The sequence below is a fragment of the Cibotium barometz genome, chromosome 8 (assembly GCF_041138505.1).
Source record: "Cibotium barometz isolate CiBa-2024 chromosome 8, ASM4113850v1, whole genome shotgun sequence".
In the NCBI taxonomy this organism is placed as follows: domain Eukaryota; kingdom Viridiplantae; phylum Streptophyta; class Polypodiopsida; order Cyatheales; family Cibotiaceae; genus Cibotium; species Cibotium barometz.
In genome coordinates, this window is record NC_141053.1 from 9453739 (window position 1) to 9525827 (window position 72089).

The window sequence follows — 72089 nt, forward strand, 5'->3', positions numbered from 1 at the left end:
ACCATTTTAGCTTCATGCATAAAAGGTCTTCCTAGAATCATCTCATAAGAGTGGTTGTTTGGAGAAATCCATCATGATGAAGGTATGCTTCACCCGATGTTTCAACACCTTGATCCTAAGATCTCATAACATCCCAATAGGTTTGGCAATTATTCCATCCACCATCTTGACAACAATGTCAGACACTTCAAGATGAGGTTTACCCATCTTTTCTCAACACTGGGATTAAACTCACTCGTGCACCATTATCTAGGACTCGCATTACTGTGATTCCCTTCGTAGTGACTGAGAGGGTAGCATTAGTCTCATCACTCGACGTAATGTCCCGATTTGTTCAATGGTATTTTGACCACAAACTTGATATTGTCCTCAGCAATTTGAGGCCCTGGTGTAGTCTCATAGGAAGGATGTCATTTATGCATGTCTGCAAAGGGTGGTAGCCCAACATTAAGTTCCCCATTAAGAAGAGCTTTCAATGAAGCAAAGAGTTCAAGGTCTCCACAGAGACATGCAGTGATTTGGTCTCAGTTTTCAAAGCCATGAAATCCATCAACTTAGGGATGTTCAATGGAGTACCCGCCATTACTTCTCTACCGTATGAGGGTGTTGGTGAGATTGGAATTTCCACCTCTTAAATTAGGATTCTCAAACACCTCTTAAATCAGTTCAGGGTCCTCATACTCAAACATTCTCCTAAAGAGTTCACAATCCATGCTTGGGATAGGTGAGCTCCACTGACCTCAGTCATTCTCAAACACCTCTTAAATCAGTTCAAGGTCCTCATACTCAAACATTCTCCTAAAGAGTTCACAATCCATGCTTGGGATAGGTGAGCTCCACTGACCTCAGTGATGACACTAGGAATATCCAATGGTTTATGGGATACAACAAGCTATAGGTTGTTTGGATGAATAGTGTCAAAGATGTTTACTTATTTTGGTCTAAGTTCTAACTCCTCCTAAGTATATGTGACCATATCCTTAAGCTCATGAAGTTGTTCCAATTATCTTATAAGGTCAAGGTATGAACTAAGTTTCTCTTTGTTTGGTTTCTTAAGGGCCAGCATCCTTTAATGTTTGGTCTCCTTAGTTTTTGTTTGAGTGTCTCTAGTTTTCTTAGAAACATGAACTAAGTTTCTCTTTGTTTGGTTTCTTAAGGGCCAGCATCCTTTCCTGTTTGGTCTCCTTAGTTTTTGTTTGAGTGTCTCTAGTTTTTGTTTGAGTGTCTCTAGTTTTCTTAGAAACATCCTATGTGTCTCCACCCCAGTGAATTGGAATCCTCATCAATATGATTCATGTAGACTGGTTTGTTGTAATGAAGCAACAACTTTAGATTAGGTTTAGGACCTTGGTCACGGGATCAAGTATAAAAGGGGGCTCATGGACTACTATTGTACTTTTTGATACCGTTTGATATCTTTTGACATTTGACCTCTTGACTCTTGGAGCCTCATGGCTTTCAAACCTTAGCTTATGGAAAGCTATTTCGATCCTTAAGTGAAAGGCTAAATCACTTAGGTATTATACATGATTTCTTGCTAACTACATGTTAATCAGCATAATGATTGTCTCGAAGCAGCTTTATGGTCACTCCATTTCAATTGGTATCAAAGTCCTTTGGTATCAAAGTCCTTGGCTTAGATCCTTGATTAGGGAGTGATTAGATGATAATCATTTTCAGATTATTCTTTTAAATCTAGTTTTCATATTACATTTTTTTCATGAGTGATAATCATTTTTAATTACTATTAAAAATGAGTGATAATCATTTTAATTACTATTAATCTAATTTTTCAAAATGCATTTTCTTGATCATGATTAGTGATAATCATTTTTGAATTACGATTAATTTAATTTTTCAAAATGCATTTTCTTGATCATGATTAGTGTTAATCATTCTCGGATTAAGAATTTTATCAGCTTTTAAAATGTATTTTATTGATTTTCTTGTATTTCTTGATGTTCTTGAAAATCTTCTTGATGATTTTCTTGAATTTTGGAGAATTTTTGCATGAATTAGAATCTATTTTCATCAATTCTTCACATAAACCCTAGTTTCCTACTATCATTTACAAGATCCTTTGAGTTCTTTGCATTTTTGTTGGGAGATTCTTGATTGCTGTGCAGTTTTTGGTGAAAGATGCATCAAGAAAGCTGTTAGTTTTCAAGATATTAGAGACAAATTACAAATGTTGCAGGTTTTGGTGGAATTTTCAACATCGCTCACATGACAAATTGAGGATCCATTGTAGAGTTATTCCAATTTTCTTACAGATTTGAGTACAGAATTTAATATCAGTGCAGTGCTATTGTTCAGATTACAATTCTATGCAAATTATAGTTCTGTGTAGATTATTACAGAGCCATTGTTGTCAAGATTTACATTTTTGTTTTAGATTTGAATAAGTTTATGCTATAGAATTGTGAAGATTTCGAAGCAGAATACAAATTGAAGCAAATATTATGTACTTTGAAGCTTTAAAGAATCTTGGTGCAAATTTGTCAAGTTTACAAGGATTTCAAACAGCATCATAAACAATTTCATCAACATTGAAGGATTTCTGTAATTTTAAGAAAATCTTGGTCCCAACTTCATTATTATTGGCCAAGATCAACATACAACAGCAATAGCTCAGCAACAAAACCAGGAAAGTCATTAAGTTTTAACTCTATTACTCTTATGCAAGCATTCTCAAGGCTATTGATCAATAAAGTTCATCTATCATACTGAAAATGCAACATGCATGTTGACATGGTGAAAGATTTGATGTTTGGACACATGCTAAAGCTATGCAAAATACAGTAAAACTAGTATAATCCTTCTCAGATTTGAATTGAGACCAATGGTTAAGGGAACGTGCTTCCATTATACCAAGGGATTTTGGTTTTCCATTCATAATATTGAAGAGTAGCATGCAAAGCATAGTACAAGTGACAAGAAGAGGCTGAGTTATATAGGCTACTAGCCATTAAAGGACACAAATGACATGCATGCTGCTAGGTTAGATGCATATTGATGTTCTTATAGAGAAGAGCTATTAGGAAACAGTTGTAAGCATGAGAAGAGCTATTAGGAAACAATTATGATTGCAAATTTAAGAAGTTTGTGTGCAATACTTACTTTGACGAGTACAAGTGAAGTCAATGTCAAAAGAAAACATGTCAAGACTGAAGAGAACCAAAGAGATTTTGGCTTACAATAACACCAAGGTTCGACAATACTTGAGAGAGCTTAGCAGCAGGCACAGGGTCACAGCTGTAAACAGAAGGCTTATTGACCAATTTATGAGTGTAGAGTACAACAGCAAGCTGTAAACAGAAGGCTCATTGACCAATTTGTCATCATCGATCTCTTACAAAGCTCTCATCCTTTTTGGCAAACTGATCCACATTCTAGGCCTTTGAGAAGTAAAACCCAACCACATTCTAGCCTTTGAGAAGCAAAACCCAACCACAACCACTACAAGCTGGAGCAAAAATGCAAAGCTTACCTCTTCTTAACAAAATGCACAGTAGAGAAGAGCCCCTTCAAGGGTAGCTTCAGAAGTAACACATGCTCAGCTACTTTCAGGTAGTTTTGACCGTGACCTAGTAGACTATAGATTTGGCGATCCTATTTGGAGGCTTTCGGCAAGAACATTGCCTTGGAGTGAGTGATGGATCTACTCCTTGGGGTGCACAGTAGTCAGAGCTCTCTAACCTCTCTTCTGGAATTATATCATAGCCAAAGCCCTCCAACCTCTCTGTGAAGCAGCACAGAGTGCATCATCACCCCTTCTCCAGCAGAGCAGGCTTTGCTGCTATGATCTTCATTGTAGTTGGCTTCAATTCAGCATAGAGCAGCCTCTCTCTGCTGCTCATGGTGGCTAATCTCGTACAAATTTCTCTAGGGAAAACCTATGCAATAGTAACACGTGCTGATTGGTCTTGGGAAACCCTATAACTATTGCAGCATATGACCAAAAGCTACTGCGAAGATCGCACAAAACAACCCACTTTTGTAGGCATTTCTGAGGTGCTTCTCTTGTTCTCTTTCTTCGTTTAGGGTTTAGGAGAGTGCTTCATCTCGGTAGCAGGCGTTGCTTCGTTTCTTTTATTCTCTCTCTCTCTCTCTTCGTTTTGCCTCAGAAGTGCTTCCTCGGCAACAGGCATTGCTTTCCCAACATTCAACAAACACACAGGCGTTGTCAATAGCATTGCCTTTGCAAAAGCATTGGCAATTAGGCTGAGTGCAAGTAGTAGTTTTTTAGCAGCAATCATGATCATTGCCTTTGCTGCTTAGCACTCACAGCAGCAAACAGACACAACGTCGTCAATAGGATTGTCTTTGCAAAAGTGTTGGTAGTTTATAAATCACCATCATAGTGCAGCATGTCGCAGCATCACTCATGTGGAACATCATCAATTAGCAAAATCGCATAGTTTACAGATGATGGTAGTGCAGCATTAAGTGCGTTCAACCACCTCAATTTTACTCCCGTGCTCAGTAAGTGTGCCTTAGCAAGCGTGTCCAACTGTGCTCCTATGCTCAGTAAGCGTGCCTTAGCAAGCGTGTCCAACTGTGCACCTTCCTAATGGCTCAGTAAACACGCGCCTTTCTAAAGGATCAGTTACGTACACAGCAAACGTCAATTCTCTCTGTGATGTAGCAAGCGCGGAACTTCAACCATAGAGCAGGGCAACACTCATCAGCATCGACACTGTTCATCGTGCATAAGATTTGATTAGTTGGCCAGCAGGGAAAAAAAAAACGCAGTGTTCGTCAAGCTTCATCGCCTCAGTTTGAGGCTCACCTTCATCATTTTTTTTTACACATGCAAGCCTCAAAGCCTCAGTTTGAGGCTCACCTTCATCATTTTTTTTTACACATGCAAGCCTCAATGAGTAGGGAGGAGTTCTCAAGGAGCTCTTAGCCATCCTTGCTCCTCTCAGCCATTACATTAGCAGAGCACTTTGTTGTGGAGCTAAAGCTGCAGAAGGAGGATTTGGGCCACTTCACACACACACAAACCACTTGGTCTATTGGGGATTTATCATATGTAACATAGTTTTGTGTGTTGTGGGTTTCTTTTATTCTCATTTGGAGTGTGGACCATCATTTATGGTGGGATCTAGTGCATTGTGGGAAGCGTTCATACAATTTCGTGCTTTTATTAGTGTTTGTTCACGTGTATTGGTGCATTGTGGACACTTTTTTGGTATTTTTTGGGAGTTTGTACATCCACCTTGTTGTGTAAGGATCCACACATTTGGTGTTTGTGAGACTTGACTATGATCATGGATTTTGATACATCATGGAGATGTTTTGGGTTATGGGCGAGATGTTTTGGGTTATGGGCGAGATTTCCTTATGAGTTCAGAGGCATGACTTATGATTAGTTTTAACATGGATGATGATGTGTAGAGATGTTGATGATGTACATGTAGATATGGATGGTACATGGCAAATGATGGATCGTGATTGTTATTCATCAGGAGCATCCTATGAGTCATGGTTGGACAAGATGGAGTCTTTCCATGACATGTGTAGTGCATGTTTACACATATGGCACCATCACAGTGGTGTTCGCATGGGCCTCAATACCTTCTACGCCAACATCAACTAGCCATCTCCTCATTGATTCTCATTTACTTAGACTAACTCATTCGTTGTATATTATGATGGGGATGATGGATGATGTTGTATTGTACACATACACATATGATGACATTGATGTATCACACACACATGCTCATGATCATAGTAATATACATGCACATGATGTCACTGACACATGCACATGATGATGATATGGATGTGTGTGAGTCAGATCATGTGGGCATGATCATAGTAATATACATGCACATGATGTCACTGACACATGCACATGATGATGATATGGATGTGTGTGAGTCAGATCATGTGGGCATGATCTCGAGGGTAGAGATGGCAGTGAGCGTAGTGAGCATCGACATTTTCGAACTTATCATCTTCCCTACTGATCATGTAGATACTCTAGTTGATTGTGGGGTGACATTCTAGAGGGGATAGTGTACATTTGATTAGTGATGTATCCATTAGCACACTTGAGGTTAGTGATACTCTACATACGAGTGACAGAGACACCTATGAGCATAGATTTGAGTTCCTAGTGTTAGATGCATTAGGCTATTCTTCTAGGATTTCTATTTGTGTAGATATCATTGGTATAACCATTACTCCTAGTATTCATAGCATTCATGGCATCGTTCGTGTGGTTAAAGTTTATGTATTTGAGCAGTCAGGGATAGTGCATAAGAGTAGTGATGATTTCATTCATGTGAGACATTGTAGTAGGATTATGCATATTGATCATTTCCATAGTGGATCATATGGCATAGATCTTGAGATACTTGCATTTGATCTAGACATCTTCTTAGATCCTATATTGTTGGAGATAGATTTATCATGGGATATAGGTCACATAGGGGCATCATTGATGGAGATAGACCATGTTTATGAGGATGACCTTGGGGGCCTTGGGGATACCATAGATGATGATTTAGGAGATGATACCATAAATCTTTCATTTGAGGATACCTATTCATCTTTTACTGAGATGATGCTCTGATGATTATATTAATATCCCAAATCATCATACACACAGAGGGTTTTTCACATGAGGAGGTAGTGCATGGTTTGGCTCATGCCCACATTAGGACATTTTGGAGAGGCATTCGTAGGGCCTTGTAAGAAAATGGTCGATTCTTATTTTCTCTCTCTAGAAAAAATCTTGAAATATTAAAATAAAGAGACTGTAAAAGTCATAAAAGTGTAGTCTCTGAGCTAGAGAGGTAAATTTTGTTGAGATATCGAGCTCGTCTAGTGAGGCGGTGGCCACTGATGACCCGCCTGGGGGATAGGCCCCACACTTACACCACTGGTATGGTTGGTGAGATCATGGGAGATATGTGGCCAGTGGGATGACACGCTATGTGACAGCCATTCTAGAGACTGGCATAGTTATAGCGCCAGCTCATTTAGTCAGGTTCACACTATAGAGAACCCGTGTATGTATTTGGTTGAGTACCTTTCATATTGTGTGTACTCTTATTCTTGTATATAGTGTGTTGAGTGTTGAGTAGAGAAGAAGAATATTTTCAGCCTCTCACCTTGTGTGTTCTCTATTAGGGTTTGTGAGTGTGTGTGTGTGCTTGCAAGAGCTCAAGCTCTCTTCCCCCCTGTATCTTTTCATGGTATCAGAGCCTGGTTCGTGCTAAGGGCTGAGCTGCAAGCAAGAGAACCACAGGAAGTGGTACGAGGGTAAGAGCTTCAACTACTCTTCCCTATTGTGTTGGTGACTACACCCTTGTCGGGAGCTCTACGGGAGGCACCGGCAAACGATCTCTGATTGAGGAGCTTTCTTCGCGGGAGTAAAGCTATTGGGCAACTATATAGTCCTTTGGACTGACATTTGGGCCGAAAATACGTTTCGGGCGCGTCTGGACCTCCGTTTTTCAGAAAGCAGACAATTTCGAGCACTGCGGGTAAGTCATCGCTCGATTCTCTGCAGAACTCTGTTTTAAGAACTGTAGGAAGACAGATTGACTGTGCAGACACTGTGGGTGCTGCAAAGAGGTCTACAGTTGCCATTGGGTGTATGTATGCACATTGAGGTCACTGGTTGTGACATTTGAGTGGACTGCAGTACCGTTGTGCAGAAAATACAGCAGTTGTGCAGGAAAAACCAGATTGCAGTTTCTGGTAAAATTGTGTGTTTGGCAAGATGTCTAATGATGGCATAACACAGATTGTGGCTGAGAAGCTGGATAAGAATAACTTCCATGCTTGGAGGTTCAGGTTGACTAATTTCTTGATGGGAAAAGGCTATTGGGACTACATAGAAGGTGAGCATGAAGAGGCACCGGAGATACCGGTAAATCCGACTGCTGCAGATGTGAAAGAGTTTAAAGACTGGAACCAAGGAGCTAGGAAGGTTATGTATTGGCTTTCCATTAGTATACAGGACACCATGATTGGGCACATTCAGGATGCCAAGTCCCCCAAGGAGGCGTGGGACACCTTGGTAAAGCTTTATGAAACAAATACCAAGGCACGCAAGATACAGTTGAAGAATGAACTTCATACTGTGGAGAAAAAGAGCATGTCTGTGAATGACTATGCGCTGAAGATAAAGGGTATTGTGGAATCCCTTGCATCTATTGGTGTGTCAGTAGATGATGATGACAAGGTGGAAGTCTGTCTACGTGTTCTCGGGCCACAATACAAGGCGTTTAAGACGTCTATTCAGACTCAGGAAAACATTCCCAACTTTACAGATTTGGTGTCTATGCTGATTATCGAAGAGAAGAACTTGGGTGAAGACCAACAGTCTTCACAAAGCAAAAACAGTTCAGAGCAACAGGCCTTCTACACGAGTTCAGGACGAGGTAGAGGAGGCCGTGGACGCGGTCAAGGAGGTGGCCGAACAGGTAATCAAAATTATGGCCAGCAGCAGCAGCAACAACAACAGTCCCAAAATCAACAACAACAACAACACGCAGGTGGAAGAGGCAAATTCAGAGGCAGGGGGAGTCAAAGAGGCCGTGGAAATTAGTAAAGGCAATATAATGATGCACGTGAATGCTATTATTGTGGTAAGCCTGGACATGTACAGTCAGAATGTTATAAGAAGCAGGCTGACATGCAAAATGGGAAAGTGCAGCAAAACAACTATGCATCCTCAAGCAGAAATAATGAGGATAATGAGAGGTTGTTTGTTATGCAGCATGTCGTGAATGCCATGTCTGAAAATGTTGATGCAGCACAAAAAGATAATGTATGGTATGTGGATTCAGGCGCTTCGAACCACATGACGAGTCATGGGGAGTGGTTCAAGGAGATGAAAAACCCGGAAAGACCAGGTTTTGTGGAAACAGGGGATGACACTGCTCATCCAATTGCCCACATTGGAGATGTGCCATTGTCTATGCAGGATGGCAAAGTGAAGTACCTTGCAGATGTACTTCATGTACCGAACATAACAAAGAATCTGGTTTCAGTTGACCAGATGATTGAGCAGGGTTTGCAGGTTCGGTTTAACCCTGATGGGTGTTATGTTGAAGATTTTAAAGACAAGTGCAGGTTGGTTGCAAAAGGAAACAGAGTGGGAAGAATGTTTACGTTGAATGTAGACATGCCTGAAATGAGTGCTGCGATGTTTGCAAATGGTTCAGGAGTTGTTGCAGACACAGACATATGGCATAAAAGAATTGGACATGTAAATGTGCAGAGATTGAAGTCTATGCAGACAAAAGGAATTGTGACAGGGTTGCCAAAATTTAAAGTGGAAGGTATGCAGAAAATATGTGAAGCATGCCAATTTGGGAAGCAAACAAAGCATGTGTTTCCACGTAACAGATATGTGAGCAGAAATGCACTAGATCTTGTGCATTCAGATGTATGGGGTCCTACGAAGACCATATCTATGGGAGGCTGGAGGTATTATGTGACTTTCATTGATGACCACACAAGGAAAGTGTGGGTATATTTCATGAAAGAGAAGAGTGAGGTGTTCACTCACTTTCAGAATTTCAGAGTTTCGGTTGAAAAGCAAACAGGGAAATATGTAAAGTGCCTAAGGTCAGATGGAGGGGGAGAGTACTTCTCCAATGAGTTCTCTGAATTTTTGAAGAAGAATGGTATTCGGAGACAGTTTACATGCAGATACACTCCGTAGCAAAATGGAGTTGCTGAGCGGAAAAACAGGCACATTGCTAAGATTGCGCGAGCATTGATGGAAGAGAAGAATATGCCGCATTGCTATTGGGCTGAGGCTGTTTCTACAGCAGTATACATCATGAACAGGACTCCAACTGCAGCCATACATGATGTAACTCCACCAGAGGAGAGGTTTACTGGCAGAAAACCAGATTTGTCTCATCTGAAAGTCTTTGGATGCATTGCATATGTGCATGTGCCAGATGAGCTGAGAACTAAGCTGGATCCAAAAGCTGAAAAATGTGTGTTTATTGGATACTCCCTTGAGCAAAAGGGGTACAGGTGTTATAACCCTGGTACACGTGAGTTGAGGGTAAGCAGGGATGTTGTCTTTGATGAGATGAGCAGCTGGTATGCTGCTGAAAAAGAAGCTATTGGGGCTGATGTGAGTGGAAGTGTGGTTGCACAGAATGCAGGTCAGCAATCACAGTCTTTGAGAGGTGGACCAGGAGAGTCCTCATCTAGTGGGTCTGTTGTTGATAGACCATGGAGTGGCAGGTTGCGTCATAATACCAGTCCTGCAAATGTGATTAGTACATCACGTAAAGGAAAAGAGAAAGTAGTTGAGCCCCTTGGTATGCCTGACATTTCTGCAGGGCATTCTCATGTTGATGGAGAGTCTACTAGTGGCTCAGATATGAGCCTTGATGAGGAGCTTGGATCCCAGCTATGAGAACACCTGGTGTAAAGAAGGCTATGGAAGCCATGAATGAGAAGTTGCGAAGATCTGGGAGAGTGAAAAATCCTGTGCAGAGATTTACCTATGATGGTTATGTGGCACATCACTATGCATATATGGCAAAGGTTGTGCAGGTTGTTGAGCCCACATGCATTGATGAGGCTGTTGGAAATGTGTGTTGGGAGAAAGCTATGGATGAGGAGATGGATGCACTATATGGAAATGAGACTTGGGATTTAGTGCAATTGCCTGAAGGCAAGAAAGCCATTGGATGTAAGTGGGTGTACAAAGTTAAACATAACAGTGATGGAAGCATAAACAGGTACAAGGCTAGATTGGTAGCCAAAGGTTATGCACAGACATATGGGATTGATTATGAGGAAACTTTCAGTCCAGTTGCCAAGATGGCAACAGTGAGAGTTGTGATAGTAGTGGCTACGTCAAAGCAATGGTCTTTACATCAGATGGATGTAAAGAATGCATTCTTGCATGGGGATTTGCAAGAAGAGGTGTATATGTTGCAGCCACCTGGTTATGAGGATGTGGGTCACCCCGAGCATGTTTGCAGGTTGAAGAAAGCCTTGTATGGCTTAAAACAAGCACCAAGAGCATGGTCTGACAAGATTTCTGAATATCTTGTCACTATTGGCTTTCATGTAGCCAATGCAGATTTCTCATTGTATGTGAGACGACATGGTGATAGAGGGGTTGTGCTTGTTGTCATCTATGTAGATGACTTGATCATTACGGGGGACCATGATGCAGAGATCTTTGATGTAAAGATCTTGCTTAGACAGAAGTTTGAGATGAAGGATCTGGGGGAGATCAGATATTTCTTGGGCATTGAGGTGATTAGGTCACCACATGGTATTGGATTACTGCAGAGACAGTATGGCTTGGACATGTTGTCCAAGTATGGTATGACAGGCTGTAAGCCTATTTCTGTGCCATTGGGGATCAGAATGGCAAGTTGAGTGCAGATTCAGGAGAGATCTTGGAGGATCCTACTATGTACAGGAGCATAGTAGGAAGTTTGATCTACATAACGATCACCAGACCAGATTTGCGCTATGCTGTTGGGTTGGTGAGTCAGTTTATGCAGGTTCCACGGAAACCGCATTTGGATGCAGTGAGACGCATACTGAGGTATGTGAGGTCTACTTTGCATTGTGGACTATTCTATGAGACTGGGATAGAGATATGTGTACATGGGTACACAGATGCTGATTGGGCTGGTAGTATCTCAGACAGAAGATCTACCAGTGGATTCATGTTTTCTTTGGGGAGTGCTGCTGTTACTTGAAGCAGCAAGAAGCAGCCTACGGTTGCTCTATCCAGTACAGAGGCCGAGTATAGAGGAGCTGCTATGGCAGCATGTGAGGTAGCTTGGTTGAGAAAGCTACTTGCAGATTTGGGTCTATCAGTGGATAGACAAGTTGTCATTTTCTGTGACAACATTAGCAGTATACAGTTGGCCAGGAACCCAGTCTTTCATGCTCGTACAAAGCACATAGAGGTCCACTACCACTTCGTCAGAGAGAAGGTCTTAGCACGAGACCTTGACCTTGTTTATGTCAGCACAGAGGATCAGGTAGCTGACATCTTCACCAAAGCATTGGGTACAGAGAAGCTCCGCAGATTCAGGGCTTCGCTTGGTGTACATGAGATGGAGTTGAGCTCGAGGGGGAGTGTTGAGATATCGAGCTCGTCTAGTGAGGCGATGGCCACTGATGACCCGCCTGGGGGATAGGCCCCACACTTACACCACTGGCATGGTTGGTGAGATCATGGGAGATATGCGGCCAGTGGGATGACAGGCTGTGTGACAGCCATTCTAGAGACTGGCATAGTTATAGCGCCAGCTCATTTAGTCGGGTTCACACTATAGAGAACCCGTGTATGTATTTGGTTGAGTACCTTTCATATTGTGTGTACTCTTATTCTTGTATATGGTGTGTTGAGTGTTGAGTAGAGAAGAAGAAGATTTTCAGCCTCTCACCTTGTGTGTTCTCTATTAGGGTTTGTGAGTGTGTGTGTGTGCTTGCAAGAGCTCAAGCTCTCTTCCCCCCTGCATCTTTTCAAATTTTCTCCAAGCAGCCGTCTTAAAGTTCGTTGGAACCTTCTTTGAAATGATACATTCAAAACTGCAAGAATAAGGTTAGTTCAAGAGGATATTATTGCACGGAAGACAATTTGGAGGGAATTAGAACCTTCATCTCCAATTTCAAAAGACAAATACAAGCCTTCTCTCACCATAACCAGTCCTATTTTTTCACTCTACATCATATAGTATACTTACTCATTCCTTGAACATTCCAATGGAGAACAACCATGTACACACTCATTCTATTAAAGAGTCCAATCATGAAAGCATTAAGAGAAAGTACCATCTGCACATTGATCTAGATAGTGCGTATGCGCCCATTCAAAAACGCAGAAGTGGACAACTATTGCTCTCATCAGATGTAAAAGATCATATGAGGTTGTCGAGAAAGCAACACATAGACCTTTTGGTGTGATGGCTCCATCTACCCTATTGACCCCCCTATACTGCTTCACATCCTCCCTTTTCAAATCCCACAACTCTCTTACGTTTTGCAGGTGACGGTGCCACAGCCTTACTAGGATATTGCAAGTCAATTTCTTACATACAAGAAAGAGAAAGGCATTATTCACAACACTTAGAGCTTCTTGACTTGTGTGGTGAATGCAAGACACAGAAAGTTAGATTGGAAAAACAAGAATGTCAAATCAATAAACTAAGAAGTGACCTCCACAAATACAGAGAAAAAGACACAATCATTGGATGGTGCATACGGAAAAGAAAGCTAAAAAATGTTGAGAACTTGAGGCTCGATTCTGGAGGCCTAAAGAAGAGAATCCAAGCCATAAGGTAAGATTACACTGAATGCATTCCCATTCACATGTCTTTTATGTTAGCAATTAATATTATTTTATTTGTTGGGCTTCTTTGGGATTTACATGTTCTCTACGTTAGTAATGAGTAGTGCTGTATTTGTAGGGTTGTTATACATCCTGAGAATATTAATCCCAATCTCAATATAGCAAAAAGCAATTAAAACCATTCGTGACATCCAGAATGGCAAGAGAAATGATAAAAGAGAAGAAGTTCAAGGTGGTTCAATGAGATATAGTGGATGAATTTGAAACCAACAATACAATTTCAGCTGCTGTGGATATTCAGTACGCCATGGATTCAAGTGGAGTTAGTCGTAAAGGATTATAGTGCCATCCAGAAGTCAATATCATCCCTCCTTGAGGCCAAATTAAAGCAAAGCTACTTCCAACACCTACAAAAGTTTGGAGACAAGGGAGGAATTAAACATAGAACAGCTTCACTATGTTGGTCACTCATACCACATTGTAGGAGAGTTTAAGGGAGAAGGTGTGCCCAGCATATTCTACAATGAACACACAACAATATATTCATGGACTTGGAGCTCTTGCAAAAGAGAATGTTGGAGTTCTATGATATTACATTTGAGGAGGTAGGAGGTATACTTTAGTTTGTCATCACGCTTGATGAGTGCGAGATTCTCAAGGAGAAAAAGACGGAAAGGGTCACAATAACACTTATGAATAGGGCTCTTTGTAATTGTAGTAGGGATGATCCAAAGTATTTTAGTGTTCGAACATCTGGTGGCTAGGTTCATTTGAGGTCATGAAAGAGGACCATGAATCCTTGTTTTGGGTATTTCATCATACACATATCCCCAATCTCATCAAAGAATGAATGAATGCAAACAGGATTCTCCATGTAGAGAAAAGGGGGGAATTTCAAGTCCACTGGCATCTTGCGAAAGACTCTCAAGTGCTTATTTGATTGCAGCAAAGGGGCCAATGCAAAGTCTCCATGCCTTTATTGCATGGACTCCACAAGGGTGATGGACTCTAAGTGGTGGAGATGACCACCCCCAACATACAAATTTTGGATGAGAACTTTAAACCAGTGTTTGAGATTCCTCTTTCCAATGTGCATATATGCACACTTCATGCTTTGTGTTGTATCATAGAGAAATTGGTATATCTCCACATTGTTTTTGCTTGGAAGATCAAGAATGTAGCAGAGAGGAAAGAAGACATCAGTGCATTGGAGAAGGTGCTTTTAGAAATTGATTAAATCTTCACCTTTCTTTGATTAGTATGGTCCCTGGTTTGTATCGATATCCTTCTTGCATGTGAATCAATATTGTAATGCAATAGAATTGATCATGGTACCTGGTTGATTACTAAAAAGTCCACCACTACCCATAGGATGTACATGACTAGCCACCACAAGGTCTACTCTAAGTCATCAAACTACAAGTAGACATGATTCCTTGCCCAATCATGGACCATTTTAGCTTCATGCATAAAAGGTCTTCCTAGAATCATCTCATAAGAGTGGTTGTTTGGAGAAATCCATCATGATGAAGGTATGCTTCACCCGATGTTTCAACACCTTGATCCTAAGATCTCATAACATCCCAATAGGTTTGGCAGTTATTCCATCCACCATCTTGACAACAATGTCAGACACTTCAAGATGAGGTTTACCCATCTTTTCTCAACACTTTTTGGTGATTAAACTCACTCGTGCACCATCATCTAGGACTCGCATTACTGTGATTCCCTTGGTAGTGGTTGAGAGGGTAGCATTAGTCTCATCACTCTCAATGTATTGTCTCAATTTGTTCAATGGTATTTTGACCACAAACTTGATATTGTCCTAAGCAATTTGAGGCCCTGGTGTAGTCTTATAGGAAGGATGTCATTTATGCATGTCTGCAAAGGGTGGTAGCCCAACATTAAGTTCCCCATTAAGAAGAGCTTTCAATGCAGCAAAGAGTTCAAGGTCTCCACAGTAGACAAGAGCGCCTGCAACGGTAGCTTCAGAAGTAACACATGCTCAGCTACTTTCAGGTAGTTTTGACCATGACCTAGTAGACTATAGATTTGGCGATCCTATCTGGAGGCTTTTGGCAAGAACATTGCCTTGGAGTGAGTGATGGATCTACTCCCTGGGGTGCACAGTAGCCAGAGCTCTCTATGCTCTCGTGTGGAATTATATCGTAGCCAAAGCCCTCCAACCTCTCTGCCGTGAAGCAGCACATAGTGCATCATCACCCCTTCTCTATCGAGCGGGTTCTGCTGCTATGATCTTAATTGTAGTTGGCTTCACTTTAGCATGGAGCAGCCTCTCTCTGCTGCTCATGGTGGCTAATCTCGTACAAATCTCTCTAGGGAAAACCTATGTAGTAGTAACACGTGCTGATCAATATTGGGAAACCCTATAATTATTGCAACATATGACCAAAAGCTACTGCGAAGATCGCATTTCCAGACTCCTCACCAGAGGTGTAAGAGTTAACAGTGTACGAATCATAGTCTTCTTCCCATTCCCTGATTCCCTTGTTGTCTAAGTAGATGGCACTCATCATTCGTAGTGGTACAACTTTGGGGAGTTCCTTGCCATCTGTTGCTACCCATCCTCATCCTCACCTATGGTTGAATCCAATTTAAGTCATCACCTTTGTTTGATTAGGATGGTCCTTGGTTTTTGTACCCATGTTGATCCTCGCCTTCCCCAAGTGTCTATGGTGGCAATCATTTGAATCCAATTTAAATCATCACACCTTCCTTTGATTAGTATGCTCCCTGGATTGTATCAGTATCCTTCTTGCATGTGAATCAATATTGTAATGCAATAGAACTGATCATGGTACCTGGTTGATCGTCGCTGAAAAGTCCACCCACTACCCATAGGATGTACATGACTAGCCACCACAAGGTCTACTCTAAGTCATCAAACTACAAGTAGACATGATTCCTTGCCCAATCATGGACCATTTTAGCTTCATGCATAAAAGGTCTTCCTAGAATCATCTCATAAGAGTGGTTGTTTGGAGAAATCCATCATGATGAAGGTATGCTTCACCCGATGTTTCAACACCTTGATCCTAAGATCTCATAACATCCCAATAGGTTTGGCAGTTATTCCATCCACCATCTTGACAACAATGTCAGACACTTCAAGATGAGGTTTACCCATCTTTTCTCAACACTTTTTGGTGATTAAACTCACTCATGCACCATCATCTAGGACTCGCATTACTGTGATTCCCTTCGTAGTGATTGAGAGGGTAGCATTAGTCTCATCACTCTCAACGTAATGTCCCGATTTGTTCAATGGTATTTTGACCACAAACTTGATAATGTCCTCAGCAATTTGAGGCCCTGGTGTAGTCTCATAGGAAGGATGTCATTTATGCATGTCTGCAAATGTAAGGTTCCCCCCTTCTAAAATAGGAGAAACACTTAAGATAGTCCACTAAGTCGTCTTAACTTGGAAAAAATTTCCTATTTATCGACACCTTGACCATGTAGAGATTCAAGGATACGATTCATAGGTAAGACCTAGTCCTATCCCACAGGGGAAGCGTGATCTTCTAAAAGTCAAATCACCCATAGGGTAATTTATCATAAATTGGGCAACTACTAGACTTGATCTCTAGAGGCAACGCTTTTTTCCTCATCCATGCAAGGCACAGCCACTGACCTAGTCTTCTAGAATAGAGTTGCCCAAGAACCTAATTATCTAGCGTAGGGCTTTCACTTAATCTATTGGAAAGCTACCCGACTAATCGGGTCCACCCGTCCGTAGGATGGTGCCATCGGGTCATTCCATCCTCCCACTTTCCACCCTACTCACGCATCAATTTATTTTCTAATTAATCCTACCACACTGTTTGACATAAATAAACATGTTCCTTAATTACGGCCCTTTTCACAAGGTTTGTTAAAATAGCCTTTTACACAATACAATCATGCCAAAGATAAGATATATATATAAAAAGTTGATACATGAATCAATTCCATACAAGCCAAACCGGCTCTCTTATTCTTTTCCTTTATTCTACCGATGATTTAGAATTCGGCCTTCCAGCCTCTACATGCTGGGCAAAACCCCACAGGACCATACACCTCATCGTCGGCTGCTTGCGAGGACTCAAGCTGGCCTGTCGCCCTCTCAGGCTCCATCGCTCGATCCTCCCGCCCCTTAGAGGGATGTCTGCACACTAGAGTGGGCTTATTTACCGCACTAGCCTGGGCCCTCAGAACTAGGCAGCATCATAACCTCTCGCCTCAATCGGCAAACCTTATTCTCCCAATGGTATGAGGGATACCTTGGGCCATTCTCGGGCTTTGCTAACGGCGCCGCCCAGCTACACAAGCACGGAACGGAGTTAGCATTGAAGCCAGGAAAAACTTGCACTCTTTAAAGATAACAATTTCAATGCAATTTATTAAATACAGCATCACACAATTCATAACTTCATATAATTTTATGTCATTATTTTAAAAGAAAAAGATACACATTTATTAGCACTAAAAAAAAATACTTCTTTAAAATATAACCAAGCTAACCTGGCCACCATTTCCTTGAGGAGCTTGTAAAGGGAGGGTTAGAGCCGCATCGGGAGCATCTTCCCTACTCTCGTTGTTGCGCGCTCCTGTCGGGGCAATATTTTGACGTTTCTGGGATGGGGCCATTCTGGATGGCGTCTTGTAGGGCTCGCTGTCGCGGTCGAAACGCTTCGGTCGGATCTCAATTCTGAGATCGTTTGCTCACCGTATGAGCAAAAGACTATAGCGCACAAACCCTTTCTTAAGGCAAAAAACCCTTATTAAAGTCTACGCAAATGGGGAGGGAGAATTTTGAGATGTCCTTAAGACAAAAAACGTGGAGGAGGGCTGTGAGGGCTGCTATAAGTCTCTTCACATGGGGGGGAAGAGTTAAGGCCTCCTAGCAAGAGGGGGATGGAGGAAAGTTGGCTTATCTGAAAAGAGGCAAATGAGGGAGTGTGAGAGGGGTGGCTGCAAGGGGCGGATGTACTACAGCAAGTACATTGCACAGGGACGGACGACGGGGCATGCGCTGCACAGAGATGTGTGTTGCCTGTGGAGCACCCCGGGGGTTTATATAGTTGAGGGGTACGGGTATGGGCGCTGCGCAAAGCAAGGACGAAAGGACGGTGTACCATCAAAGGCTATGGATCAGTGGCTTGCATGGTCTAGGAGAAAAGGACGGTGTCAGTTTGTCAGGAAAAGGAGTGGTACCTTATCTGGTCTGGGGCAGTTTGTCAGGAAAAGGAGTGGTACCTTATCTGGTCTGGGGCAGCATGGGTGTCCACATAGGGGTACGTGTGGACCACACAGTGGGTGGCCATCCTTTGGTTCTTGTGCGGCCATCGTACAGGCGCCCTAGTAAGTGTGTACGGCCCAAATTTTGGGGCGGGGTACCCAAATTTGGGACGCTTGCCTCGATTTGCGTGTCGAATCGCCCTGGGGGGGTAATTTTTTTTTGGTTCGGGAGGTTCTCCTGGTCGTTGGGGTTTAGACCGTTCGTCAATCGGACGCCCGGTCGTGCATTTATTAAAGTTTAAAGGTCGTCGCTTTTTAACTCGCTTTTTAACTAAAATGACTGAAATTTGCGTATAAGCTTGATCTGGTGTTTGTTTTGGATGCTGTAAAATCCTATATTAGGGTAAAATCGCACGTAGATTCCATATTTGGGCTTAGAATTTGAGGATTCTAAGTAGAAATGACTCAAATAATAAAATCATTGATTTTTATACCATAAAAACTCATAAATTTATCTATTACATGGACATTTCTTTATTAGTGAAGATGGGTATGTTACATCCTCCCCCCCTTAAAGAAATTGAGATGCCCTTATCTCGTCATGAATTGGGGATAATCCTTTAAGAGTGTAGCTTCATCTTCCCAAGTTGCATCCTCTTCAGGGTAATAATCTTCCCAAGTTGCATCCTCTTCAAGGTAATCTTTCCACTGTACTAGATGTTCGACAAGAGTTCTATTTCAAAGTTGCCTTTCCCTAGAATCTATGATGCTACTAGGCTGTAATTCAAGGACTCCTTGAGTAGGGATTACAACTTGTTCATCATCAAGAATATGATCGAGACTGGGTACATATGGTTTTAATAAACTTACATGAAATACATTGTGGACTTTGGGAGTTGGAGTTTATAGGTACTTTTACCTAGACACTTGATAACTGTATAGGGACCACAATACCTAGGGCTGAGTTTCTTATATTTCCCAAGTGATAGAGAACTTCGTTTGGGTCGCACTTGTAGAAGAACTTTGTCTCCTTCCTTGAAGATCCTTTTAGACCTCTTGGTGTCAGCATAATGCCTTTGTCGATCTTGGACAGCTTTAATATCCTTTTGGATTGCCTTGGTTTGTTCCTCCATCTCTTCGAGCATTTTCCTGGATGCCTCCACTCTTATGGTTGGATCAGAGAAATTTAGAGGAGACAAGCATTTTCCTGGATGCCTCCACTCTTATGGTTGGATCAGAGAAATTTAGAGGAGACAAGCATTCTTGCCCATAGAGTGCTTTGAATGGTGACATTCCTATGCTCTGATGATAAGATACATTGTAGGCAAATTCTAAGGTATTGAATCCAGCTTCTTGGTTCCCATCCACAATATGCTCTGAGAATGTCTTCAATTACTTGATTCACTCTCTCAGTCTGGCCATCGGTCTTTGGATGATAAGCTGTGCTAAAGCAAAGTTGAGTTCCCAGGGCTTGAAATAAGGACTGCCAGAACTTTGAAGTGAAGTCAGAATCCCGATCGCTTACTATCCTTTTTGGGAGACCATGAAGTTTGAGGACTTCCTTGATGAATATTTGAACAACATCAGAAGCTTTGAAGGTTTTCTTCGCTGGTATAAGGTGAGCTACTTTGGTAAGTAAGTCCACTACTACCAGGATGGAGTCAATCCTCCTTGAACAGTGTGGGGAGACTTGTGACAAAATCCATACTAATGTACTCCCACTTCATTTGGAGAATATCTAACGGTTGAAGATTTCCAGGTATCTTGACCCTTTTAGCTTTGATCCTTCGGCATGAGAGACATTGCTTCAAGTACCGAAGAACATCATTTTTCAAGCCTGCCCAATGAAAGCTCCTTCTTACGGCATTTAATGTTTTTGCATAGCCTGGGTGTCCTGCACAACAAGACTATCATGAGCTTCATGGAGGATGCAAGATCCTTAGGGATACATAGCCTGTGATTGAAGTAGAGGCTTCCTTCATGAGTGGAGTATCCCTTGATTAGATTCTTCTCTTTCTCTGAATTTTTTCCTTCTTCTACTAACTTCATCATCCTCTGATAATCTGGATCATGAGATGAGACTTCTTCCACTTTGACTAGTATGGGATTATTTGGCATTGTAAGATTCCTCCCCCAACCCCTTTTTGATGTCTAGTATATTCCCCTGTAATCAATTCCTTTTCTAAAATATAAGAGATCTTGTTTGTGGCTGTTTTAACCTAGAGAGAGAAAATATTCTAGAGAGAGAATATTCAGATTTTGAATATTTTTGGATAGAAAAATATCTCTTATAATTCAGATGAGTTTCCCTGAAACAGAAATTTAAAAAAAGAATTTTCCAATGTGCAATTGGAATTAATTGGAAATAGGTATAAAGAACCTTAGCCTAAGGGTCTAGATTTTCAGAAATCTTTAGACTATGGTCCAATTAAGGTTTCTATGGGCCAATAGCATCAATCCATGTGTAGGGAGGAGATAAATCCAAATTGTAAAAAGAAAATACCCAAAAATGAGTAAATGCTCACATGAGGTGAAGAGTTGAAAATGTACAAGGTTTATTAGTAAAAAACTATGAGCAATATTAAAAATATGAGATATTTTGGGAATAATGATTTTATTATGACACATATGTAAGGAAGGGGAGTCCCTTAAATGCTCACATAAGATGAAGAGTTGAAAATGTACAAGGTTTATTAGTAAAAAACTATGAGCAATATTAAAATGATTCCATTATGACACATATGTAAGGAAGGAGAGTTCTTTAAAGGAGGTGCATATTTCACATAAGATGAAGAGTTGAAAATGTACAAGGGTTATTAATAAAAAACTATGAGCAATATTAAAAATATGAGATATTTTGGGAATAATGATTTTATTATGACACATATGTAAGGAAGGGGAGTCCCTTAAATGCTCACATAAGATGAAGAGTTGAAAATGTACAAGGTTTATTAGTAAAAAAACTATGAGCAATATTAAAATGATTCCATTATGACACATATGTAAGGAAGGGGAATTCTTTAAAGGAGGTGCATATTTCACATGCTTGAATGAGTTTTAAACTCATAAAAATTAAGATATTTCATCTCTCCTCTCTCCTCATTCAAGTCTAGTTCCAAAAAGTTAGCTTAATTGACCTAAAAATGGTCAAAAAGTGACCAAACTGACTTGGAAAATTCTAGAATCAGTTTGTTTGGTTAGGAGCTCAAATTTTCCTATAAATAGAAGCCTCCCCTTGTTGAAAAAAACATAGTGTCTTATGCTTTGTTACTCTACTCCACCTAAGCCAAATTATATAGTGTCTTATGCTTTGTTACTCTACTCCACCTAAGCCAAAATATATAGTGTCTTATGCCTTGTTACTCTACTCCACCTAAACCAAAATATATAGTGTCTTATGCTTTGTTACTCTACTCCACCTAAGCCAAAATATATAGTGTCTTATGCCTTGTTACTCTACTCCACCTAAGCCAAAATATATAGTGTCTTAAGCATTGTTACTCTACTCTACCTAAGCCAAGAGCTTTGAATTCTTTAATAATTCACTAGTTTTTGATACTTTTCTCTTTCTTCAATCCCCATTTGTGGCTCCATCAACATACTAAACCAATTGATTGGTTGGGGGCCTCTACCGTGTGAATAAAGAATCAAGCAAATTATAAGGTAAGTATATTGAATTTTGATCTTTTCTATAATTACTCAATGATTCTCTCTTCTCAACCCCTCTCAAGCTTGAGAAGTTTAATTGGTATGGTTTTTTAAATGCTATTGAAGTTAATTGGTGAATAGTAGTGAAGAGTTACATAATTTAATAAATGCTATAGAAGTTAATTTCCATTTATGTTTAAATTCTAATGGTTTTTATGTAATTTCTCTCTCTCACTCAAGAAATGGTCATACTCATGACTCATTCTCAATCCAAATGAAGCTTTTCATAAAGCTTTTCCTTAATCAAGCTATGCTTGAGGCCAAATTAATGGCTTTTTGCTATGCTTTTAGTTTATGCACATTGATGATTCAATCCATTATGGATTGATGACCCAATTAGAGACCATTCTAATTATTTCCTTAATGATAAGCTTTATCCCTTCGAAAAAAAATTGAGATTTATCAGTCATAGTAGCGGAGCTATGGCAAAATTTTTATAGAAATCACGCATAAAATAAATTCATTCAAAGCATAAAAAGAGGACTTCCTACCATATCCTAAGAACTATCATCCTAGATTAATTAAAAGAATATTATTATGCATGGAGATATGGATGTTTGCATGTAGATGTAGAGGTATGGATGTGAGTGTGAATGTGGAGGTGGATGTATGCATGTAGATGTAGATGTATAGATGTAGATGTGGATGTGGAGGTGGGTGGATGCATGTAGATGTAGATGTATAGGTGTAGGTGAGAATGGAGATGTGGATGTATACATGTAGATGTAGATGTATAGATGTAGATGTGAATAGAGACGTGGATGTATACATGTAGATGTAGATGTATAGATGTAGATGTGGATGTGGAGGTGGGTGGATGCATGAAGATGTAGATGTATAGATGTAGATGAGAATGGAGATGTGGATGTATATATGTAGATGTAGATGTATAGATGTAGATGTGAATAGAGATGTGGATGTATACATGTAGATGTAGATGTATAGATGTAGATGGGAATGGAGATGTGGATGTATACATGTAGATGTAGATGTGAATGGAGATGTGGATGTATGCATGTAGATGTAGGTGTATAGACGTAGATGTGGATGTAGAGGTGGATGTATGCATGTAGATGTAGATGTATAGATGTGGATGTGAATGTGGAGTGGATGTATGCATGTAGATGTAGATGTATGGAGGTGAATGTGAATGTGGATGTGGATGTATGCATAGGGATGTAGATGTATGCATGTAGATGTGAATGTACGCATATAGTTGTGGATGTATGGATGTGAATATACGATTGTGATGTGAGGGAATCTGAAGTGATGAGATGGAAATGATGTGATGGGATGAGTATACATATAAATGGAATATGGAATAAGTAATGTAGATTGAGGAGGGATAATGTGGAAAAATGAAAGTTAAAATAGAAATTGTTTTGTAAACTGTTTGTAAATGCTGTTTGTAAATGATTGTTTTATGTCAAGAATGCTGGGGGGAGCATTTTGACCGTCTTGTGATTAAGGTCGTGATGAGAAAGTTGCAACTGCTGACGGGGAGTCAATGAAGGACGTCTCGCGTAGCAAGGTCGGCCGAGGTCTTGACCAGCCTCGGTGCGATTAAAATGGTGAGCTTCCGGTACGGTGGATGAGGGGCCAAGGAAGCGGCCTATGCGTGAAGCGCTAGGTTACCTACGAAGGATCCTAGAGGGTGCTGACCATACGGTGCTCGGGCTCTGGGTCGCCTAGGATACCCACGCGTGCGTCGAGGAAGATATTGGAACAGAGTTGGAGTTGTTTTCTGAAATCGAGCATGGATCTGGTTGATTGACCTTACTGGTCTTCAATGGATGAGTCCATGGCTCCTTATATGGATCTGTTGGTTGATCTTGCTGATCTTCAACGAGAGTCCATCTTGTTAAGTGATTATATTGCCAAGTATTATGGGCTAGGAACTATCGAAACGGCTCCTGAGCGTTCTAGTTGCCAATGATGCCATAGATACTCTGATGAAGGAATGATGGAAAAATTGAGAATCAACTGGATAAATTGGAAGATGGTGATCAGTGATACTATGGTTTTATTAAAAGATTGTTTTAAACAGGTTGAATCTGGTTGAAAAAGGTAATTTCATATTGGGTGTGTGAGTGGTGTGACTAGTTTTATTTTGCATGAACATCCGGCTAGGGGGCCTTGGAACTCTTTTCCTTGGTACCCGGGACAAAACCTAACCAAATTTTTAATTGGATCCCATCACTACAGTGGTTGGGCGGTTGGCTAACCCATGGGATTGGATGGGGTTAGGCTGGACTGATGGATCCGTAAATCGAGACTCAAACTTTTGTTTTTACGATAGAAAAAAAAAATCCCGGACAGTAACTGTTCTATGGATAGGAATCAACTGCTGTGCCTCTCGAATGGGGAAAAAAGCGTTGATCCCAATGATCCAAGTGCAAGTTTCTTCCTTGAACTGACTAAGTATCTTATAGATGTAATTGGATCATCTCGATCAGAAATGATCTTGACTACGTTAGAGTAAAAAGATATCCTGGTGGAATCGCCCATGCTTCCGGTTAAGAAAGTTTTTCCGGGTTCGGTTTTGGAACAACCGACGGATTAGTCTCTTATTCGGATATCCGTGGTGGGCGAGGCCCCGAGTGTGGGACCCCTGTCCCGCGCAAGAAGCGCTACTTCCGCTGCCAGTACCCCGAATCCGTTGCTCGGTGGGAACAGGGATCTTACAGTTGGTATCAGAGCATTTGGTTAATAAAGATCAACTGAGAAGACAAATATGTCAAAAATTTATCAAGAAACACAAAAAGGTTATAATTGTGTGATATAATTCATACAATTTGATATTCAAACTGAAACTCGTAATTTTGGTAATTGGGTCTTCAGATGGAAGTACCGCAATTATATAGAAACACTGACTTGCTTGAGGCCTAGACATGATAGTATTTACCTTATAATTCCAAGGGCCGTGACTACCCGTATATACCGAGAGTATACTGCAGCTCTTTACTGACAGTATATATGAGTAAATCTAAGACTTGAAATTATAAGCGTTAATGCTATCTAGATGATGATTTCGAATGTGATTGATATGATTTTTAATTCTGTTTGAGAATGAATGAATTGATTTGGATTCTGATTGAAAATGCTGATTGAAAAATGTTGATTTTTAAAAATTAGTTGAAATATAATGAAACCACAATGAGGGGGAATGGGACGAGACCCTGTGATGATATTCATAACTAGAATGATGATAACGAATCCAGCAAATCACTATGAGATTAGTGGGTTGTGCTGTCAGATTGCTACTGTTAATACTTGACCGGTAGATCAAGTTAAGGGATGTCAAATTGAGAACTTGCTTGACTGAAATTTTCATGGAGGAATGTTTCGAAGGAAACTTTTCGGTCTAATGGACCATTATCATGTTAAAGGTATGAATGATATGGTCTGAATGAATTGTTAGTTCTATATAAGGGATATTTATCCCAGTGTTCTGTTGGGTTGACCAGAATATAAGCAACCCCAGAATAAAATTGGATCTTAAGAAAAAGAAATGTCCTCTACCTTGCGAGATGAGGACATCTCGCACTTTTTAAGTGGGGTAGGATGTAAGATTCCTCCCCAGCCTTCGAGGTATATAGGAGTAAGAATCTCCCTTTCGGATCTTATAATTATTCCCTCTCTAAAATAAAAGAAAGTTTCTGTTTAAAAAAGGAATACCCTTTTCCTAAAATACTTCTCAGGAGTCACGCCTATTTTAAGGATTTAGAACAATGAGTTTAGAAGTGAGAATCGGTGTTTTGGATACCAAGGTTTTGGTTTTCATTCGAGTATGGCCCAAAAGAAGTTCTTTATCTCTTGGGGAGTATAAGAAGTTATCCCCCAGATATTGTGATCCTTATATCTGAATTCAATGAAAGTAGGTGACTTAGCCTACAAGTTTCTTTTATCTCCTCATCTCAAAATTCTTAATGCCTTCTATAGAAAAATGTGTCAAACACAAATCATGGAAAGACGGTAAAACTTCAGTGGTAAGTTACCGTTGGCTTCTAGGTTACGTTAGCTCCTTCCTTTATATAAGTCGTAACTTTTACTTGTCACTCACAGTAATCTTACTCCCATCAATCTCCTTTCTTTCTTAATCTCCTTCATGGCTTGGCAACAGGAATTAGTTTTATCCCTGATGATTTCTCACCTTCAAGACGCAAGAGAGTCTGTGAAGAAAGACTTTATAGAACAGTATGAGCGCTCACTTTTTCCTCACCTAGGAACTTCTGTAGCGCAGACCAAATGGCGGACCTATCAAAACATAACTAGGGTAACACCCTGGGGTCAGCAACACTTTCGTAACAATGTTCGCTTGGCCATGGTTATTGAAGCTTTGGGTTTGGGTCCCCAATACTACTGTGTCATGAGATCAAGGCATCTTGGGTTTTCTGAGCGGGTCTTCTTACTGGCATGTTTTCTTCCTCATGAGAAGATATGCCTTTACCCCGTTTTTGGCTTGCCTCTCAGAGGTCCTTTTGTTAGATCACCTCATACCACTGAGATAGGTGCGGCAATAACCAGCAGAATCATTCCCATAGATGAGTTACCCTATACTTGTGCAGCTTGTGAGGACTGCTTTTGTGACCATATGATGGACGGGCTTATGGAAGTGTAAAGAGTTCTTCTATCTTTACTGTATAAGTCCCGTGAATGAATAAAGTTTAAATCTTGTTCTTATTTTGAATCTTGCTCTCTTTAAGACTTTTCTTGGTGGTTAATCGTGATTAAAATTTTTCTCTAAGTCTCATATTCGTGCATCTTGCGAAATTATTCCAAGTTGCGAGATGAGGACATCTCGCGTTTTTTAAGTGGGGTAGAATGTAAGATTCCTCCCCCAACCCCTTTTTGATGTCTAGTATATTCCCCTGTAATCAATTCCTTTTCTAAAATATAAGAGATCTTGTTTGTGGCTGTTTTAACCTAGAGAGAGAAAATATTCTAGAGAGAGAATATTCAGATTTTGAATATTTTTGGATAGAAAAATATCTCTTATAATTTAGACGAGTTTCCCTGAAACAGAAATTTAAAAAAAGAAATTTCCAATGTGCAATTGGAATTAATTGGAAATAGGTATAAAGAACCTTAGCCTAAGGGTCTAGATTTTCAGAAATCTTTAGACTATGGTCCAATTAAGGTTTCTATGGGCCAATAGCATCAATCCATGTGTAGGGAGGAGATAAATCCAAATTGTAAAAAGAAAATACCCAAAAATGAGTAAATGCTCACATGAGGTGAAGAGTTGAAAATGTACAAGGTTTATTAGTAAAAAACTATGAGTAATATTAAAAATATGAGATATTTTGGGAATAATGATTTTATTATGACACATATGTAAGGAAGGGGAGTCCCTTAAATGCTCACATAAGATGAAGAGTTGAAAATGTACAAGGTTTATTAGTAAAAAACTATGAGCAATATTAAAATGATTCCATTATGACACATATGTAAGGAAGGAGAGTTCTTTAAAGGAGGTGCATATTTCACATAAGATGAAGAGTTGAAAATGTACAAGGGTTATTAATAAAAAACTATGAGCAATATTAAAAATATGAGATATTTTGGGAATAATGATTTTATTATGACACATATGTAAGGAAGGGGAGTCCCTTAAATGCTCACATAAGATGAAGAGTTGAAAATGTACAAGGTTTATTAGTAAAAAACTATGAGCAATATTAAAATGATTCCATTATGACACATATGTAAGGAAGGGGAATTCTTTAAAGGAGGTGCATATTTCACATGCTTGAATGAGTTTTAAACTCATAAAAATTAAGATATTTCATCTCTCCTCTCTCCTCATTCAAGTCTAGTTCCAAAAAGTTAGCTTAATTGACCTAAAAATGGTCAAAAAGTGACCAAATTGACTTGGAAAATTCTAGAATCAGTTTGTTTGGTTAGGAGCTCAAATTTTCCTATAAATAGAAGCCTCCCCTTGTTGAAAAAAACATAGTGTCTTATGCTTTGTTACTCTACTCCACCTAAGCCAAATTATATAGTGTCTTATGCTTTGTTACTCTACTCCACCTAAGCCAAAATATATAGTGTCTTATGCTTTGTTACTCTACTCCACCTAAGCCAAAATATATAGTGTCTTATGCTTTGTTACTCTACTCCACCTAAGCCAAAATATATAGTGTCTTATGCCTTGTTACTCTACTCCACCTAAGCCAAAATATATAGTGTCTTATGCTTTGTTACTCTACTCCACCTAAGCCAAAATATATAGTGTCTTATGCCTTGTTACTCTACTCCACCTAAGCCAAAATATATAGTGTCTTAAGCATTGTTACTCTACTCTACCTAAGCCAAGAGCTGTGAATGCTTTAATAATTCACTAGTTTTTGATACTTTTCTCTTTCTTCAATCCCCATTGGTGGCTCCATCAACATACTAAACCAATTGATTGGTTGGGGGCCTCTACCGTGAATAAAGAATCAAGCAAATTATAAGGTAAGTATATTAAATTTTGATCTTTTCTATAATTACTCAATGATTCTCTCTTCTCAACCCCTCTCAAGCTTGAGAAGTTTAATTGGTATGGTTTTTTAAATGCTATTGAAGTTAATTGGTAAATAGTAGTGAAGAGTTACATAATTTAATAAATGCTATAGAAGTTAATTTCCATTTATGTTTAAATTCTAATGGTTTTTATGTAATTTCTCTCTCTCACTCAAGAAATGGTCATACTCATGACTCATTCTCAATCCAAATGAAGCTTTTCATAAAGCTTTTCCTTAATCAAGCTATGCTTGAGGCCAAATTAATGGCTTTTTGCTATGCTTTTAGTTTATGCACATTGATGATTCAATCCATTATGGATTGATGACCCAATTAGAGACCATTCTAATTATTTCCTTAATGATAAGCTTTATCCCTTAGAAAAAAAATTGAGATTTATCAGTCATAGTAGCGGAGCTATGGCAAAATTTTTATAGAAATCACGCATAAAATAAATTCATTCAAAGCATAAAAAGAGGACTTCCTACCATATCCTAGGAACTATCATCCTAGATTAATTAAAAGAATATTATTATGCATGGAGATATGGATGTTTGCATGTAGATGTAGAGGTATGGATGTGAGTGTGAATGTGGAGGTGGATGTATGCATGTAGATGTAGATGTATAGATGTAGATGTGGATGTGGAGGTGGGTGGATGCATGTAGATGTAGATGTATAGGTGTAGGTGAGAATGGAGATGTGGATGTATACATGTAGATGTAGATGTATAGATGTAGATGTGAATAGAGATGTGGATGTATACATGTAGATGTAGATGTATAGATGTAGATGTGGATGTGGAGGTGGGTGGATGCATGAAGATGTAGATGTATAGATGTAGATGAGAATGGAGATGTGGATGTATATATGTAGATGTAGATGTATAGATGTAGATGTGAATAGAGATGTGGATGTATACATGTAGATGTAGATGTATAGATGTAGATGGGAATGGAGATGTGGATGTATACATGTAGATGTAGATGTGAATGGAGATGTGGATGTATGCATGTAGATGTAGGTGTATAGACGTAGATGTGGATGTAGAGGTGGATGTATGCATGTAGATGTATAGATGTGGATGTGAATGTGCATGTAGATGTAGATGTATGGAGGTGAATGTGAATGTGGATGTGGATGTATGCATAGGGATGTAGATGTATGCATGTAGATGTGAATGTACGCATATAGTTGTGGATGTATGGATGTGAATATACGATTGTGATGTGAGGGAATCTGAAGTGATGAGATGGAAATGATGTGATGGGATGAGTATACATATAAATGAAATATGGAATAAGTAATGTAGATTGAGGAGGGATAATGTGGAAAAATGAAAGTTAAAATAGAAATTGTATTGTAAACTGTTTGTAAATGCTGTTTGTAAATGCTGTTTGTAAATGATTGTTTTATGTCAAGAATGCTGGGGGGAGCATTTTGACCGTCTTGTGATTAAGGTCGTGATGAGAAAGTTGCAACTGCTAACGGGGAGTCAATGAAGGACGTCTCGCGTAGCAAGGTCGGCCGAGGTCTTGACCAGCCTCGGTGCGATTAAAATGGTGAGCTTCCGGTACGGTGGATGAGGGGCCAAGGAAGCGGCCTATGTGTGAAGCGCTAGGTTACCTGCGAAGGATCCTAGAGAGTGCTGACCATACGGTGCTCGGGCTCTGGGTCGCCTAGGATACCCACGCGTGCGTCGAGGAAGATATTGGAACAGAGTTGGAGTTGTTTTCTGAAATCGAGCATGGATCTGGTTGATTGACCTTGCTGGTCTTCAATGGATGAGTCCATGGCTCCTTATATGGATCTGTTGGTTGATCTTGCTGATCTTCAACGAGAGTCCATCTTGTTAAGTGATTATATTGCCAAGTATTATGGGCTAGGAACTATCGAAACGGCTCCTGAGCGTTCTAGTTGCCAATGATGCCATAGATACTCTGATGAAGGAATGATGGAAAAATTGAGAATCAACTGGATAAATTGGAAGATGGTGATCAGTGATACTATGGTTTTATTAAAGGATTGTTTTAAACTGGTTGAATGTGGTTGAAAAAGGCAATTTCATATTGGGTGTGTTAGTGGTGTGACTAGTTTTATTTTGCATGAACATCTGGCTAGGGGGCCTTGGAACTCTTTTCCTTGGTACCCGGGACAAAACCTAACCAAATTTTTAATTGGATCCCATCACTACAGTGGTTGGGTGGTTGGCTAACCCATGGGATTGGATGGGGTTAGGCTGGACTGATGGATCCGTAAATCGAGACTCAAACTTTTGTTTTTACGATAGAAAAAAAAAATCCCGGACAGTAATAACTGTTCTATGGATAGGAATCAACGGCTGTGCCTCTCGAATGGGGAAAAAAGCGTTGATCCCAATGATCCAAGTGCAAGTTTCTTCCTTGAACTGACTAAGTATCTTATAGATGTAATTGGATCATCTCGATCAGAAATGATCTTGACTACGTTAGAGTAAAAAGATATCCTGGTGGAATCGCCCATGCTTCCGGTTAAGAAAGTTTTTCCGGGTTCGGTTTTGGAACAACCGACGGATTAGTCTCTTATTCGGATATCCGTGGGCGAGGCCCCGAGTGTGGGACCCCTGTCCCGCGCGAGAAGCGCTACTTCCGCTGCCAGTACCCCGAATCCGTTGCTCGGTGGGAACAGGGATCTTACACGCATTGAAATTGCACTCAAGAAAGATTTGCGTGGCTAAGTGCATCTGCTACCACATTATCTTTCCCAGGGTGGAATTTGATGTCGAAGTCATATTCTTGAGGGCCGTGACTACCTGTATATATCGAGAGTATACTGCAGCTCTTTACTGATAGTATATACGAGTATATACGAGTAAATCTAAGACTTGAAATTATAAGCGTTAATGCTATCCAGATGATGAATTCGAATGTGGTTGATATCGAGAGTATACTGCAGCTCTTTACTGATAGTATATACGAGTAAATCTAAGACTTGAAATTATAAGCGTTAATGCTATCCAGATGATGAATTCGAATGTGGTTGATATGATTTTTAATTCTGTTTGGGAACTGATGAAATTGATTTGGATTCTGATTGAAAAATGATGATTTCTGAAATTTAGTTAAAATGTAATAAGCTGAGGGAAACCACAATGAGGATGAATGGGACGAGTCCCAGTGATAATATTCATAACTGGAATGATAATAATGATTTCAGCAAATCACTATGAGATTAGTGGATTGTGCTGTCAGATTGCTACTGTTAACACTTGAGACGGTAGATTAAGTTAAGGGATGACAAATTGAGAACTTGCTTAACTAAAATTCCTGTGGAGGAATGTTCAGAAGGAAAATTTTCAGTCTAATGGACCATTATCGTGTTAAAGATATGAATGATATGATCTGAATGAATTGTTATTTAATGATGAGTTCTATATAAGGGATAATTATCCCCGTATTCTGTTGGGTTGACCAGAATATAAGGAACCCAAGAATAAATTGGATCTTAAAGAGTTGTCCTCTACCTTGCGAGATGAGGACATCTCGCACTTTTCAAGTGGGGTAGAATGTAAGATTCTCCCCCAGCCTTCGAGGTATACATAAGTAAGAATCTCCCTTTTTGATCTTATAACTATTCTCTCTCGAATATATAAATTTTTGACAGAATCATGAGACGAGGAAACCGTAGCCGTCAGCAGCCAGACTTTGTCTCTGAAGATGACGAACTTGACCCTGATGTTCGCAAGGCTCTTCATAGGACTCAGCCAGGACCCTTCAAAAGGAGAAGGGGAGAACCTGGGTGAGACTGTGGAGAAATGGGTGGAAGCCATGGAAGAGTATTTTGACGTCACAGGTTATAATGAGCTAAGCAAAATGGCTCTTGGCCGGTTGAAAATAGTGGAAACAGCAAGGGTAGCATGGAGGAACCACTGTGACACCAACCGTCTGAACAAAAATACTCAATCCTGGAACGACCTAAAAACCTATTTGAGAAAGAGATTTTGTCCCCCTGGATTTTTGGAAACCAAAATGAACGAATTTTTAGAGCTAAAGCAGGAGAACAAAACCATTAAAGAATATCACTAGGCCTTTGCTCTTCTACTCAAATACTCACCACCTCTAGATGAAGAACAGTTCATGGCTAGGTCCATTCGGGCAATGAACAAACCCTTAGACACACTGGTCAAAAATGCCAAACCAGTGTCCATGGTGGCTGAAGCAGTAAAAATGGCAAAGGATTTTGCCAAAGCCTTTGTAGTAAAGGTCCCGCCAAAGCCTGCACCCTCTAACTTTAAAAGATTCCAAACCCAGGAAAGTACTTCAAACTTTCCACCCCCAAAGAGGCAGCAAGGACCGATTCAGAATCAAGATGCAGGAAGATTCCAAAGTGAAGGAAGACCCTTCCCCCAGAATACTTTCTCAGGAGGACCACCTATTTTAAGGATTCAGAATGATGAACTCAGAAGTGAGAATCGGTGTTTTGGATGCCAAGGTTTTGGTCATCAGTTAAAAGACTGCCCAACTCCTGCCATGTCAAGGGGACAGGGAAGTCTAGGACCCCGAATTCAGAGACCAATCCCTTCATACTAGTCTAATCAGGATCCACCGTCTCGCCCAAGCCAGGGTAACCCCAGAAGAACTCCAACTCAACCATCTGCCTCTATCCAGAGTAACCTTAGAACTCCTTTCCAGAACAGGGGCAACCAAAGAGAAAGAATTCCACCTCAGACTGAAGCAGCAGCAAGAGCAGTCACAATTTCAGAAGAAGTAGAAGAGGAAAAAAGGGCAGATCTATACTGCAATTGAAAACCAAAGGCTTAACCGACAGTTCTCAAGTCATCCATACTCTAGCAGAATACCATGAAAAAATAAAATAAAAAAAAATCGGCCGTCCACTTCCAAGGCGTAACGTTGAAAGTGATTGAAGAAGAAGAAGATGATGAAAGAGATCATACTCCTGCGCGATGAGGACATCTCGCGTTTTTTAAGTGGGGTAGAATGTAAGATTCCTCCCCCAGCCCCTTTTTGATGTCTAGTATCTTCCCCTGTAATCAATCCCTCTTCAGAAATATAAAAGACTTGTTTCTAACTGTTTTAACCTAGAGAGAGAAAATATTCTAGAGAGAGAATATTTAAATTTTTAATATTTTTGGATAGAAAATTATCTCATCTTATTAAAATAAGTTCCTCTGAAACAAAAATTCAAAAAGAACTTTCCAATGTGCAATTGGAATTAATTGGAAATGGGTATAAAGGACCTTAGCCTAAGGGTCTAGATTTTCAGAAATTTTTGGATTATGGTCCAATTAAGGTTCCTATGGGCCAATAGCATCAATCCATGTGTAGAGAGGAGATAAATCCAATTTGTAAAAGAAGATACCCAAAAATGAGTAAATGCTCACATAAGATGAAGAGTTGAAAATGTACAAGGTTTATTAGTAAAAAACTATGAGCAATATTAAAAATATGAGATATTTTGGGTATCCAAAAATGAGTAAATGCTCACATAAGATGAAGAGTTAAAAATGTACAAGGTTTATTACTAAAAAACTATGAGCAATATTAAAATGATTCCATTATGACACATATGTAAGGAAGGGGAGTTCTTTAAAGGAGGTGCATATTTCACATAAGATGAAGAGTTGAAAATGTACAAGGTTTATTAGTAAAAAACTATGAGCAATATTAAAATGATTCCATTATGACACATATGTAAGGAAGGGGAGTTCTTTAAAGGAGGTGCATATTTCACATGCTTGAATGAGTTTTAAACTCATAAAAATTGAGATATTTCATCTCTCCTCTCTCCTCATTCAAGTCTAGTTCCAAAAAGTTAGCTTAACCGACCTAAACATGGTCAAATATTGACCAAACTGATTTAGAAAATTCTAGAATCAGTTTGTTTGGTTAGGAGCTCAATTTTTCCTATAAATAGAAGCCTCCCCCTTGTTGAAAAATATATAGTGTTTATGCATCGTTACTCTACTCCACCTAAGCCAAGAACTGTGAATTCATTTAATAATTCACTAGTTTTTGGAGCTTCCCTCTTTCTTCAATCCCCATTAGTGGCTCCATCAACATACTTAACCAATTGATTGGTTGGGGGCCTCTACCGTGAACAAAGAATCAAGCAATTTGTAAGGTAATTAGTGAATATTGATCTTTTCTATAATTTCTCAATGTTTCTCTCTTCTCAATCCCTCTCAAGCTTGAGAAGCTTAATTAGTATGGTTTTTTAAATGCTATTGAAGTTAATTGGTGAATAGTAGTGAAGAGTTACATAATTTAATAAATGCTATTGAAGTTAATTTTCATTTATGTTTAAATTCTAATGGTTTTTATGTAATTTCTCTCTCTCACTCAAGAAATGGTCATACTCATGACCCATTCTCAATCCAAATCAAGCTTTTCATAAAGCTTTTCCTTAACCCAAGATTAAGCTATGCTTGAGGCCAAATTAATGGCTTTTTTCTATGCTTTTAGTTTATGTATATTGATGATTCAATCCATTATGGATTGATGATCCAATTAGAGACCATTCTAATTATTTCCTTAACGATAAGCTTTATCCCCTAGAAAAAATTGAGATTTATCAGTCATAGTAGCGGAGCTATGGCAAAATTTTTATAGAAATTACGCATAAGATAATTTCATTCAAAGCATAAAAAGAGGACTTCCTACCATATTCTAGGAATTATCATCCTAGATTAATTAAAAGAATTTTATTATAATCATGGAGGTGTGGAGGTATGCATGTAGATGTAGATGTATAGATAAGGATGTGAATGGAGATGTGGATGTATGCATATAGATGTAGATGTATAGATGTGGATGTGAATGGAGATGTGGATGTATGCATGTAGATGTATAGATGTGGATGTGAATGTGAATGGAGATGTGGATGTATGCATGTAGATGTAGATGTATAGATGTAGATGTGAATGGAGATGTGGATGTATGCATGTAGATGTAGATGTATAGATGTGGATGTGGATGTATGCATGGAGATGTAGATGTATGGATGTGAGCATAAATGTGGATGTTTATGTATACATGGAGATGTGGATGTATGCATGTAGATATAGATGTATAGATGTGGATGTGAATGGAGATGTGGATGTATGCATATAGATATAGATGTATAGATGTGGATGTGAATGGAGATGTGGATGTATGCATGTAGATGTAGATGTATAGAGGTGGATGTGAATGGAGGTGTGGATGTATGCATGTAGATGTAGATGTATAGATGTGGATGTGAATGGAGATGTGGATGTATGCATTTAGATGTATAGATGTGGATGTGAATGGAGATGTGGATGTATGCATGTAGATATAAATGTATAGATGTGGATGTGGATGTATGCATGGAGATGTAGATGTATGCATGTGAGCGTGAATGTGGATGTGGATGTATGCATGGAGATGTGGATGTATGCATGTAGATGTAGATGTATAGATGTGGATGTGAATATGGAGGTGGATGTATGCATGTAGATGTAGATGTATGGAGGTGAATGTGAATGTGGATGTGGATGTATGCATAGAGATGTGGATGTATGCATGTAGATGTGAATGTACGCATATAGATGTGGATGTATGGATGTGAATGTGCATGTAGATGTGGATGTATGGATGTGGATGCATGAATGTGCATGTATATGTGGATGTGAAAATAGATGTATGGATGTAGATGTGGATGTATGGAGGTGAATGTGAATGTGGGTGTGGATGTATGCATAGAGATGTGGATGTATGCATGTAGATGTGAATGTACGCATATAGATGTGGATGTATGGATGTGAATGTGCATGTAGATGTGGATGTATGCATGTAGATGTGAATGTACGCATATAGATGTGGATGTATGGATGTGAATGTGCATGTAGATGTGGATGTATGGATGTGGATGCATGTAGATGTGGATGTGGAAATAGATGTATGGATGTAGATGTGGATGTATGGATGTGAATGTGGATGTGGATGTGGATATATGTATGGATGTGAATATATGATATGTGATGTGAAGAAATCTGAAGTGATGAGATGGAAAATGATGTGATGGGATGAGTATACATATAAATGGAATATGGAATAGGTAATGTGGATTGATGAGGGATAATGTGGAAAAATGAAAGTTAAAATAGAAACTGTATTGTAAACTGTTTGTAAATGAAAGTTAAAATAGAAACTGTATTGTAAACTGTTTGTAAATGCTGTTTGTAAATGACTGTTTTATGTCAAGAATGCTGGGGGAGCATTTTGACCATCTTGTGATTAAGGTCGTGGAGACCTAACTGATAAAGTTGCAACTGCTGACGGAGAGTCAATGAAGGACGTCTCGCGTAGCAAGGTCGACCGAGGTCTTGACCAGCCTCGGTGCGATTAAAATGGTGAGCTTCCGGTACGGTGGATGAGGGGCGAAGGAAGCGGCCTATGAGTGAAGTGCTAGGTCACCTGTGAAGGATCCTAGAGGGTGCTGACCATACGGTGCTCGGTGGGTCGCCTAGGATACCCACGTGTGCGTCGAGGAAGATATTGGAACAAGGAGTAAGAGTTGTTTTGTGAAATCGGGCATGGATCTGGTTGATTGACCTTGCTGGTCTTCAATGGATGAGTCCATGGCTCTTTATATGGATCTGTTGGTTGATCTTGCTGATCTTCAACGAGAGTCCATCTTGATTTTTATAAGTGATTATATTGCCAAGTATTATGGGCTAGGAACTATTGAAAAGGCCCCTGTGTGGACAGGTGGTGAGCGTTCTAGTTGCCAATGATGCCATAGATACTCTGATGAAGGAATGATGGAAAATTATGAATCAACTGGATAAATTGGAAGATTGTGATCAGTGGTACTATGGTTTCATTAAAGGATTGTTTTAAAGTTAGCTGATGCTAAGAAAAAGGCAATTTCATATTGGGTGTGTAAGTGGTGTGGCTAGTTTTATGTTTGCATGAACTTCCGACTAGGGGGCCTTGGAACTCTTTTCCTTGGTACCCGGGACAAAACCTAACCAAATTCCAAATTGGATCCCATCACTACAGTGGTTGGGCGGTTGGCTAACCCATGGGATCGGATGGGGTTAGGCTGGACTGATGGATCCATAAATCAAGACTCAACTTTTGTTATTACGATAGATAAAGTAAATCCCGGACAGTAATTGTTCTATGGATAGGAATCAACGGCTGTGCCTCTTTGAATGGGGAAAAAAGCATTGATCTGACCAAATATCTTATAGATGCAATGGGATCAGTTTGATCAGAAATGATCTTGACTACGTTAGAGTAAAAAGTTATCCTGGTGGAATCACCCGTGCTTTTCGGTAAAGGAAGTTTTTTCGGGTTCGGTTTTGGAACAACCGACGGATTAGTCTCTTATCCGCATATCCGTGGGTGAGGCCCCGAGTGTGGGACCCTTGTCCCGCGCGAGAAGTGCTACTTCCGCTGTGCTAGTACGTTAAATGATCTTGACTACGTTAGAGTAAAAAGTTATCCTGGTGGAATCGCCCGTGCTTTCCGGTAAAGGAAGTTTTTCCGGGTTCGGTTTTGGAACAACCGACGGATTAGTCTCTTATCCACATATCCGTGGGTGAGGCCCCGAGTGTGGGACCCTTGTCCCGCGCGAGAAGTGCTACTTCCGCTGCTAGTACCCCGAATCCGTTGCTCGGTGGGAACAGGGATCTCACACTACCCATAGGATGTACATGACTAGCCACCACAAGGTCTACTCTAAGTCATCAAACTATAAGTAGACATGATTCCTTGCCCAATCATGGACCATTTTAGCTTCATGCATAAAAGGTCTTCCTAGAATCATCTCATAAGAGTGGTTGTTTGGAGAAATCCATCATGATGAAGGTATGCTTCACCCGATGTTTCAACACCTTGATCCTAAGATCTCATAACATCCCAATAGGTTTGGCAGTTATTCCATCCACCATCTTGACAACAATGTCACACACTTCAAGACGAGGTTTACCCATCTTTTCTCAACACTTTTTGGTGATTAAACTCACTCGTGCTGCACCATCATCTAGGACTCGCATTACTGTGATTCCCTTCATAGTGACTGAGAGGGTTGCATTAGTCTCATCACTCTCAACGTATTGTCCCGATTTGTTCAATGGTATTTTGACCACAAACTTGATATTGTCCTCAGCAATTTGAGGCCCTCGTGTAGTCTCATAGGAAGGATGTCATTTATGCATGTCTGCAAAGGGTGGTAGCCCAGGGTGGTAGCCCAACATTAAGTTCCCCATTAAGAAGAGCTTTCAATGCAGCAAAGAGTTCAAGGTCTCCACAAAGACATGCAGTGATTTGGTTTCAATTTTTGAAGCCATGAAATCCATCAACTTAGGGATGTTCAATGGAGTACCCACCATTACTTCTCTACCATATGAGGGTGTTGGTGAGATTGGAATTTCCACCTCTTAAATCAGGGTTCTCATACTCAAACACCTCTTAAATTAGTTCAGGGTCCTCATACTCAAACATTCTCCTAAAGAGTTCACAATCCATGCTTGGGATAGGTGAGCTCCACTGACCTCAATGATGACACTAGGAATATCCAATGGTTTATGGGATACAACAAGCTATAGGTTGTTTGGATGAATAGTGTCAGAGATGTTTACTTGTTTTGGTCTTAGTTCTAACTCCTCCTGAGTATATGTGACCATATCCTTAAGCTCATGAAGTTGTTCCAATTATCTTATAAGGTCAAGGTATGAACTAAGTTTCTCTTTGTTTGGTTTCTTAAGGGCCAGCATCCTTTCCTTTTTGGTCTCCTTAGTTTTTGTTTGAGTGTCTCTAGTTTTCTCAGGCCTATGTGTCCCCACTGAATTGGAATCCTCATCAATATGATTCATGTAGACTAGTTTGTTGTAATGAAGCAACAACTTTAGATTAGGTTTAGGACCTTGGTCACTCACGGGATCAAGTATAAAAGGGGGCTCATGGACTACTATTGTACTTTTTGATACCGTTTGATATCTTTTGACATTTGACCTCTTGACTCTTGGAGCTCATGGCTTTCAAACCTTAGCTTATGGAAAGCTATTTTGATCCTTAAGTGAAAGGCTAAATCACTTAGGTATTATACATGATTTCTTGCTAATTGCATGTTAATGAGCATAATGATTGTCTCGAAGCAGCTTTATGGTCACTCCATTTCAATTGGTATCAAAGCCCTTGGCTTAGATCCTTGATTAGGGAGTGATTAGATGATAATCATTTTTGGATTATTCTTCTAAATCTAGTTTTCATATTACAATTTTTTTCATGAGTGATAATAATTTTTTAATTACTTTTAATTTAATTTTTCAAAATGCATTTTCTTGATTATGATTAGTGATAATCATTTTTGAATTACCATTAGTTTAATTGTTTGAAATGCATTTTCTTGATCATGATTAGTGTTAATCATTCTCGGATTAAGAATTTTCACAGCTTTTAAAATGTATTTTATTGATTTTCTTGCATTTCTTGATATTCTTGAAAATCTTCTTAATGATTTTCTTGAATTTTGGAAAATTTTTGCATGAATTAGAATCTATTTTCATCAAATCTTCACATAAACCCTAGTTTCCTACTATCATTTACAAGATCCTTTGAGTTCTTTGCATTTTTTGTTGGGAGGAGAATCTTGATTGCTGTGTGCAATTTTTGGTGAAAGATTCATCAAGAAAGCTCCTAGTTTTCAAGATATTAGAGACAAATTACAAATGTTGTAGGTTTTGGTGGAATTTTCAACATCGCTCACATGACAAATTGAGGATCCATTGTAGAGTTATTCCAATTTTCTTACAGATTTGAGTACAGAATTTAATATCAGTGCAGTGCTATTGCTCAGATTACAATTCTATGCAAATTATAGCTTTGTGTAGATTATTACAGAGCCATTGTCAAGATTTACATTTTGTTTTAGATTTGAATAAGTTTATGCTGCAGAATTGTGAAGATTTCTAAGCAGAATACAAATTGAAGCAAATATTATGTACTTTGAAGCTTTGAAGAATGTGCAAATTTGTCAAGTTTACAAGGATTTCAAACAGCATCATAAACAATTTCATCAACATTGAAGGATTTCTGCAATTTCAAGAAAATCTTAGTCCCAACTTCAACATTATTGGCCAAGATCAACATACAACAGCAATAGCTCAGCCAACAAAACCAGGAAAGTCATTATGTTTTAGCTCTTTTGCTCTTCTGCAAGCATTCTCAAGGCTATTGATCAATAAAATTCATCTATCATACTGAAAATGCAACATGCATGTTGACGTGGTGAAAGATTTGATGTTTGGACACATGCTAAAGCTGTGCAAAATACAGTAAAACTAGTACAATCCCTCTCAGATTTGAATTGAGACCAATGGTTAAGCAAACGTGCTTCCATTATACCAAGGGATTCTGGTTTTCCATTCATAATATTGAAGAGTAGCATGCAAAGCATAGTGCAAGTGACAAGAAGAGGCTGAGTTATATAGGCTACTAGCCTTTAAAGGACACAAATGACAAGCATGCTACTAGGTTAGATGCATGAAGAGCTATTAGGAAACAGTTGCATGCTACTAGGTTAGATGCATGAAGAGCTATTAGGAAACAGTTGTAAGCATGAGAAGAGCTTTTAGGAAATAGTTATGATTGCAAATTTAACAAGTTTGTGTGCAATACTTACTTTGACAAGTACAAGTGAAGTCAATGTCAAAAGTAAACATATCACGTCTGAAGAGAACCAAAGAGATTTTGGCTTGCAGTAACACCAAGGTTCAACAATACTTGAGAGAGCTTAGCAGCAGCAGCAGCAGGCACAGGGTTACAGCTGCAAACAGAAGGCTTATTGACCAATTTATGAGTGCAGAGTACAACAACAAGCTGTAAACAGAAGGCTCATTGACCAATTTGTCATCATCGATCTCTTACAAAGCTCTCAACCTTTTTGGCAAACTGATCCACATTCTAGGCCTTTGAGAAGCAAAACCCAACCACAACTACTGCAAGTTGGAGCAAAAATGCAAAGGTTACCTCTTCTTAACAAAATGCATAGTAGAGAAGAGCGCCTTCAATGGTAGCTTCAGAAGTAACACATGCTCAGCTACTTTCAGGTAGTTTTGGCCGTGACCTAGTAGACTATAGATTTGGTGATCCTATCTGGAGGCTTTTGGCAAGAACATTGCCTTGGAGTGAGTGATGGATCTACTCCCTGGGGTGCACAGTAGTCAGAGCTCTCTAACCTCTCTTCTGGAATTATATCGTAGCCAAAGCCCTCCAACCTCTCTGTGAAGTAGCACAGAGTGCATCATCACCCCTTCTCCAGCGAGCAGGCTTTGCTGCTATGATCTTCATTGTAGTTGGCTTCACTTCAGCATAGAGCAGCCTCTCTCTCTGCTGCTCATGGTGGCTAATCTCGTACAAATCTCTCTAGGGAAACCTATGCAGCAGTAACACGTGCTGATTGGTCTTGGAAAACCCTATAACTATGGCAGTATATGACCAAAAGCTACTACGAAGATCGCACAAAACAACCCACTTCTGTAGGCATTTCTGAGGTGCTTCTCTTGTTCTCTTTCTTCGTTTAGGGTTGCATAAGATTTGATTAGTTGGCTAGCAAAGAAAAAAAATGCAGTGTTCATCAAGCTTCATCTCGGTGTAGGAGAGTGCTTCATCTCGGTGTAGCAGGCGTTGCGTCGTTTCTCTTATTCTCTCTCTCTCTCTCTCTTTGTTTTGCCTCAGATCTGCTTCCTTGGCAAAACAGGCATTGCTTCCTAACATTCAAACACACAGGCGTTGTCAACAGCATTGCCTTTGCAAAAGCGTTGGCAATTAGGCTGAGCGCAAGTAGTAGGTTTTTAGCAGCACATCGTGATCATTGCTGTAAGATTCCTCCCCAGCCTCTTAAGATGTCCATCATCTTTCCCTGTAATCAAATCCCTCTTCAAAAATATAAAAGATCTTGTTTCTACCAGTTTTGGCCTAGAGAGAGAAAATATTCTAGAAAGAGAATATTGAGATTTTAAATATTTTTGGATAGAAAAATATCTCATCTTATTAAAATAAGTTTCCCTGAAACAGAAGTTCAAAAAGATTTTCAGAAGGGGCATTAGAAATTAAGTATAATCTGTTCAAGAGGCATTATCCTGGGGGTGAAGATTTTTTCAAAATTTTAAATTAAGGTTCCTATAGACCAATAAGATTCATCCAAATGTAGGGAGGAGATAAATGAAGAAATAAAAGAAAAATCCCCCAAAAATGAGTAAATACTCTCATAAGATGAAGAGTTGACTAAGGACAAGGTTAATAGTTAAAAAAGGAAGATATTTAAAAGTAATGATGCATTTTTGACACCTTTGCATGGGGGAATTCCCCTCATGAAGGAGGCGCATGTTTCACATGCTTGAATGAGTTTTAAACTCCCAAATAATGGGATATTTTTATCTCTCCTCGTTTCAACTAGATTCAAAAAGTGAGCAAAAATGACCTAAAAATGGTCAAAAATTGACCAAACCGATCTGGAAAATTCTAGAATCAGTTGGCTTGGTTAGAAGCTCACTTTTTCCTATAAATAGAAGCCCTCCCCTTTGTTGAAACTTAATAGTGTTTTGCACTGTTACCCTGTCTCTCTCCCAAGTGCCAAAAACAGTGAATTGTATTCATAATTCATTAGTTTTTGACCTTCCTTCTTCTAGAAGATTGGTGGCCACTCTTGTCTCAAACAAGAGTTGAACCCTCAAACCATCAAGCCAAAGGAAAGCTCTCAAAATTCATTAGTAAGTTGGTGATTCTTCTCTTTTCCATTTATTTTATGGTTTTTATGGTTTTTTTATGCTTTTTGTCTTCTCTAAAATTGCAAGTGATGTTATGCCTCATTTTGCAAAAGGCATTCCCCTCTCTTTTCTAGTAAATTCAACCATTCTTTATCCTAGGTGAATGATATGAATAAAATAAAGTTTTTCATAATGTTTAAATAAGTAGAAAAATGTTACTTTAGAATGATTTAAATACTCTTGATGTATTTCTAATTAATTTTAGAGACTTAAAATTGAAAAATGGTCAGCCATACAAAGGAGGTTATGGCAAAATTTTTCAAAAAAATTAAAAATAAGTATTATCTTTCATTATTCTAAAAGAGTAATCCTTATGATTTCTATATTCTAAAGTGTCATTTTCATACATAGAAGATGCATTTTGATTATTTGTATAAAAGAAATTTAGTTTTATTATAAAAGTATTACTTTCATTATTATTGATTTTTATGCATAAAAGTATGCTTAAAAGATTATTTTTTTATTTCAAAAGTGTTACTTTTATCATATTTGATTTTCATGCATAGAAGGATGCATAAAAGATTATTTTTTTATTATAAAAGTGTTACTTTTATCATATTTGATTTTTATGCATAAAAGTATGCATAAAAGATTATTTTTTTATTATAAAAGTGTTACTTTTATCATAATTGATTTTCATGCATAAAGAATGCATAAAAGATTTTTTTAATATAAAAGTGTTACTTTTATCATATTTGATTTTTATGCATAAAAGATTATTTTTTTATTATAAAAGTGTTACTTTTATCATAATTGATTTTCATGCATAAAAGTATGCATAAAAGATTATGTTTTTATTATAAAAGTGTTACTTTTATCATATTTGATTTTCATGCATAGAAGTATGCATAAAAGATTATTATTTTTTATTATAAAAGTGTTACATTTATCATATTTGATTTTTATGCATAAAAGTATGCATAAAAGATTATTTTTTTATTATAAAAGTGTTACTTTTATCATATTTGATTTTTATGCATAAAAGTATGCATAAAAGATTATTTTTTTATTATAAAAGTGTTACTTTTATCATATTTGATTTTTATGCATAAAAGTATGCATAAAAGATTATTTTTTTATTATAAAAGTGTTACTTTTATCATATTTGATTTTTATGCATAAAAGTATGCATAAAAGATTATTTTTTAATTATAAAAGTGTTACTTTTATCATAATTGATTTTTTTGCATAAACATATGCATAAAAGATATTTTTTATATTAAAAGTGTGATTTTCATCATAAATGATTTTTATGCATAAACATATGCGTAAAAGATATTTTTTTATATTAAAAGTGTGATTTTCATCATAAATGATTTTTATGCATAAACATATGCATAAAAGATATTTTTTATATTAAAAGTGTGATTTTCATCATAAATGATTTTTTATGCATAAATGGGTGCATAAAAGAGATTTTTTATTAAAAGAGTGATTTTTACCATAAATGATTTTTTTTAATGATAAAAGTGTGACTTTTATGAGAATCAGATTTTATGCATAATTAGATGCATATAGAATCTTTATAATTAAATAAGGGTTCTCCTTAATCCTCTATTTAATTTTCACAAAAATTGAAAAAATGAATAAGTAGATAATCTGTGAGAAGAAATGCTACCGTAATGAAAAAATTCAATAAAACTATCGAAGTCAGAGATCGAGATAAATGACTATCTTATTCCTCATAAGGAATTCATGTTTTAGAAACCTGTAAGCAAATATTCATCGAACGAAATTTAAAAAAAAAAGAGAAATTGAAATAGTACCTAAGAGAGAGAGAGTTTAAGAGGAACCTTTCCAGACCCAAACTCAGATTGAGACTATTGACCAAGACCTAATTCCTTCGTCAAATTCAACCAATGACGATATGCCCAAAATGTACTCAAATCCCCCACCGAATCTGAAACTAAGTTAAGACTTTTGATTTTGATCTGAGGATCAAGTTAACAAAATTCAAGGAATTCTATTTGGAATTCACACTTGGATCTAGAAGTATTGAGATACGGATTTAAGATTATTCATGGTTTTCAAACAAAATCAAAACCATAAACTTGCATAGAAACCCTGTTTTCTTAAAAGACTATCTTACGCCAGAATGTTGGTGGAGGGAGCATTTGGCATATGTGTTTATCTAAGGGAAGTTCGGTTGCAACAGCTGGCGGGGAGTGTTCGAGGGACAGCTCACGCGGCAAAGCCTGTCGAGGTCTTGACCAGCCTCGATATGGTTAAAATGGTGCGCTTCTGGTACGATGGACGAGGGACGACGAAGCGGTCCCTGAGTGAAGTGCCAGGACACCTAAGGAGGATCCTGGAGGGTTCTGACCAGGCGATGCACGGGCTCGCGGTGCCGAGGACACCCATACGTATGTCGAGGAAGATATTGTATGAGAGACCAATGTTATTGTAATCTATCACTGGATCTCGTTTGTTGACTCGCTGGTCTCAACGGAGAGTCCACAGTGATACTATTTTGTGAGAAACAAAGACTCAATGGAAATTTTGAAGTATGATATGTGTAACCAGTAAATTGTTTGTCAATGGATTATTTTTATTAAAGTTTTAAAGAGAAGTGTGTACGTATCTGTTTTCTAAAGCTAAAGTTAAGAAAGGCATTTCAATTATGGGTGGGTGAGTACTTGTTTGGTTTCACCGATTCCACTGGTAGGGTGGTGGCTAACCCATGGGCCGGATGGGGTTAGGCTAGAATCATGGAGTTTTAATAATCAAACTGAAAAATCTTAGGATTATGCTAGGCTTCGAGTAGATAGTTAATGCCCTGATAAATTTCTCAATTGAGTGGATCAACGGTTGTGCCTAATCTTGATTAGGAAAAAAGCGTTGAATTGCTCAGATGATCAAATTATATCAGTGATAGTTTCCTTCTATCTGGTTTATTCAAGTGGAGGATAGTTTAGATTTTGATCTCGTTAGAAAACTCGTTAAGAAAATTTCAAAAAGGTGGAATCGTCCCCGCTTTTCGGGCATGGGAAATTTTCCCGATTTCGGTTTTCGGAGTGACATGCCTGGATATTCGTGGGCGAGGCCCCGAGTGAGAAACCCTACCCCGCGCATGAGGGGGCTGCTTCTGCTACTAAGAATCCGGCGCGTGGAGGGGGCAGAGGGATCTCACAATTGGTATCATTTTTCAGAGCCAAAATTACCTAATTTTTTTTAATAGAAATCTGGGAAAGAAATGTTTTTCACTTGTTAATACTATGTGAATGAACTTCAAAAATTGAAAACTTATAAATCAAATTGGAAATTTATAGATGGACACCCCAAACCTATCTGGAATTCTTGGACTCTCTTAGAGTCAGGATATGATAGCTTTTGCGTTTGATCACCTCATCAAATCTGCTACGACCCGAATGAGCAGAGTGAGACTCGCTCGCCATTTTGAGAGTCTTTACTTTCTTGATCCTCTTGAGCGACATCGGTATATGTGGTTCAATGGAGGATGGTGCATTAATGTCAGTACCAGTCAGCGTCGGAGGCTCAGGCAAAATATTTCCTTGGCCATGATTTTGATAAGACTAGGGCTTGTTCAGTATGTTCAACTCTTTGATCATTCACCCAGGAACTTTAGAACTTCATGCCGATTTTTTAGACTTCTTAGCCGCTTTATCCCTAGGAATAGAATTACAGCACCTCTTTGTGTAATAAATCGTGTGTACCATGGTATGACTTCTTCACAGTTTCGCTTCTTTATACGATTACGTCTGAGGCAATGATTCTGGAGCCCGAGCTGCTCTATGTACATATTGCAACTTTTATATAAATATAAAAATATTTTCGAAGAAAAATTTCCTATTGTATAAGTGATTGTTTACGGACGATCTGATAAAGAAAAATCTATTATCGGACATATGTCATAGATCTCCAATAAGATCATTGTCTTGTTTAAGAAATTGTTTTCCGAACCTCTTAAGTCTTAGGATCTCGTGGATAATATCAAAATAGAAATTTAATAATATATATTTTTGGCAGAATCATGAGATGAGGAAACCGTGGCCGTCAACCAGACCCTGTCTCTAAAGATGACGAGCTTGACCCTGATGTTCGCAAGGCTCTTCATAGGACTCAGCCAGGACCCTCAAAGGAGAAATGGGGAGAACCTGGGCGAGGCTGTGGAGAAATGGGTGGAAGCCATGGAAGAGTATTTTGACGTCACAGGCTACAATGAGCGGAGTAAAATGGCTCTTGCTCGGCTGAAAATAGTGGAAACAGCCAGGGTAGCATGGAGGAACCACTGTGACACCAACCGTCTGGACAAAAATACTCAATCTTGGAATGATCTAAAAACCTATCTAAGAAAGGGATTTTGTCCTCCTGGATTTTTGGAAACCAAAATGAATGAATTCTTAGAGCTAAAGCAGGAGAGCAAAACCATCGAGGAATATCACCAGGCCTTTGCTCTTCTACTCAAATATTCACCACCTCTAGATGAAGAACAACTCAGGCCAGGTTCATTCGGCGAATGAACGAATCCTTGGACACACTAGTCAAAAATGCCAAGCCAGTGTCCATGGCTGAAGCAGTAAGAATGGCAAAGGATTTTGCTAAAGCCTTTGTAGTAAAGGTCCTGCCAAAGCCTGCACCCTCTAACTTTAAAAGATTCCAAGCCCAGGGAAGTACTTCAAACTTTCCACCCCCAAAGAGGTAGCAAGGCCCGAATCAGAATCAGGATGCAGGAAGATTCAGAAGTGAAGGAAGACCCTTCCCCCAAAATACTTTCTCAGGAGCCCCACCTCTTTCAAGAAATCAGAGGGATGAGCTCAGAACTGAAAACTGATGTTTTGGATGCCATAGTTTTGGTCACCAACTGAAAGACTGCCCGACTCTTGCCATGTCAAGGGGACAAGGAAGTCAAGGACCCCGAGTTCAGAGACCAACCCCTTCATACCAGTCTACCGTCTCGCCCAAGCTAGGGAAACCCCAGAAGAACTCCAGCTCAGCCATCTGCCTCTGTCCAGAGTAATCTCAGAACTCCTTCCCAGAACTGGGGCAACCAAAGAGAAAGAGTTTCACCTCAGACTGCAACAGCCAGAGCAGTCACAATTTCAGATGTAGTAGAAGAGGAAAAAGGGCAGATCTATGCTGCAATTGAAAATCAAGGGCCTAACCAGCAGTTCTCCGTCATCCATACTCCAGCAGAGTATCAGGGTAAGCCTTTTAAGCTTTTGATTGGTTTCGGCAGTTCTCATTCATTCATTTCCCCTGGATGCTTGCGTAAGCTAGTCTTAGAACAAAAATCAGGGAAACCTATGCAAGTTGAATTGGCCAGTGGGAAGACTCTTTTCACTCACCATGAGACAGATCTTATCCAGTTCAATCTAGATGGTAATGTAACCGACTGTCAGTTTAAAGTCTTACCTCTGGGAGTTTTTGACAGGATTGGATTGGCTCCACAAAAATTAAGCTCACATACATTGTCACAATGGAACCATTTCCTTCCATGACCTTCATGGGAACAAAGTTCAAGGAACTGGAGTTTTCGGATCCCCAGATCTTCAGTTAGTAAAAGCTTCCAGGTTGCTGAAAGGACTTAGGAAGAAGCAACAAATTTATGTTGTCAAAATGAATCGAGTAGACTCAAAGCTTAAGGCTAAAGAACTAGAATGGTTAAGTGAATTTGATGATCTATTCCCAGCAGAGCTAACTGAAATGCCTCCAATTCAGGAAGTAGATCATGTGATTGAATTGACCCCCAGTAGCCCTGCGCACGTACAAAATGCCAGTTCTTGAAGCCATCAAACTCAAGGAATAGCTTAGACAGCTATTAAGAACAAGGGTTTGTAAGACCCAGTGTTTCACCTTGGGGTGCGCCAATTCTCTTTCAGAAAAAGAAAGATGGAACACTTAGACTCTGTGTGGACTATAGAGGTCTAATTCAGTTGACAGTTAAGAATAAGTATCCTATCCCAAGAATTGATGAGCTTAGATCTTCACAAAGATAGATCTCAAATCTGGGTATTACTACCAGATCAGGATCAATGATCAAGATATACCAAAAACAGCCATCAATACTCGCTATGGGCATTATGAATTTACTATCATGCCATTTGGATTAACTAATGCCCCAGCTACATTCAATCGCCTAATGCAGGACATCCTCAGAGAATACTTGGATGATTTTGTTCTAGTTTTCTTTGATGACATTCTGATTTACTCAAGGAATGCAGCTGACCATGAGACTCGTGTTAGAAAAGTTCTTGAGATTCTAAGGAAGCATCAACTCTTTGCCAAAAAGAGCAAATGCACTTTTTCGGCCGACCACGTTGAATACTTGGGCTTTTTGGTATCCAAAGATGGAATTTCTCCAGATTCCTCAAAAGCCAATTAGTTGGAACCAAAGATAGTGAAAGATAGTGAGAGGATTCTTGGGATTGAGTGGTTGGTATAGAATTTTTATATCAAAGTATGCTCTCATAGCTTCCCCCTGACTAACCTTCTCAAAAAGAATACCCCATTTCAGTGGTCTGCCAGGTGCCAGAGTGCTTTTGATAAGCTGAAGATTGCCTTGGTAACCAGTCCCGTTCTGAAGCTGCCAGATTTCTCTCTACCCTTTGAGGTAGTAACTGATGCTAGTGGTCTTGCCTTGGGAGGTGCACTCATGCAGGAAGGTCATGTAGTAGCCTATGAATCCCAAAAGCTTAGAATGAATGAGAGGAATTATGCTGTCCATGACCTGGAATTACTTTCAATAGTCTATGCCTTAAAGTTGTGGAGACATTACCTACTGGGAAAAAGATTCACTTTGATGACAGATCATCAGAGCTTAAAGTGGATCTTTACTGAAGGACCTCAACATGCGCCAAAGAAGGTGGATGCAGACCCTGCAAGAATTTGATTTTGAAATCAAGTACCGCCCAAGCAAAGAAAATATGATAGCAGATGCCCTCAGTAGAAAAGCCTCCTTGCTTGCAATTACTGTAATATCAAATCCTTTGATTATTGAAGCAAGAGAGAAGATCATGCAGGATAGATTCTTTGGCCCTATAGCTACCCTACTTATGCAGGAAAGCAAAACTCCTCAGGAGTTGAACAGAGTTCAAGGGTATAGCCTGGATGATGGCATTATGTATTATAATCGTAGGCTATGCATTCCCAATGATGAGGGAACCAAGGACCAAATTCTGAAGCCCATGACAGCCCTATATAGCAGAACATCCAGGTTTCATCAAAACCTACGTATCTGTAAAGAAAAGCTTCTTTTGGCCTGGTTTGAAAAAGGATGTACTGAATCATGTACGTCAATGTCTGACATGCCAGAAAGTCAAAGTCGAGAGAGTAAAAATGTATGGGAAGTTACATCCATCAGATGAAGTGGGAATGTATCAGTATGGATTTTATTACTGGTTTACCTTCAGTGCAATCAGGTTACAACTCCATTTTTGTGGTAGTTGACAGACTAACCAAAGTTGCCCATCTGATCCCAGTAAAAGAAACCTACAATGCAGTGGATGTGGCCAAAGTGTTCCGGCCAGAGTGTTCCTCAAAGAAATCTTCAGATTGCATGGCCTACCCAAGAGAATAGTAAGTGATCGAGATCCCTAGTTTACTTCAAGGTTCTGGACTGCATTTTTCAAAGCAGTGGAAACTTTCTTGGATCTCAGCACAGCTTATCACCCTGAGACCGATGGTCAAACTGAAAGGGTAAACCAAGTAATCGAAGATATACTTCGGTCATGCTGTGGTAGGGAACCCTAAGCTATCTGCACCTAGTCGAGTTCGCCTACAATGCTTCTTATCACCGAAGTATCGGGATGAGCCCTTTTAAAGCTCTATATGGACAAGATTGCTTAACTCCATTAACTTGGTCCGATCCATTGATTAGGGTTGAGATGTCCAGACAGATGCTTGATGACATGGAGCAGAAGATGCAGGCAATTCGTAAGGATATAAAAGCTACCCACGATAGACAGAAGCAATATGCAGATAAGAAGAGGACAGACAGAGAATTCAAAGAAGCAGATATGGTCTTCATTCGAGTACGGCCCAAAAGAAGTTCTTTATATCTTGGGAAGTACAAGAAGTTATCCCCCAGATATTTTGGGCCATATCTAATCACAAAGAAAGTAGGTGACTTAGCCTACGAGCTTCTTCTGCCTCCTCATCTCAAAGTTCATAATGTATTTCATGTAAGCCTTCTAAAGAAATATGTGCCAAGCCCAAATCATGTGCTTGATGATGAAATCCTAACCTCTTCAATCCAAGGGCAGTTGGAACTCCAACCTGAAGAAATTCTTGATATTCGAGAAAAGATTCTCAAAAATAGAATTCTCAGAGACTTATTGGTAAAATGGAAGTTCTATCCTTTTGAAGATGCCACCTAAGAGAATGAAGTCGATCTGTTGTTGCGGGATTATCCCCAATTTGTGAGATGAGGACATCTCGTGTTTTTCAAGTGGGAGAGAATGTAAGATTCCTCCCCAATCTCTCAAGATGTCCAGCATCTTCCCATGTAATCAAATCCCTCTTCAGAAATATAAAAGATCTTGTTTCTACCAGTTTTGGCCTAGAGAGAGAAAATATTCTAGAAAGAGAATATTTAGATTTTAAATATTTTTGCATAGAAAAATATCTCATCTTATTAAAATAAGTTTCCCTGAAACAGAAGTTCAAAAAGATTTTCAGAAGGTGCATTAGAAATTAAGTATAATCTGTTCAAGAGGCATTATCCTGGAGGTGAAGATTTTTTCAAAATTTTAAATTAAGGTTCCTATAGACCAATAAGATTCATCCAAATGTAGGGAGGAGATAAATGAAGAAATAAAAGAAAAATCTCCCAAAAATGAGTAAATACTCACATAAGATGAAGAGTTGACTAAGGACAAGGTTAATAGTTAAAAAAGGGAGATATTTAGAAGTAATGACGCATTTTTGACACCTCTGCATGGGGGAATTCCCCTCATGAAGGAGGCACCTATTTCACATGCTTGAATGAGTTTTAAACTCCCAAATAATGGGATTTTTTATCTCTCCTCTCTCCTGTTTCAACTAGATCCAAAAAGTGAGCAAAACTAAAAATGGTCAAAAATTGACCAAACCGATCTAGAAAATTCTAGAATCAGTTGGCTTGGTTAGAAGCTCACTTTTTCCTATAAATAGAATCCCTCCCCTTTGTTAAAACTTAATAGTGTTTTGCACTGTTACCTTGTCTCTCCCAAGTGCCAAAAACAGTGAATTGTATTCATAATTCATTAGTTTTTGACCTTCCTTCTAGAAGATTGGTGGCCACTCTTGTCTCTCCCAAGTGCCAAAAACAGTGAATTGTATTCATAATTCATTAGTTTTTGACCTTCCTTCTTCTAGAAGATTGGTGGCCACTCTTGTCTCAAACAAGAGTTGAACCCTCAAACCATCAAGCCAAAGGAAAGCTCTCAAAATTCATTTAGTAAGTTGGTGATTCTTCTCTTTTTCATTTATTTTATGGTTTTTATGGTTTTTTATGCTTTTTGTCTTCTCTAAAATTGCAAGTGATGTTATGCCTCATTTTGCAAAAGGCATTCCCCTCTCTTTTCTAGTAAATCCAACCATTCTTTATCCTAGGTGAATGATTAATGAATAAAATAAAGTTTTTCATAATTCTTTATCCTAGGTGAATGATTAATGAATAAAATAAAGTTTTTCATAATGTTTAAATAAGTAGAAAAATGTTACTTTAGAATGATTTAAATACTCTTGATGCATTTCTAATTAATTTTAGAGACTTAAAATTGAAAAATGGTCAGCCATACAAAGGAGGTTATGGCAAAATTTTTCAAAAAATTGAAAATAAGTATTATCTTTCATTATTCTAAAAGAGTAATCCTTATGATTTCTATATTCTAAAGTGTCATTTTCATGCGTAGAAGATGCATTTTGATTATTTGTATAAAATAAATTTAGTTTTATTATAAAAGTATTACTTTCATTATTATTGATTTTATGCATAAAAGTATGCATAAAAGATTATTTTTTTATTTTAAAAGTGTTACTTTTATCATATTTGATTTTCATGCATAGAAGGATGCATAAAAGATTATTTTTTATTATAAAAGTGTTACTTTTATCATATTTAATTTTTATGCATATAAAAGTATGCATAAAAGATTATTTTTTTATTAAAAAGGTGTTGCTTTTATCATAATTGATTTTCATGCATAAAAGTATGCATAAAAGATTATTTTTTAATATAAAAGTGTTACTTTTATCATATTTGTTTTTTATGCATAAAAGTATGCATAAAAGATTATTTTTTATTATAAAAGTGTTACTTTTATCATAATTGATTTTCATGCATAAAAGTATGCATATAAGATTTTTTTTAAATATAAAAGTGTTACTTTTATCATATTTGATTTTCATGCATAGAAGTATGCATAAAAGATTATTATTTTTATTATAAAAGTGTTACTTTTATCATATTTGATTTTTATGCATAAAATTATGCATAAAAGATTATTTTTTATTATAAAAGAGGTACTTTTATCATATTTGATTTTTATGCATAAAAGTATGCATAAAAGATTAATTTTTTATTATAAAAGTGTTACTTTTATCATAATTGGTTTTTTATGCATAAATGGGTGCATAAAAGATATTTTTTTATTAAAAGAGTGATTTTCACCATAAATGATTTTTTTATGATAAAAGTGTGACTTTCATCAGAATCGGATTTTATGCATAATTAGATGCATATAGAATCTTTATAATTAAATAAGGGTTCTCCTTAATCCTCTATTTATATTTTGCAAAAATTGAAAAAATGAATAAGTAGATAATCTGTGAAAAGAAATGCTACCGTAATGAAAAAATTCAATAAAACTACCGAAGTCAGAGATCGAGATAAATGACTATCTTATTCCTCATAAGGAATTCATGTTTTAGAAACCTGTAAGCAAATATTTGTCGAACGAAATTTAGAAAAAAGAGAAATTGAAATAGTACCTTCGAGAGAGATAGTTTAAGAAGAACCTTTCCAAACCCAAACTTAGATTCAGACTATTGACCAAGATCTAATTCCTTCGTTAAATTCAACCAATGACGATGTGCCCAGTTTAGGAAAAATGCACTCAAATCCCCCACTGAATCTGAAACTAAGTTAAGACTTTTGATTTTGACCTGAGGATCAAGTTAACAGAATTCGAGGAATTCTGTTTGGAATTCACACCTGGATCTAGAAGTATTGAGATACGGATTTAAGATTATTCATGGTTTTCAAACAAAATCAAAACCATAAACTTGCATAGAAACCCTGTTTTCTTAAAAGACTGTCTTACGCCAGAATGCTGGAGAGAGCATTTGGCATATATGTTTATCTAAGGGAAGTTCGGTTGCAACAGCTGGCGGGGAGTGTTCGAGGGACAGCTCACGCGGCAAAGCCTGCCGAGGTCTTGACCAGCCTCGGTATGGTTAAAATGGTACGCTTCCGGTACGATGGACGAGGGCCGACGAAGCGGTCCCTGAGTGAAGTGCCAGGACACCTAAGGAGGATCCTGGAGGGTTCTGACCAGGCGATGCATGGGCTCACGGTGCCGAGGACACCCAAACGTATGTCGAGGAAGATATTGTATGAGAGACTAATGTTATTGTAATCTATCATCACTGGATCTCGTTGTTGACTCGCTGGTCTCAACGGAGAGTCCAAAGTGATACTGTTTTGTGAGAAACAAAGACTCAATGGAAATTTTGAAGTATGACATGTGTAACCAGTAAATTGTTTGTCAATATCTCGGATTAAGAATTTTCACAGCTTTTAAAATACATTTTATTGATTTTCTTGCATTTCTTGATGTTCTTGAAAATGTTCTTGATGATTTTCTTGAATTTTGGAGAATTTTTGCATGAATTAGAATCTATTTTCATCAAATCTTCACATAAACCCTAGTTTCCTACTATCATTTACAAGATCCTTTGAGTTCTTTGCATTTTTTGTTGGGAGATTCTTGATTGCTGTGCAGTTTTGGTGAAAGATTCATTAAGAAAGCTGCTAGTTTTCAAGATATTAGAGACAAATTATAAATGTTGCAGGTTTTGGTGGAATTTTCAACATCGCTCACATGACAAATTGAGGATCCATTGTAGAGTTATTCCAATTTTCTTACAGATTTGAGTACAAAATTTAATATCAGTGTAGTGCTATTGTTCAGATTACAATTCTATGCAAATTATAGTTCGGTGTAGATTATTACAGAGCCATTGTCAAGATTTACATTTCTGTTTTAGATTTGAATAAGTTTATGCTGCAGAATTGTGAAGATTTCTAAGCAGAATACAAATTGAAGCAAATATTATGTACTTTGAAGCTTTGAAGAATCTTGGTGCAAATTTGTCAAGTTTACAAGGATTTTAAACAGCATCATAAACAATTTCATCAACATTGAAGGATTTCTGTAATTTCAAGAAAATCTTGGTCCCAACTTCAACATTATTGGTCAACATACAACAGCAATAGCTCAGCCAACAAAACCAGGAAAGTCATTAAGTTTTAGCTCTATTGCTCTTCTGCAAGCATTCTCAAGGCTATTGATCAATAAAATTCATCTATCATATTGAAAATGCAACATGCATGTTGACATGGTGAAAGATTTGATGTTTGGACACATGCTAAATCTATGCAAAATACTATAAAACTAGTACAATCCCTCTCATATTTGAATTGAGACCAATGGTTAAGCAAACGTGCTTCCGTTATACCAAGGGATTCTGGTTTTCCATTCATAATATTGAAGAGTAGCATGTAAAGCATAGTGCAAGTGACAAGAAGAGGCTGAGTTATATAGGCTACTAGCCTTTAAAGGACACAAATGACATGCATGCTGCTAGGTTAGATGCATATTGATGTTCTTATAGAGAAGAGCTATTAGGAAACAGTTGTAAGCATGAGAAGAGCTTTTAGGAAACAGTTATGATTGCAAATTTAACAAGTTTGTGTGCAATACTTACTTTGACAAGTACAAGTGAAGTCAATGTCAAAAGCAAACATATCAAGTCTGAAGAGAGCCAAAGAGATTTTGGCTTGCAGTAACACCAAGGTTCGACAATACTTGAGAGAGCTTAGCAGCAGGCAGCACAGGGTCACAGCTACAAATAGAAGGCTTATTGACCAGTTTATGAGTGCTGCAGAGTACAACAGCAAGCTGTAAACAAAAGGCTTATTGACCAATTTGTCATCATCGATCTCTTACAAAGCTCTCAGCCTTTTTGGCAAATTGATCCACATTCTAGGCCTTTGAGAAGCAAAACCCAACCACAACTACTGCAAGCTAGAGCGAAAATGCAAAGGTTACCTCTTCTTAACAAAATGCATAGTAGAGAAGAGCGCCTTCAACGGTAGCTTCAGAAGTAACACATGCTCAGCTACTTTCAGGTAGTTTTGACCATGACCTAGTAGACTATAGATTTGGCGATCCTATCTGGAGGCTTTTGGGGCAAGAACATTGCCTTGGAGTGAGTGATGGATCTACTCCCTGGGGTGCACAATAGTCAGAGCTCTCTAACCTCTCTTCTGGAATTATATCGTAGCCAAAGCCCTCCAACCTCTCTGTGAAGCAGCACAGAGTGCATCATCACCCCTTCTCCAACGAGCAGGCTTTGCTGCTATGATCTTCATTGTAGTTGGCTTCACTTCAGCATAGAGTAGCCTCTCTCTGCTGCTCATGGTGGCTAATCTCGTACAAATCTCTCTAGGGAAAACCTATGCAGCAGTAACACGTGTTGATCGGTCTTGGGAAACCCTATAACTATTGCAGCATATGACCAAAAGCTACTGCAAAGATCGCACAAAACAACCCACTTCTGTAGGCATTTTGAGGTGCTTCTCTTGTTCTCTTTCTTCGTTTAGGGTTTAGGAGAGTGCTTCATCTCAGTATAGCAGGCGTTGCTTCGTTTCTCTTATTCTCTCTCTCTCTTCATTTTGCCTCAGAAGTGCTTCCTCGGCAACACAGGCATTGCTTCCCAACATTCAAACACACAGGCGTTGTCAACAGCATTGCCTTTGCAAAAGCGTTGGCAATTAGGCTGAGCGCAAGTAGTAGTTTTTTAGCAGCAGATCGTGATCATTGCCTTTGCTGCTTAGCACTCACAGCAGCAACAGACACAGCATCGTCACAACAAGATTGTCTTTGCAAAAGCGTTGGTAGTTTGAAAATCACCATCATAGTGCAGCATGTCATCATGTAGCATCACTCAGTTTGGAACATCATCAATCAGCAAATCGCTTAGTTTACAGATCGTAGTGCAGCATTAAGCGCGTTCAACCACCTCAGTTTTGCTCCTGTGCTCAGTAAGTGTGCCTTAGCAAGCGTGTCCAACTGTGCCTTAGCAAGCGTGTCCAACTGTGCACCTTCCTAATGGCCCAAATCCTCCTTCTGTAGCTTTAGCTCCACACACACAAACCACTTGGTCTATTGGGGATTTATCATATGTAACATAGTTTTGTGTGTTGTGGGTTTCTTTTATTCTCATTTGGAGTGTGGACCATCATTTATGGTGGGATCTAGTGCATTGTGGGAAGCGTTCATACAATTTCATGCTTTTATTCGTGTTTGTTCACGTGTATTGGTGCATTGTGGACACTTTTTTGGTATTTTTTGGGAGTTTGTACATCCACCTTGTTGTGTAAGGATCCACGCATTTGGTGTTTGTGAGACTTGACTATGATCATGGATTTTGATACATCATGGAGATGTTTTGGGTTATGGGCGAGATTTCCTTATGAGTTCACCAGAGGCATGACTTATGATTAGTTTTGACATGGATGATGATGTGTAGAGATGTTGATGATGTACATGTAGATATGGATGGTACATGGCAAATGATGGATCGTGATTGTTATTCATCAGGAGCATCCTATGAGTCATGGTGTGACAAGATGGAGTCTTTCCATGACATGTGTAGTGCATGTTTACACATATGGCACCATCACAGTGGTGTTCGCATGGGCCTCAATACCTTCTACGACTCACCCCCAACATCGACTAGCCATCTTCTCATTGATTCTCATTTACTTACATATGGCACCATCATAGTGGTGTTCGCATGGGCCTCAATACCTTCTATGACTCACCCCCAACATCGACGACTAGCCATCTTCTCACATTGATTCTCATTTACTTAGACTAACTCATTCGTTGTATATTATGATGGGGATGATGGATGATGTTGTATTGTACACATACACATATGATGACATTGATGTATCACACACACATACTCATGATCATAGTGATATACATGCACATGATGTCATGGACACATGCACATGATGATGATATATGTGATAGTGATGTGTGTGAGTCAGATCATGTGGGCATGATCTCGAGGGTAGAGATGGCAGTGAGCGTAGTGAGCATCGACATTTCTGAACTTATCATCGTCCCTACTGATCATGTAGATACTCTAGTTGGTTGTGGTGACATTCTAGAGGGGATAGTGTACATTTGATTAGTGATGTATCCATTAGCACACTTGAGGTTAGTGATACTCTACATACAAGTGACAAAGACACCTATGAGCATAGACCTGAGTTCCTAGTGTATCGTTCGTGTGGTTAAAGTTCATGTATTTGAGCAGTCAGGGATAGTGCATAAGAGCAGTGATGATTTCATTCATGTGAGACATTGTAGTAGGATTATGCATATTGATCATTTCCATAGTGGATCATATGGCATAGATCTTGAGATACTTGCAATTTGATCTAGACATCTTCTTACTCCTATATTGTTGGAGATAGATTTATCATGGGATATAGGTCACATAGGGGCATTATTGATGGAGATGGACCATGTTTTATGAGGATGACCTTGGGGGCCTTGGGGATGCCATAGATGATGATTTAGGAGATGATACCATTAATCTTTCATGTGAGGATACCTATTCATTTTTTAGTGAGATGATGATCTGATGATTATATTAATATCCCAAATCATCATACACACAGAGGGTTTTTCACATGAGGAGGTAGTGCATGGTTTGGCTCATGCCTACGTTAGGACATTTTGGAGGCATTCGTAGGGCCTTGTAAGAAAATGGTCGATTCTTATTTTCTCTCTCTAGAAAAAATCTTGAAATATTAAAATAAAGCGAATGTAAAAGTCATAAAAGTGTAGTCTCTGAGCTATAGAGGTAAATTTTCTCCCAAGCAGCCATCTTAAAGTTCGTTGGAACCTTCTTTGAAATGATACATTCGAAACTGCAAGAATAAGGTTAGTTTAGGAGGATATTATTTTACGAAAGACAGTTTGGAGGGAATTAGAACCTTCATCTCCAATTTCAAAAGACAAATACAAGCCTTCTCTCACCATAACCAGTCCTATTCTTTCACTCCACATCATATAGTATACTTACTCATTCCTAGAACATTCCAATGGAGAACAACCATGTACACACTCATTCTATTGAAGAGTCCCATCATGAAAGTATTAAGAGAAAGTACCATCTGCACATTGATCTAGATAGTGCGTATGCGCCCATTCAAAAATGCAGAAGTGGACAACTATTGCTCTCATCAGATGTTAAAGATCATATGAGGTTGTCGAGGAAGCAACACATAGACCTTTGGTGTGACGGCTCCATCTACCCTATTGACCCCTATACTGCTTCACATCCTCCCTTTTCAAATCCCACAACTCTCTTATGTTTTGCAGGTGATGGCGCCATAGCCTTACTAGGATATTGCAAGTAAATTTCTTATATACAAGAAAGAGAAAGGCATTATTCACAACACTTAGCAAATGAGCTTCTTGGCTTGTGTGGTGAAAGCAAGACACAGAAAGTTAGATTGGAAAAACAAGAATGTCAAATCAATAAACTAAGAAGTGACCTCCACAAATATAGAGAAAAAGACACAATTATTGGATGGTGCATATGGAAAAGAAAGCTCAAAAATGTTGAGAACTTGAGGCTCAGTTTTGGAGGCCTAAAGAAGAGAATCCAAGCCATAAGGTAAGATTACACTGAATGCATTCCCATTCACATGTCTTTTATGTTAGCAATTAATATTATTTTATTTGTTGGGCTTCTTTGGGATTTACATGTTCTCTACGTTAGTAATGAGTAGTGCTGTATTTGTAGGGTTGTCATACATCCTGACAAAGAGAATATTAATCCCAATCTCAATACAGCAAAAAGCAACTAAAACCATTCGTGACATCAAGAATAGCAAGAGAAATGATAAAAGAGAAGAAGTTCAAGGTGGTTCAACGAGATATAGTGGATGAATTTGTAACCAACAATACAACTTCAGTTGCTGCGGATATTCAGTATGCCATGGATTCAAGTGGAGTCAGTCGTAAGGGTTATAGTGCCATCCAGAAGTCAATATCATCCCTCCTTGAGGCCAAAGGAATTAAAGCAAAGCTACTTCCAACACCTACAAAATTTGGAGACATAGGGAGGAATTAAACATAGAACAGCTTCACTATGTTGGTCACTCATACCACATTGTAGGAGAGTTTAAGGGAGAAGGTGTGCCCATCATATTCTACAATGAACACACAACAATATATTCATGGACTTGGAGCTCTTGCAAAAGAGAATGGTGGAGTTCTATGATATTACATTTGAGGAGGTAGGAGGTATACTTCAGTTTGTCATCATGCTTGATGAGTGCGAGATTATCAAGGAGAAAAAGATGGAAAGGGTCACAATAACACTTATGAATAGGGCTCTTTGTAATTGTAGTAGGGATGATCCAAAGTATTTTAGTGTGCAGTCCGAGAGACGAACATCTGGTGGCTAGGTTCATTTGAGGTCAAGAAAGAGGACCATGAATCCTTGTTTTGGGTATTTCATCATACACATATCCCCAATCTCATCAAAGAATGGATGAATACAAACAAGATTCTCCATGTAGAGAAAAGGGGGGAATTTCAAGTCCACTAGCATCTTGCGGCGGAAGACTCTGAAGTGCTTATTTAATTGCAGCAAAGGAGCCAATGCAAAGTCTCCATGCCTTTATTGCATGGACTCCACAAGGGTGATGGACTCTAAGTGGTGGAGATGACCACCCAACATACAAATTTTGGATGAGAACTTTAAACCAGTGTTTGAGATTCCTCTTTTCAATGTGCATATATGCACGCTTCATGCTTGTGTTGTATCATAGAGAAACTGGTATATCTCCACATTGTTTTTGCTTGGAAGATCAAGAATGTAGCAGAGAGGAAAGAAGACATCAGTGCATTGGAGAAGGTGCTTTCAGAAGTTGATTAAATCATCACCTTCCTTTGATTAGTATGGTCCCTAGTTTGTATCGGTATCCTTCTTGCATGTGAATCAATATTGTAATGCAAAAGAATTAATCATGGTACCTGGGTGAAAAGTCCACCACTACCCATAGGATGTACATGACTAGCCACCACAAGGTCTACTCTAAGTCATCAAACTATAAGTAGACATGATTCCTTGCCCAATCATGGACCATTTTAGCTTCATGCATAAAAGGTCTTCCTAGAATCATCTCATAAGAGTGGTTGTTTGGAGAAATCCATCATGATGAAGGTATGCTTCACCCGATGTTTCAACACCTTGATCCTAAGATCTCATAACATCCCAATAGGTTTGGCAGTTATTCCATCCACCATCTTGACAACAATGTCAGACACTTCAAGACGAGGTTTACCCATCTTTTCTCAACACTTTTTGGTGATTAAACTCACTCATGCTGCACCATCATCTAGGACTCGCATTACTGTGATTCCCTTGGTAGTGAGACTGAGAGGGTAGCATTAGTCTCATCACTCTCAATGTAATGTCCCGATTTGTTCAATGGTATTTTGACCACAAACTTGATATTGTCCTCAACAATTTGAGGCCCTGGTGTAGTCTCATAGGAAGGATGTCATTTATGCATGTCTGCAAAGGGTGGTAGCCCAACATTAAGTTCCCCATTAAGAAGAGCTTTCAATGCAGCAAAGAGTTCAAGGTCTCCAGAGAGACATGCAGTGATTTGGTCTCAGTTTTCGAAGCCATGAAATCCATCACCTTAGGGATGTTCAATGGAGTACCCACCATTATAATCTTCTCTACCATATGAGGGTGTTGGTGAGATTGGAATTTCCACCTCTTAAATCAAGGTTCTCATACTCAAACACCTCTTAAATCAGTTCAGGGTCCTCATACTCAAACATTCTCCTAAAGAGTTCACAATCCATGCTTGGGATAGGTGAGCTCCACTGACCTCAATGATGACACTAGGAATATCCAATGGTTTATGGGATACAACAAGCTATTGGTTGTTATGATGAATAGTGTCAGAGATGTTTACTTGGTTTGGTCTTAGTTCTAACTCCTCCTGAGTATATGTGGCCATATCCTTAAGCTCATCAAGTTGTTCCAATTATCTTATAAGGTCAAGGTATGAACTAAGTTTCTCTTTGTTTGGTTTCTTAAGGGCCAGCATCCTTTCCTTTTTGGTCTCCTTAGTTTTTGTTTGAGTGTCTCTAGTTTTCTCAGGCCTATGTGTCCCCACTGAATTGGAATCCTCATCAATATGATTCATGTAGACTAGTTTGTTGTAATGAAGCAACAACTTTAGATTAGGTTTAGGACCTTGGTCACTCACGGGATCAAGTATAAAAGGGGGCTCATGGACTACTATTGTACTTTTTGATACCGTTTGATATCTTTTGACATTTGACCTCTTGACTCTTGGAGCCTCATGGCTTTCAAACCTTAGCTTATGGAAAGCTATTTCGATCCTTAAGTGAAAGGCTAAATCACTTAGGTATTATACATGAATGTTAATCAGCATAATGATTGTCTCGAAGCAGCTTTATGGTCACTCCATTTCAATTGGTATCAAAGCCCTTGGCTTGGATCCTTGATTAGGGAGTGATTAGATGATAATCATTTTCAGATTATTCTTTTAAATCTAGTTTTCATATTACATTTTTTTTCATGAGTGATAATTATTTTTTTAATTACTATTAATCTAATTTTTCAAAATGCATTTTCTTGATCATGATTAGTGTTAATCATTCTCAGATTAAGAAATTTCACAGCTTTTAAAATGCATTTTATTGATTTTCTTGCATTTCTTGATACATCCACATTCTCATTCACATCCATACATCTACATCTACATGCATACATCCACATCTCCATGTATACATCCACTTCTACATTCGCATTCACATCCATACATCTACATGCATACATCCACATCTCCATGTATACATCCACATCTACATTCTCATTCACATCCATACATCTATATCTACATGCATACATCCACATTTCCATGTATACATCCACATCTACATTCTCATTCACATCCATACATCTACATCTACATGCATACATCCACATCTCCATGTATACATCCACATCTACATTCTCATTCACATCCATACATCTACATCTACATGCATACATCCACATCTCCATGTATACATCCACATCTACATTCTCATTCACATCCATACATCTACATCTACATGCATACATCCACATTTCCATGTATACATCCACATCTACATTCTCATTTACATCCATACATCTACATCTACATGCATACATCCACATTTCCATGTATACATCCACATCCACATTCACATTCACATCCATACATCTACATTTACATGCATACATCCACATCTCCATGTATACATCCATATCTACTTTCTCATTCACATCCATACATCTACATCTACATGCATACATCCACATTTACTTTCTCATGTATACATCCATATCTACTTTCTCATTCACATCCATACATCTACATCTACATGCATACATCCACATTTCCATGTATACATCCACATCTACATTCTCATTCACATCCATACATCTACATCTACATGCATACATCAACATTTCCATGTATACATCCACATCCACATTCACATTCACTTCCATACATCTACATTTACATGCATACATCCACATCTCCATGTATACATCCATATCTACTTTCTCATTCACATCCATACATCTACATCTACATGCATACGTCCACATCTCCATGCATACATCCATACATACTCATCCACATCCACATTCACATCTACATGCATAAATCCATATCTACATGTATACATCCATACATCCACATTTCACATCCATACATCCACATCCACATTCATACATCCACATTTACATGCATACATCTATACATACACATCCACATTCACATCCATGCATCCACATCCACATTCATACATCCATACATACCCATCCACATTCACATCCATACATCCATACTCATGCATCCACATCCACATCCATATTCTCACCCTATTACAACCCATATACATCTTAACCCATCACATACACTTCTTACCTCATCCCATACACATCTTATCACTTCTTAACTCATCTTATCACATCCTAACTCATCTCATATGCATCTTATCACATCTTATCATTTCCCATATCTATTTATAGAATACAAGAGAATTCTCATATTTGATATAAGATTTCTTTACGCATCTATTTATGCATAAATTCCGTTTAAGGATGACTAACATTTTTGAATAAAATCAATCTTTTATGCATCTTCCTATGCATAAATTTATTTTAAATGAGAATGACACTTTGAATTAAAATTCAATCTTTTATGCATCTTCCTATGCATAAATTCAATTTAGATGAGAAAGATACTTTTGAATTAAAAATCAATCTTTTATGCATCTTCCTATGCATAAATTCAATTTAGTAGGAATTACACTTTTAGAATAAAATATTCATCTTTTATGCATACCTCTATGCATGAAATTAAATTATGCTAAAAGTAACATTTTTATAATAAAATAATCATCTTTTATGCATACCTCTATGCATGAAATTCAATTATACTAAAAATAACACTTTTATAATAAAATAATCATCTTTTATGCATACCTCTATGCAAGAATTTTAATTATGCTAAAAATAAAACTTTTATAATAAAATAATCATCTTTTATGCATACCTCTATGCATGAATTTCAATTATGCTAAAAAAATAACACTTTTATAATAAAATAATCATCTTTTATGCATACCTCTATACATGAAATTTAATTATGCTAAAAATAACACTTTTATAATAAAATAACCATCTTTTATGCATAACTCTATGCATGTCATTTAATTATGCTAAAAATAACACTTTTATAATAAAATAATCATCTTTTATGCATACCTCTATGCATGAAATTCAATTATGCTAAAAATAACACTTTTATAATAAAATAATCATCTTTTATGCATACCTCTATACATGAAATTCAATTATGCTAAAAATAACACTTTTATAATAAAATAATCATCTTTTATGCATACCTCTATGCATGTCACTCAATTATGCTAAAAATAACACTTTTATAATAAAATAATCATCTTTTATGCATACCTCTATGCATGTCATTCAATTATGCTAAAAATAACACTTTTATAATAAAATAATCATCTTTTATGCATACCTCTATGCATGTCATTCAATTATGCTAAAAATAACACTTTTATAATAAAATAATCATCTTTTATGCATACCTCTATGCATGAATTTCAATTATGCTAAAAATAATACTTTTATAATAAAATAATCATTATTAAAAAAACTTGACATTAATCAATTAACCATTCACCTAGGATAGAGAATGGTTGGTTTTGTTAGAGAAGAGAGGGGAATGCCTTTTTGTAATGAGGCATAACATTCTTAGAGAAGACATAAAGCATAAAAACCATTTAAATCATAAAAAGAGAATCACCACAACTTACTAAAGACCTTGATAGCTTTCCTTTCGCTTGAGGGTTTGAGGGTTCAACTCTTGTTTGAACAAGAGTGGCCACCAATCTTTGGAAGAGGGAAATGTCAAGAACTAATGAATTATTAATTAAATTCATAGTTCTTGGCTTGGGTGGAGTAGAGTAACAATGCATTAAACATTATTGTTTTTCAACAAAGGGGAGGCTTCTATTTATAGGAAAAACTGAGCTCCTAACCAAACAAACTGATTCTAGAATTTTCCAAATCAGTTTGGTCAATTTTTGACCATCTTTAGGTCAGTTGAGCTAACTTTTTGCAACTAGACTTGAATTAGGAGAGAGGAGAGATAAAATATCACATTATTTATGAGTTTAAAACTCATTCAAGCATGTGAAATATGCACCTCCTTTAATGGACTCCCCTTCCTTACATATGTGTCAAAATGGAATCATTATACCCACAATATCTCATATTTTTAATATCACTCATAGTTTTTTTACTAATAAACCTTGTACATTTTCAACTCTTCATCTTATGTGAGCATTTACTCATTTTTGGATACCCAAAATATCTCATATTTCTGATATTACTCATAGTTTTTTACTAATAAACCTTGTACATTTTCAACTCTTCATCTTATGTGAGTATTTACTCATTTTTGGATACCCAAAATATCTCATATTTTTTATATTACTCATAGTTTCTTATTAATAAAGCTTGTACATAGTCAACTCTTCATCTTATGTGAGCATTTACTCATTTTCGGGTATTATCTTTTACAAAATTGGATTTATCTCCTCCCCACACATGGATTGATCTTATTGGCCCATAGGAACCTTAATTGGACCATAATCCAATTTTTTTTGGAAATCTAGACCCTTAGGCTAAGGTCCTTTATACCCATTTCCAATTAATTCCAATTGCACATTGGAAAGTTCTTTTTGAATTTCTGTTTCAAGGGAACTTATTACTATAAGATGAGTTATTTTTCTATCCAAAAATATTCATAATCTGAATATTCTCTCTCTAGAATATTTTCTCTCTCTATGTCAAAATAGGCAGAGACGAGATCTCTTATATTTCTGAAGAGGGAGGCTGGGGAGGAATCTTACAAAGCTCTTCTCATGCTTACAACTGTTTCCTAATAGCTCTTCTCTATAAGAACATCAATATGCATCTAACCTAGCAGCATGCATGTCATTTGTGTCCTTTAATGGCTAGTACCCTATATAACTCAACCTCTTCTTGTCACTTGCACTATGCTTTGCATGCTACTCTTAAATATTATGAATGGAAAACCGAAATCCCTTGGTATAATGGAAGCACGTTCACTTAACCGTTGGTCTCAATTCAAATCTGAGAGGGATTGTACTAGTTTTACAGTATTTTGCACAGCTTTAGCATGTGTCCAAACATCAAATCTTTCACCATGTCAACATGCATGTTGCATCTTTAGTATGATAGATGAATTTTATTGATCAATAGCCTTGAGAATGCTTGCAGAAGAGCAATAGAGCTAAAACTTAATGACTTTCCTAGTTTTGTTGGCTGAGCTATTGCTGTTGTATGTTGATCTTGGCCAATAATGTTGAAGTTGGGACCAAGATTTTCTTGAAATTGCTGAAATCCTTCAATGTTGATGAAATTGTTTATGATGCTGTTTGAAATCCTTGTAAACTTGACAAATTTGCACCAAGATTCTTCAAAGCTTCAAAGTACATAATATTTGCTTCAATTTGTATTCTGCTTAGAAATCTTCACAATTCTGCAGCATAAACTTATTCAAATCTAAAACATAAATGTAAATCTTGACAATGGCTCTGTAATAATCTACATAGAACTATAATTTGCATAGAATTGTAATCTGAACAATAGCACTGCGCTAATATTTAATTCTGTACTCAAATCTGTAAAAAAATTGGAATAACTCTACAATGGATCCTCAATTTGTCATGTGAGCGATGTTGAAAATTCCACCAAAACCTGCAACATTTGTAATTTGTCTCTAATATCTTGAAAACTAGCAGCTTTCTTGATGAATCTTTCACCAAAAACTGCACAGCAATCAAGAATCTCCCAACAAAAAATGCAAAGAACTCAAAGGATCTTGTAAATGATAGTAGAAAACTAGGGTTTATGTGAAGATTTGATGAAAATAGATTCTAATTCATGCAAAAATTCTCCAAAATTCAAGAAAATCATCAAGAAGATTTTCAAGAACATCAAGAAATGCAAGAAAATCAATAAAATGCATTTTAAAAGCTGTGAAAATTCTTAATCTGCGAATGATTCAAACTAATCATGATCAAGAAAATGCATTTTAAAAAATTAGATTAATGGTAATTCAAAAATGATTATCGCTAATCATGATCAAGAAAATGCATTTTAAAAAATTAGATTAATAGTAATTAAAAAATTATTATCACTCATGAAAAAAAATGGTATATGAAAACTAGATTTAAAAGAATAATCCGAAAATGATTATCATCTAATCACTCCCTAATCAAGGATCTAAGCCAAGGGCTTTGATACCAATTGAAATGGAGTGACCATAAAGCTGCTTCGAGACAATCATTATGCTGAGATTGATTAGCAAGAAATCATGTATAATACCTAAGTGATTTAGCCTTTCACTTAAGGATCGAAATAGCTTTCCATAAGCTAAGGTTTGAAAGCCATGAGGCTCCAAGAGTCAAGAGGTCAAATGTCAAAAGATACCAAACGGTATCAAAAAGTACAATAGTAGTCCATGAGCCCCCTTTTATACTTGATCCCGTGACCAAGGTCCTTAACCTAATCTAAAGTTGTTGCTTCATTACAACAAACCAGTCTACATGAATCATATTGATGAGGATTCCAATTCAGAGGAGACACATAGGATGTTCCTGAGAAAACTAGAGACACTCAAACAAAAACTAAGGAGACCAAAAAGGAAAGAATGTTGGCCCTTAAGAAGCCAAACAAAGAGAAACTTAGTTCATACCTTGACCTTATAAGATAATTGGAATAACTTCATGAGCTTAAGGATATGGTCACATATACTCAGGGAGGAGTTAGAACTAAGACCAAAACAAGTAAACATCTCTGACACTATTCATCCAAACAACCTATAGCTTGTTGTATCCCATAAACCATTGGATATTCCTAGTGTCATCATTGAGGTCAGTGGAGCTCACCTATCCCAAGCATGGATTGTGAACTCTTTAGGAGAATGTTTGAGTATGAGGACCCTAAACTGATTTAAGAGGTGTTTGAGTATGAGAACCTTGATTTAAGAGGTGGAAATTCCAATCTCACCAACACCCTCATATGGTAGAGAAGTAATGGTGGTACTCCATTGAACATCCCTAAGTTGATGGATTTCATGGCTTCGAAAACTGAGACCAAATCACTGCATGTCTCTGTGTGGAGACCTTGAACTCTTTGCTGCATTGAAAGCTCTTCTTAATGGGGAACTTAATGTTGAGCTACCACCCTTTGCAGACATGTATAAATGACATCCTTCCTATGAGACTACACCAGGGCCTCAAATTGCTGAGGACAATATCAAGTTTGTGGTCAAAATACCATTGAACAAATCGGGACAATACATTGAGAGTGATGAGACTAATGCTACCCTCTCAGTCTACCAAGGGAATCACAGTAATGCGAGTCCTAGATGATGGTGCACGAGTGAGTTTAATCACCAAAAAGTGTTGAGAAAAGATGGGTAAACCTCTCGTCTTGAAGTGTCTGACATTGTTGTCAAGATGGTGGATGGAATAACTGCCAAACCTATTGGGATGTTATGAGATCTTAGGATCAAGGTGTTGAAACATCGGGTGAAGCATACCTTCATCATGATGGATTTCTCCAAACAACCACTGTTATGAGATGATTCTAGGAAGACCTTTTATGCATGAAGCTAAAATGGTCCATGATTGGGCAAGGAATCATGTCTACTTGTAGTTTGATGACTTAGAGTAGACCTTGTGGTGGCTAGTCATGTACATCCTATGGGTAGTGGTGGACTTTTCAGCAACCAACCAGGTACCATGATCAATTCTATTGCATTACAATATTGATTCACATGCAAGAAGGATACCAATACAATCTAGGGACCATACTAATCAAAGGAAGGTGATGATTTAATCAATTTCTGAAAGCACCTTCTCCAATGCACTGATGTCTTCTTTCCTCTCTGCTACATTCTTGATCTTCCAAGCAATAACAATGTGGAGATATACCAGTTTCTCTACGATACAACACAAAGCATGAAGCGTGCATATATGCACATTGGAAAGAGGAATCTCAAACACTAGTTTAAAGTTCTCATCCAAAATTTGTATGTTGGGTGGTCATCTCCACCACTTAGAGTCCATCACCCTTGTGGAGTCCATGCAATAAAGGCATGGAGACATTGCATCGGCCCCTTTGCTGCAATTAAATAAGCACTTGAGAGTCTTCCACAAGATGCCAGTGGACTTGAAATTCCCCCCTTTTCTCTACATTGCATTCAGCTGTTCTTTGATGAGATTGGGGATATGTGTATGATGAAATACCCAAAACAAGGATTCATGGTCCTCTTTCTTGACCTCAAATGAACCTAACCACCAGATGTTTGTCTCGGACTGCACACTAAAATACTTTGGATCATCCCTACTACAATTACAAAGAGCCCTATTCATAAGTGTTATTGTGATCCTTTCTGTCTTTTTCTCCTTGATAATCTCGCACTCATCAAGCATGATGACAAACTGAAGTATACCTCCTACCTCCTCAAATGTAATATAATAGAACTCCACCATTCTCTTTTGTAAGAGCTCCAAGTCCATGAATATATTGTTGTGTTCATTGTAGAATATGCTGGGCACACCTTCTCCCTTAAACTCTCCTACAATGTGGTATGAGTGACCAACATAGTGAAGTTGTTCTATGTTTAATTCCTGCCTATGTCTCCAAACTTTTGTAGGTGTTGGAAGTAGCTTTGCTTTAATGCCTTTGGCCTCAAGGAGGGATGATATTGACTTCTGGATGGCACTATAACCCTTACGACTGACTCCACTTGAATCCATGGCGTACTGAATATCCGCAGTAGCTGAAATTGTATTGTTGGTTACAAATTCATCCACTATATCTCGTTGAACCACCTTGAACTTCTTCTCTTTTATCGTTTCTCTTGCCATTCTTGATGTCACGAATGGTTTTGCTGTATTGAGATTGGGATTAATATTCTCTTTGTCAGGATGTATGATAACCCTACAAATACAACACTACTCATTACTAACTTAGAGAACATGTAAATCCCAAAGAAGCCCAACAAATAAAATAATATTGATTGCTAACATAAAAGACATGTGAATGGGAATGCATTCACATGTCTTACCTTATGGCTTGGATTCTCTTCTTCAAGCCTCCAGAACCGAGCCTCAAGTTCTCAACATTTTTGAGCTTTCTTTTTCGTATGCATGTAGATGTAGTAGATGTGGATGTATACATGGAGATGTGAATGTATGCATGTAGATGTAGATGTATGGATGTGAATGAGAATGTAGATGTGGATGTATACATGGAAATGTGGATGTATGCATGTAGATGTAGATGTATGGATGTGAATGAGAATGTCGATGTGGATGTATACATGGAGATGTGGATGTATGCATGTAGATGTAGATGTATGGATGTGAATGAGAATGTGGATGTGGATGTATGCATGTAGATGTAGATGTATGGATGTGAATGAGAATGTGGATGTGGATGTATACATGTGGATGTGGATGTATGCATGGAGATGTGGATGTATGCATGTAGATGTAGATGTATGGATGTGAATGTGAATGTGGATGTAGATGTATA